The 70,991-nt window shown below is 41.1% G+C and overlaps 1 protein-coding gene and 1 long non-coding RNA gene across 2 annotated transcripts; both read left to right on the top strand.

Moving 5' to 3' along the window:
* Nucleotides 1-13,228: 13,228 nt before the first annotated feature.
* On the top strand, nt 13,229-27,001 carry LOC132893880 (E3 ubiquitin-protein ligase TRIM39-like). Its single transcript, XM_060933082.1, has 8 exons — nt 13,229-13,332; nt 14,400-14,486; nt 17,623-18,179; nt 18,330-18,425; nt 18,546-18,779; nt 18,876-19,038; nt 19,174-19,209; nt 26,396-27,001. The coding sequence occupies exons 2-8, from the start codon at nt 14,423-14,425 to the stop codon at nt 26,941-26,943; spliced, it is 1,698 nt and encodes a 565-aa protein (XP_060789065.1). The 5' UTR covers nt 13,229-13,332; nt 14,400-14,422; the 3' UTR covers nt 26,944-27,001.
* A 19,595-nt stretch (nt 27,002-46,596) lies between these two features.
* LOC132888941 (uncharacterized) lies at nt 46,597-47,316 on the top strand. The gene is made up of 3 exons (XR_009654982.1): nt 46,597-46,657; nt 46,806-47,119; nt 47,217-47,316. It is a non-coding gene; the product is annotated as an uncharacterized LOC132888941 (long non-coding RNA).
* The last annotated feature ends 23,675 nt before the right edge of the window (nt 47,317-70,991 follow it).

The raw sequence follows: 70,991 nt of genomic DNA, 5'->3' as shown, positions 1-70,991 counted from the left end.
TTAATTTCAGTACAACATACAATGGAAATTAACTATACACAAAAAATATATAGGCCTATATCTGTAGTGAGCAGAATGAATGAACCACCAATGACTCAGATTGTTATTAATATCAACTAATAATATTGTAATGAGAAAGCTGAACTGTTAACATCAGTTGCACTGTCTTGTTTGTATTGTAACACTAAATTAATTAATTTCACAGCAACATAAAATGGAAATTGTCAACTGAAATTACAACACAACAGTGATGATATATCACAAATTGTAACTTAAGTGACAAAATGACAACTTCAATTCAACATGAACTGATTTTCTTTAACCATACATACACAATAAAGACAAATATGAACTTGCAGTGATGCTACTACCAATGACTGCTGTCATGCTACAGAGGTTACAGTTCATCACGCAACTCAAGTCAATGTGATGGCTGTGACTGAACACGGTCAGTGAGTGCCTTATAGTTAGGTTCATATCACGCATCATATTCTGGCAGGAACAAGCAGCAGTAACATCCATGACCTTACGCTTAAAGCTCGACAAAGGAAAAACTTGACAGCAAGCTAATTAGCATTTGTTAGCGGCTACAGTTGGTACTCGGCACGTTAAAAGTGGGTCAGCGTTGTAATGACATAACGTTACTGTACAAGCAATGCTTATTTAACGGTAACAAACTTAAGCCCTATATGTTGAAATTCCTATCTTATTCATTCGTTAATTTATCACATAGTCTTACCTCAGGGCGGCACGGTGGTGTAGTGGTTAGCGCTGTCGCCTCACAGCAAGAAGGTCCTGGGTTCGAGCCCCGGGGCCGGCGAGGGCCTTTCTGTGTGGAGTTTGCATGTTCTCCCCGTGTCCGCGTGGGTTTCCTCCGAGTGCTCCGGTTTCCCCCGCAGTCCAAAGACATGCAGGTTAGGTTAACTGGTGACTCTAAATTGACCGTAGGTGTGAATGTGAGTGTGAATGGTTGTCTGTGTCTATGTGTCAGCCCTGTGATGACCTGGCGACTTGTCCAGGGTGTACCCCGCCTTTCGCCCGTAGTCAGCTGGGATAGGCTCCAGCTTGCCTGTGACCCTGTAGAACAGGATAAAGCAGCTAGAGATAATGAGATGAGAATGAGATGAGTCTTACCTCAGTCAACTTCTTCCCTCCTTCTGTGAAAACTCAACGTCTCAGACACGGACACAAGTAGGCGGGGGATGCGTTTGATTAAGTCTCCTGATTGGCTGGTGGTAGATTGGTGGGCGGGGGATGAGTTTGATTAAGTCTCCTGATTGGCTGGTGATAGATTGGTGGGCGGGGGATGAGTTTGATTAAGTCTCCTGATTGGCTGGTGATTGGTCTCATTATAGCGCGTCGGAGCGGTTCATGCCAGGCTCGAGTCCGATCCACCACTCCGCGGAAACACTTAAAGAGCTACAGTAACACTGACAGCCAGGTTATATCCTCACGGTTTTATAGGCAATATCATGCTTCCTTTTGTAAAGGGGCGGCAGAAATTAAACGGGGGCGGGAGTCACAGAAAGGCACGGGCGCAGATAGGGGGGGATTCGTCCCACCCAGATTTAAATTCACCTCGTTCGGTCCCCCCCCCCCACTTATAGGGAGGAAAAAACGTCTATGCTGTCGTTCTTTGCATAAGGCAAACCTCACGGAAAAATCAAAAGACTAATTACCATTCGGTTTATTGAGGTGCACAGCAGTACAGACATAGCTGCAACTGCGCAGACTGCACAGGTTGCGAGCTCGAGCTTGGTTGCTATGGTTACAAGTTTGACAGGCATATCGGGGACAGCTCCTCCTAGTTCAGGACCCCAACACGGCATGATGAAGGGTGCCAAAAGGCAGAAAACGATTGCATCATTTTTTCAAAAAAAAAAAAAAACGACTGTAAGTAAACTGTGCCTTACTTTATCATATCACCTTGCAATTTTTTGATAGTCTGTTCAAAGTAATGTCGTAGTGAAAGTAAAATCGTACGGAGTAGAGATGCCTTTCTGGTAGCCTCCTTTCGGTGGTAGCCTGTAGATACAGTGCTCAGAAGGCAGTTTTAATGTTTAATCTGGCGTTCCCTGCCATAATTTCAGCGAGCATATTGTTTCATAAGGAAACTTTGCGAAGAGTTGTTGACTGACTGCCGCTCACGCAACACTCAGGCATAGTTAGAAAGTCAGGATGCACTGGTTTACACTTTACACACACACACATAGCCCAGCCTCTCGCTATGGTTAACAGTTGGAACTTAGCGGTTTTAAAACTAGTTTTGCAGTTTTGCAATTTCTGTGCGTGATGATAATGTGTAAACTTTGGATTTCCATAGGCTATGTTATCATTGTCCTGGCCTGCAGGTAGTTCCTGGTGATGGCAGTGAGGGAGGTGAAATAACATGTATACACACTACCGTTCAAAAGTTTGGGGTCACCCAGACAATTTTGTGTTTTCCATAAAAAGTCACACTTTTATTTCCCACCATAAGTTGTAAAATGAATAGAAAATATAGTCGAGACATTTTTCTGGCCATTTTGAGCATTTAATCGACCCCACAAATGTGATGCTCCAGAAACTCAATCTGCTCAAAGGAAGGTCAGTTTTATAGCTTCTCTAAAGAGCTAAACTGTTTTCAGCGGTGCTAACATGATTGTACAAGGGTTTTCTAATCATCCATTAGCCTTCTGAGGCAATGAGCAAACACATTGTACCATTAGAACACTGGAGTGATAGTTGCTGGAAATGGGCCTCTATACACCTATGGAGATATTGCACCAAAAACCAGACATTTGCAGCTAGAATAGTCATTTACCACATTAGCAATGTATAGAGTGGATTTCTGATTAGTTTAGTGATCTTCATTGAAAAGAACAGTGCTTTTCTTTCAAAAATAAGGACATTTCAAAGTGACCCCAAACTTTTGAACGGTAGTGTGTGTGTGTATATATATATATATATATATATATATATATATATATATATATATATATAAAATGGAATCATTTGCTGACAGCTCAGTCCCCCCCAGTTCAAAAATCCTATCTGCGCCCCTGCAGAAAGGGGGCGGCTCGCACCTCTAAAACCCCTCGTGGAGAACCCTGAACTGTATTGCGAGGCTATCACCATGGTGATGACGCTCAGAGACGTAAGACGTAAGCAGCAGGAGTTAAAAAAAAAGAACCCTGCAACACAGAGGGGGAAAGCTGTACTGGGCCTATCGGAAGACATGTAATATGAACGCCAATCAGATATACTGCAGTGTATTTCTGTATAATCTTCCAATTTCTTTCCTCATCCCCCAAGATCGACTGGGAAAGCCTCCGAGATCGACGGGTTGGTGACCTCCAGTGTGTCTGCTCCATGGTGAACACAATTGTTCAGAATATGTGCTGGACAGCCTACACTGTAGGCTGTCCAGCACATATTCCAATTGTTCAGAATATGTGCTGGACAGCCTACACTGTAGGCTGTCCAGCACATATTCTGAACAATTGTGTTCACCATGGAGCAGACGCACTGGATGTTTTCATTGAGCACATAATTTTCAAAATTTATCAACATTTCCACATCTACACTGTGCTCACAGAGAGTCTGAAGGAGTACTGTGAGTTTGATGAAGTTGAATTTAGAACTCTCCAATCTCACAGCAAGACACGATGGCTGTCATTATTCCCAGGGATTGAGAGATTGCTACAGATCCAGCTTTGAAAGCATTCTTTTTGTCACAGGAAAAGCCACCAATGCAGATCAGGAAGATTTTTGAAGAGGAGTTCAGTGAGATTTACCTCTGGCAAATGCATTCACTCGTATGTATTTCAGTCGCATATCCAAGAGATGGAGAGGGAGAGCAATTCAGTTGTGGAAGTAAAGAGGATTCTGAACAGGGTCCAGAGCATGCTTCATGAACGCAAGATGAACAACTTCATGCCTCTTAAAGTCAAGAGTATGCTGGCACAAAAGCAGAAGGATGGATATGGACAAACCTTTCGATTACGTTCATTATGTCTTATATTGAATATTGTTAGTTTATTTTCTTTTTTATCAGACATCTAATTTTTTAGGTTTGTTTACCTGACATGTTTCGACGTACGACTGTCGTCTTCCTCAGAGTGTCACCGGATGTTATTGGTGACGCATCTTTTATCATTTTTTTTTTAATCATTTTTGTCAGCTGATAAAAGATGCGTCACCAATAACATCCGGTGACACTCTGAGGAAGACGACAGTCGTACGTCGAAACATGTCAGGTAAACAAACCTCAAAAATTAGATGTCTGATAAAAAAGAAAAAAAAAACTAACAATATTCAATATAAGACATAATGAACGTAATCGAAAGATTAAGAATAAGTTATGGAGATGAAAGCATGAAGGAGTTTTGCCGCCTTGAAAGTTTGACACGGAAACGGGCACGCTACAGGAATCACCTGAGGTTCAATCTGCGCTGCCGGGATGAGGAAGTCGTACCGGCCAGCCTGAACATCAAGAACCCGATTCCAACCAGAAACGCGGAAAAGGTGATCAGGAAAGTGCGGATGACTCTGGTAAAAGAACGGATACGGTGCACAACTGACAAACTCAAGAATATCAATAGAGAACTACATAGGGAGATGGAAACTTTCAAACGCCGGTTTCCCCAAAAAAAGGAAATGGAAATAGCAATACACGGACATTTGGTAGACATACACGAGCAGGAATTCACAGAGACAAAAACCCGACAAATCCGAAAACTGGACAGACTCATTGCACAGAAAAAGAAGGCAGAACCGGAGCACGCACACATCAACGAAAAATGGATCCACAACATATCAAGGTACAAACTCTCACAAGCAGAATGCAGTATATTAGCAAAAGGACTCAACTACGCTGTCACACCGAACAACATACCACACGATGAATTCATTCTGGCAACTGAATTAGCATGTGAGAAAATACAGGATCAGGGACAAAAAGCAGCACTAAGAAACGCAATAGCTGGTATATTGAAAACGGCCAAACCACCACCCAGTAACATCACCAAACAGGAAGCCAAAGCCATGAGAACATTAGCAAAAAATAAAGACATCACAATCCTCCCAGCAGATAAAGGCAGAACAGTAGTTATCATGGACACCGAAGAATATGAATACAAAATAAGGGAATTACTCAGTGACAATGCCTTCGAGATATTAAGAAAAGACCCAACAGAAGACAAGAAAAAGAAACTAAAAGCATTACTCAAACCACTACTCATCTCATCTCATCTCATTATCTCTAGCCGCTTTATCCTTCTACAGGGTCGCAGGCAAGCTGGAGCCCATCCCAGCTGACTACGGGCGAAAGGCGGGGTACACCCTGGACAAGTCGCCAGGTCATCACAGGGCTGACACATAGACACAGACAACCATTCACACTCACATTCACACCTACGCTCAATTTAGAGTCACCAGTTAACCTAACCTGCATGTCTTTGGACTGTGGGGGAAACCGGAGCACCCGGAGGAAACCCACACGGACACGGGGAGAACATGCAAACTCCACACAGAAAGGCCCTCGCCGGCCCCGGGGCTCGAACCCAGGACCTTCTTGCTGTGAGGCGACAGCGCTAACCACTACACCACCGTGCCGCCCCAAACCACTACTCGATGAAAATAAAATAGATAAACAGGCATATAATCATTTAATACCCACAGCCAATGTCATCCCCAGGATTTACGGCACACCAAAAATACACAAACCAGGAACACCATTACGCCCCATAGTAGATAGCATTGGTTCAGTTACATACAACTTATCAAAAGCACTCACCGAAATAATTAAACCATTATTAGGACTCACAGACCAACACTGCAAAAACTCAAAACAACTGGCAGAAGAACTAAAAAACATAAAAATGCAACAAGACGAAGTTTTCATTTCACATGATGTCATATCTCTTTTCACCAGAACACCCACGGAAGCCACCATACAGATAGTACAAGACAAATTAAAAACAGATAGGACGCTCAAGAAACGCACAAACCTCACCGTACAAGACATCACTCAGCTCCTTCAATTCATCGCCACATCCACATACTTTCAGTTCAGGAACACAATTTACAGACAAAAGGAAGGGTTTGCCATGGGAGACCCACTATCAGCCATCATGTGCGGCTTTTTCATGGAAGACCTGGAGCAGAAAGCACTCACTACAATACCAGTGGAATACAGGCCAACACTCTGGAAACAGTATGTGGATGACATATTGGAAAAAGTAAAGAGGGGACACACTCAACAACTCACCGACCATCTCAATACTATAGACAATACCGGCAATATAAAATTTACACATGAAGAGGAAACGGAGCAGTCAATAGCATTTTTGGACTTAAAAATACATCACACAGAAGAGGGGGATATCAAAATAAAAGTACACAGGAAACCCACACACACTGACCAATATTTAAACTGGACTTCCGAACACCCCATAATGCACAAAATATCAGTAGTTAGAACATTGCATGAACGCGCAGCAATAATTACAGATGCACAGGACAAAGAACAGGAAGAACAACATATACAACACGCACTGAAGGCATGTCAATATCCACAATGGGCAATATCCAAAGGGGAGGAACAGGTCAAAAACAATAAAACACAGAAGAAAGAGAAAAAACAAAACAACAAACAAGAACACAGGGGAGTAGTGACATTACCATACATCAGAGGAATAACGGAACGCATTCAAAGAGCAATGAGGAAATACAACATTAACACACCTGTCAAACCACACACAACACTCCGTCAGATCCTGGTTCATCCCAAAGAGAGAATACATCCGGACAACAGATGCAACACCATATATGAGATTCCATGCCAATTATGCAATAAAACTTACATCGGGGAGACAGGAAGGAGTTTCAACACAAGAAAAAATGAACATAAGAAAGAGTGCGAAAAGGAGACAGCTACAAATTATAAGTCAGCCATAACAGATCATTGCAAAAGGGAAAATCATGTTATGGACTGGGGGAATGCCAGAGTCATCCGCACAGAAGATAATAAACATCAGCGCTGGATCAGGGAGGCCATAGAGATCCGTAAGCGAAGCCCGAGGACCATCAACCGAGATGAGGGAGCATACATGCTCTCCCATACCTGGAGTGCCATCTTGCAGGGGACGAACTGACAGTAGAAGGCGTGACCGACCTGTCAATCCAGACAGGAAGGCCACGCCTTCGGAAACATCAGCTGATAAAAGATGCGTCACCAATAACATCCGGTGACACTCTGAGGAAGACGACAGTCGTACGTCGAAACATGTCAGGTAAACAAACCTAAAAAATTAGATGTCTGATAAAAAAGAAAAAAAACTAACAAGGATATGGACAAAGGTGTGACCATTTCAGTGCTCAAGTACAGGACCTGTACAGATGTTCTGACTATCAAGAGAGACGGATGGCACCCATGGAGGAGTTTTCCACTTTTATGTGGATGGATCTGAGTGAAATTCCTGACTGGAATGACGTAGAGGTGTGCTGCATCAGGCACCTAGCTGGGAAAGGGGTGGAAATTGATGATTCAAAGTGCTTTGATCAGGTCACCAATCTAAAGAAATTCATTGAGAGAAGTAACAGTGATGCAGACTTCAGTGATCTACTAGCACACCAGAGGTGGACCAAATTCTTTGAAAGATCCAAAAGTGTCAATTTTCATTCAGAGCTGCTTAAGATGGCTTTGTTTTTGTTTTTGCCATACCTGCTCACAATGCAAATGTTGAGCGAATCTTTTCACTGATGCAAGCTCAGTGGACCAAAGACAGGAATCGCTTGTCTGTTGATTCACTGAAGGGGATTCTGTGCACACAGTACAATTTCAAGAACATGACCTGCAACGATTTCCATTCCTATTTAATTGGCAATAGACAACTGTTGGGAAAGATTCAGTCATCTGAGAAATACGCCCCACGTGAGGAGGACTGAAAAGCCATAGGCAAGTGTAGCCTATTTTTTAAAAATGTTTTATTTTGTGCCCATACAAATAATTATGCTTATGTTAACAAACTATGTTTTATTTTGTATTTTTTTAGGTTACCATTATTGTTTTATAGAGACAAACATTGAAAACCTTTACTTTATATTTTATATATTAATTTATCACAGCACTGAATGGCACAGAAATGTTTAATTTTGTTTTTGCACATTTGAAGCAGTGTTTGCACATTTTGAGGCAATGTTTTTTTTTCTACGTTAGTGTTGTTAAGGGCCAATAAAGCTCATTTTCATATCTAGTCACCATGTCTGTGGACATATTTGTATTTGAACATGTGATACACTATAACACACACACACACACACACACACACACACACCCCACGCTGAGGTGTCCTCTTTTTCACAAACTCAAATCTGGTCATCCTACTACTAGTGCAGAGGCAGGCTTGCGGACCGACGGTAATCTTCTCATGGACCGGTACCGGTCCATGGCCCATAGATTGAGAAACACTGCCTTAAATCACACACCTTCAACCAGTGAACGACCCCAGTAGTATCCTTATTCTCAATCAGTACTTCCTCCTTTCATCATGAACTTTTCAGAATAAAAGGAAATACTTAACAATGTACATTTGTATCTTTTAAACCTTTTATAACTTATTACACTTTTAATCCATTTATCAAATTATTTTAACCTTTATGAAGTACCCTTTTAAACCATTTTCATCACAGTTTTAACCAAAAAGTAACATATTTACAAATATGCTTTCTATTTTAACATGTATTTATTTTAATGTGTGGGGATTTTAACAGGGTTATATAATACTAACATTCAGGTTAAACGTCGAAAATACAGTCACACTTCCACAGTCTGAAGTTACCTCAGATCATTATCTCATCTCATTCAAAATATGTCTGAGTAATAATATATGCACCTCACCACGCTACTGTATTAAACGTACATTCACGTCAAGTACTGCACAGAGCTTTATAAATGATCTCCCAGAGTTATCAACTTTGACTGGGTCACTGTCAGCCCCTGCAGAACTCGATCAGGCAACTGAATGCTTAGAGTCAATGTTCCGTCATACTTTAGATAATGTAGCTCCACTTAAAAGGAAAATGATCAGAGAGAAAAAATTAGCACTCTGGTATAATGACACTCGCACTTTAAAGCAGACCACTCAAAAATTGGAACGTAAATGGCGTCAAAGAAAATTGGTAGCATTCAAATTAGCTTGGAAGGAGAGCTTCCTGAAGTATAGAAAAGCTCTTAGTGCTGCGAGATCAACATATCTCTCCTCCCTAATGGAAGATAACAAAAATAATCCTAGATTGCTATTTAATACTGTAGCAAAGTTAACCAGGAATAAGTCCACTATAGACACATGCACACCTGCAGTATGTAGTAGCAACGACTTCATGAATTTTTTTAATGACAAAATTGAAAATATTCTACAAAAAATTCAAACTACTAATTTAAGGTCAGACAATGTAAGTGACCCTGTAGTTAACAATATAACTGTATCAGATCAGCAATTAGAATATTTTACTCACCTTAGAGAAATTAAATTACTTTCATTAATCTCCGCATCAAAAGCCTCAACTTGTGTACTAGATCCCTTACCTACACGTCTATTCAAACAGATAATACCTGAAGTAATTGAACCGCTTCTAAAAATAATAAATTCTTATCTTTGGATCGGCTATGTACCCAAATCCTTTAAACTAGCCGTTATCAAACCCCTGATTAAAAAACCTGACTTTGATCCCTGTCAGCTGTCCAATTATTGGCCAATATCAAACCTGTCCTTTATCTCCAAGATCCTTGAAAAAGCTGTGGCACAGCAGTTATGCTCATATTTACATAGGAATAACATCCATGAAATGTATCAGTCAGGAATTAGACCTCATCATAGCACAGAGATGGCTCTGGTTAAAGTAGTAAACGACATACTGTTGGCTTCTGATCACGGCTGTGTCTCGCTGCTTGTGTTGCTTGACCTTAGTGCAGCATTTGATACCATTGATCATTCCATTCTTCTGGATAGACTAGAAAATGTTGTGGGAGTTAAGGGAACGGCCCTCTCCTGGCTCAGGTCTTATTTAACTGATCGCTATCAGTATGTTGATGTAAATGGTGATTTTTCTAGATATACTGAGGTAAAGTTTGGTGTTCCGCAAGGTTCTGTCTTGGGTCCACTGATTTTTTTTCTTTATATAGCTTACCTTTGGGTGATATTATTTGTAAACATTACATTAGTTTCCACCGTTATGCTGATGAGACACAGTTGTATGTTTCTGCAAAACCAGATGAGAGACACCAGCTAAATAGACTTGAGGAATGTGTAAAGGACATTAGACTCTGGATGCTTATTAACTTCCTTCTGCTTAACTCTGACAAGACTGAAGTACTTGTATTAGGACCAGATGCAGGTAGAAGTAGGTTTTACACATCGATAACATTACCCAGATAGCTTTCTTTCATCTCAGAAATATTGCTAAGATAAAAAATTTAATGTCACTTCACGAAGCAGAAAAACTAGTTCATGCTTTTATTCCCTCCAGGTTGGATTACTGTAATGCCTTACTGTCTGGATGTTCCAATAAGTGCATAAACAAGCTCCAGTTAGTTCAAAATGCAGCAGCAAGAGTCCTTACTAGAACTAGAAAATATGACCACATCACCCCTGTCTTATCCACACTGCATTGGCTCCCAATCAAATTTCGTATTGATTATAAAATATTACTATTGACCTGTGTCTCGCTGGAGTCTCATCACATTGCTCCTGCGGAGGATGGCCCCATATGGACAGTTGAAAGTCACACTTGGAAGACGCTCTGGACACTTACAGTAATGCTTTTATGGCTGAGGACTACAGTTGACTTGCTAACTTTAGGTCTGCAGTTGTCATGAACAGTTTTGCACTGAAGTTTCCATCAATGAAGATTTATAACATCAACGAAACTGACTTCATGTTAAAACTGTTAATGTTGTCTGTTGTTGCCCAAATGAGGATGGGTTCCCTTTTGAGTCTGGTTCTTCTTGAGGTTTCTTCCTCATGTCGTCTGAGGGAGTTTTCCCTTGCCACCGTCACCACAGGCTTGCTCATCGGGGATAGATTAGGGATAAAATTAGCTCATGTTTAAAGTCATTCAAATTCTGTAAAGCTGCTTTGCGACAATGTTTATTGTTAAAAGCGCTATACAAATAAACTTGACTTGTCCTTCAAAAACTAAAGAGCTTCATTTTAAGTTTGTTCATAATATATATCCCTCAGGTGAACTCCTGATTCAACTTTGATCAAAATAATTGCACATTCTGTGACAATGAAATAGAAAGCATGGATAACTTATTTTTCTTCTGTCTGTATAACGATACCTTTTTGGTGTGACATGTATGATTGGTTTGAAACAAAAATCTCTTTTCTTACACAATTTATCAGAAATGAGGTTACATTTGGAATAATAATGGAGGATCAAGAGACTGAATTTCTCTTAAATATTTTAGTTATTCTGGACAAATGTTACATTCATAAATGTAAATATATTAAAACAAATCTTATTGATTTTTTTAGAGAACTATCATATTACAAATCATTAAAATGAATGAAAAATAAAACAGCAGAAATTACTGAATATTATTAATGTATTAAACTTGTTAGAAATGGCCCCTTAGTTGTGTGTTGTTGTTGTTTTGTTCAGTTAACATTGTGTGCTCTTTTTGCGCTTGCCATATATTATTGTACATTTCCTGCCTCAATTTAAAAAAAAAAAAAAAAATCAGTAAATAGTGGTGTATTTCATGTGACAGCGCCCCCTAGAGGAGACACACAACTTACATGAAATATAAAAGCTTCACACTGCGGAAGCGTCGAGGTCGAACTTCCGGTGTGGATTTGATCCAGAAGTGAAAATCAGCCCGAACAGAATCCTCACAAATCAGATCAAATATTTGTTTAAAGTCACAGGGTGCTATGATAGTACAATGTTTATTTCTCTGTAATGTTTCAGAAATCTCAGTGAAATAAAAATGAAGCAGAAAATTATTGCACATATCACCTTTAATTAAAGGATTTTAACAAAAACATCACAAATATTTAGGAATTACAAACATTTTTACACATTTTCTCCATTTTCGCAGGCTCAAAAGTAATTGGACAGACTGAAATGCTTATAAATATAAGGATTATTTTTAATACTTGGATCATTATCCAGGGGCAGCATGGTGGTGTAGTGGTTAGCACTGTCACCTCACAGCAAGAAGGTCCTGGGTTCGAGCCCAGTGGCTGCTGGAGGGGGTTTCTGTGTGGAGTTTGCATGTTCTCCCCATGTCTGTGTGGGTTTCCTCCGGGTGCTCCGGTTTCCCCCACAGTCCAAAGACAAGCAGGTTAGGTTAACTGGTGACTCTAAATTGACTGTAGGTGTGAGTGTGAATGGTTGTTTGTCTCTATGTATCAGCCCTGTGATGGCCTGGCGACTTGCCCAGGGTGTACCCCGCCTTTCACCCATAGTCAGCTGGGATAGGCTCCAGCTTGCCCGCGACCCTATAGGACAGGATAAGCGGTTACAGATAATGGATGGATGGATCATAATCCATCTGTACTGAAACTTTAAAGTGAAGATTCTCTTTGGGTTTTTATTTTCAAGTATAGATATAAAATAAGCTTTAAAAAAAAAACAGATACACAACTGACATAGTCACACATTTCATTCAATTGTATGATTGTGGAACTTCATTACAATTCAAATATTAATAAAGATCATTTACAGTTCACACTGATATTAAAATGATCAATAAAATTTGTTAAAAGCAGCTGCTGATGTCTGTGTGGATAAAACTGAACAAACATGAGTTTCTCCTTTCAACAAAAGTACAAACATTATTCTTGTTTTATTTAGAACTAAAAATGTTCCTTAAAAATACAGCATGACCAAAATAAGTGTTAATCAGGAATAAAATAATTGCAGCATGTGATCATGAATGAATGAAGTCTCGATGTGGGCCAAATGCTTCCATCTGCTGGGACAAAGGTGAAATGACGTGACCCACGATCTTCTCCGATAATCACGATAATCTGCAGGAGAAATAAACCACATTATTGTTATTTCATGTGCAGTTTGAATGACTATAAATCCACATGAGCAGAGGTGAAGTCAGGGAGGTGGAGACAAACTGCACTGTGATCATGTGAGGAACCGCCCCTTTATCAACCCCTACAAAGGGAACAAGGAAGGGACTAAAGAGAAAGTGAAAGCAGTTACAGCTCACATCGAGAAGAAACCGTTATTTTCACATTAATTTCTGAAATGAACTGCAGGATTTTCACCGACTCTGAAATATAAACACAGACAATTCTCACTCCCTGAAAAGAGGCGAGTAAAATAAAGGTATGTTCTTCAGTGAATGTTTTATAGTTCAGAGGTTTTGTCAGGGGCGGCACGGTGGTGTAGTGGTTAGCGCTGTCACCTCACAGCAAGAAGGTCCGGGTTCGAGCCTCGTGGCCGGCGAGGGCCTTTCTGTGCGGAGTTTGCATGTTCTCCCCGTGTCCGCGTGGGTTTCCTCCGGGTGCTCCGGTTTCCCCCACAGTCCAAAGACATGCAGGTTAGGTTAACTGGTGACTCTAAATTGACCGTAGGTGTGAATGTGAGTGTGAATGGTTGTCTGTGTCTATGTGTCAGTCCTGTGATGACCTGGCGACTTGTCCAGGGTGTACCCCGCCTTTCGCCCGTAGTCAGCTGGGATAGGCTCCAGCTTGCCTGTGACCCTGTAGAACAGGATAAAGCGGCTAGAGATAATGAGATGAGATGAGATGAGATGAGGTTTTGTCAGTGTGTGATTTATCAGGATAAACTGTACATGTTAACAATGTCAGACAGAGACAGAGTCTCTAACACACTGCTGAAACACTGACACTGAAATACAAGCTGATTATAAGTGTTTTTACTGAGTTTAGTTTAAAAACTGTCTTTAATGATCAGTGATCAACCGAGACAACAAAGCTGAAAAACAGGTTTAAAGGTTGCTGTGTTTTATTAACTGCTCAAAACTAAACTGATTCCAACATGAACACTGAAATACAATTATACTTTATACTCTGTGTGTGTGTGTGTGTGTGTGTGTGTGTGTGTGTGTGTGTGTGTGTGTGTGTGAGAAGTTCAGAGGTGATCACTGGGTGAAACATAAACACTTATAGAAACATATCAGTGAGTGAGAAACTGTGAATGATGCAGTTCCTGAGCTGAGAGCTGTGAGAATGATCAGTGAAATCCTGTGTTTATTACAATCTAATGAAGATGAGAATGTTTACGTGTGTTTTATATCACAGTCTAAATGCTTCCAGTGTCATTGCTGAGGTTTAACACTGCAGACAGGCCTGTGGAGTCAAACAGACTAATCAGTAACACCTCATACTGTTACATGTGTGAACTGAATGATGTGATTTCTGACTGAAAAGGTTCAAAACACAGGAGGAAGAAAATGGCTGAATCTTCATCACCAGCAAAAGACAGAAGGAGCAGCATGGAACAACCAGGTTCATCATGTAAGTTATACAGCTCATACATGATTGTTTATGTTTATTAATCAGTAATGCAGCAGTAAATTACTGTAGTAACAACTAATTCTCAGGGACTTGTACTGCATGATGGATGAGCTACATCATTTAATGAAGGACTATTATGAAATTTTGGCTGAAATGAAGGATTATAGAAATGATCTCAGTGAATGGTTTCATTGTTTTTCTGGTGACTTTGTGCCACTTTTCAGATCACACTTGTGTTATAATGCAGGAACATCTTAGAAAGCCAGTTATTGATGCTGTATATTGACATTGTGTAACTGTGGAGGATGTTTTAGAGTTTATTAGCTGAATATTTAATTACATAAAGATAATTTAATAATTAGATCCATAGTTAAACGTGTCAGAAAATAAACTGTCCTGGAGGAGGATTGTAACGCGAGACAAATCGTGGTCAGGAAACGGGCAACAGTCCAAGAACCAGGAATCAGAAAAACACAGGCGATATAAACACAAGGGCGGAACGGGGGAAAGCGGAAGGCAGAAAGGGTCAGACACAGGACTACACTCAGAATAATAGCGCTCAGTAGTCTGACGGAATGCAGAGGCGATACTGTGAGAGGAACAAAACAAGCAAAGGGGCATCAATACAAACGGAGACCGAAAGGAACAGGTGATGGTGATTAGAACTCGGGGGAGCCGCTCCGAGGAAGTGGCTCCGGATTGGCTGACGGAGAGCACGTGGTAGTGACTGGTGTGAGGGGGATTGTGGGAAGTGGAGTCCTGAGTGTTGGGTGAACCCGGAAGCGTGACACTTTCACAGTAAAGAGAAAAGATCGCTGTGATTAAATCTCATGTTTGCCAGTAATTTAGGCACAACTGAATATATATGAAACTAAATTAAAGTATATGATTGTGGAATGTAATTGTTAATCAGAATCGGCACAAATAATCAGGATAAAATGGCTGTGATCAGGCTGCAATTTAATGGAACCTTACAACATTTTTAAAGCTAAACATGTATAATGTAAAACCAGGGGCGGTTCTAGCCATTTTGGGGCCCTAGGCGAAATACAGACATGGGGCCCTCAAAAGTCAGTTTTGAAACACACATACAGAATAATGGTCATCCTTACTTGGCACATGCCATATCTCCTTGCTGTAAATTCAGAAAAAAAGATAGCAAACTGCCACTAACAACGTGCCCCAAATAAGCTCCACAGTGAAACAGGTTTGAGATTACTCCAGCATTTGCCAAAATTCTGACAGTGTTTTTGCTCAGATCAAACCAGAAAGAGAGAGAGCGACAAGGCAAACAGAAGAAGAGACAGTAGAGAGAGAGAGAGAGAGAGAGAGAGAGAGAGAGCCAATTTTAAGAGTCATTCTCCATATTTTAATAAAACAAGGATATCTGAAATCCAATTATTATTTTTACTCCACAGATACATATTACCAGATATAAAATTATCTTATCAAAAGTAGAACACAAATGGATCCATATTACCAGATACACATTACCAGAGATACAAAATGATCTTACTGTTATCAGAACTACAACACAAATGGATATTACTCTATCGAAACCTCTACATTTCAATGGGATAAGACTGATGGCAAGATAAATGTACGAGAGAGAGAAAGAGAGAGTTTGTGTGTGTGAGAGAGAGAGAGAGAGTGAGTGAGTGAGAGAGAGAGCCATTTAGTGACAGGCAATACAGTGGTTGAGAGACAGATACAGAGGGATTGTGAGTTTGTAAAGGATGCAGCCAGTACATTATTGAAATGTCCTTAATCTTCAAAATTCCATTGTTCATGTATTCCATCACCATTCCATAATGGGGTGTAGGTGTGTGTGTGTGTGAGAGAGAGAGAGAGAGAGGGGGGGGGGTAGAGAAAGAGAGAGGTATGAGTTTTTAAAGGTTGCAGCCAGTACATTACTGAAAAGTCCTTAATCTCCAAATTTCCATTGTTCATCATTATCATATGAGAAAGAAAGTCCTACTTGTTTTTGGGAAAATCTACTCCTCATATTTGTACTGGACCTTTTTGGACAATTGAACACCTCTCTGAATCTGGTAACGTTGCTGGCCACAGTGCCGGATCATCGCTTAATATGACATTGTCTCCACTTTAGTTAGTTTCAGAAGTGCAGCTGCATTCTTTTTGCCCTTTTTTTCGTTTAGCGCAACCACTCTCATAACTGCGCTTCATCTTGTTTACAGTTCCCTCTGCTTTGGTTTGAATTTCCGTCGCGCACCTGTCTACGTCGTCAGATCATGGACTAGTCCAATGTAAAACAACCAGGGCGTGTGTGTGTGTGTGTGTGTGCTGGGACAAATACAATATACACATGAATTCAATATCCTGATGCTATTTTGGTGTGTTTTTCCATTTATATCGTTGACTCCTTAATATCAGAGACAAATTAAGATTACATATATATCGTTTGGTATTTACCGTGATGGGGCTGACTGTTAGGGGCCACCAAATTTTGGGGGCCCTAGGCAATCGCCTTGGTTTGCCTAATGGTAAGTCCGCCCCTGTGTAAAACAAAGTATGATAAAAAAAAGATGAATATACAGTGAGGTACAAAAGTCTGAGACCACATTAAAAATCTTGGAATCTGGACATGAACAAAGTTTGAATTTTTGCACATGTTCCACATTTAAAGTCACTACAGAATGAAAAAAGTGTGACTTTGTGAAAGAAAAGTGTTTTATTGTTGGAGTGTTGCACCGATACTGTATAAGAGGAATAAAGCACAAGCATGAACAGTTTTATGTAAAAATAATCAGCTCTGGGGTGATGACAACTTTGTCATTATTATTAATGCAGGAGCTTCTGGGTTTTATTTCTGATGTAAGATCTACAGTACACTTGTAAATACCTTTAACTGTAAATTCATGAAAGTATTCCATAAAAATATTTTTACACAAACATTAAATGACGCCCCAACAAGTGCCTTTAGACTTCAATTGTAAGGGAGTTTAGAATAAAAACCTTTCATATCAGTCCAGAAAAACATGTAGAAACTGTGGTGTATGATTTTCACACCTACACTACAGATGCAGTGGACTGTATACAGACAAGGTTGAAACAAATTCCAGTATTTCTACACTATTTATAAACAATGTGTAACATTATTTTATATCAACCCTAGTTTATGGTGACTCCAGCAGTCTCCTGTCTGAAGAGCAGCTGCTGTGTTCGATCTGTCTGGATGTGTTCACTGATCCAGTCACCACTCCATGTGGACACAACTTCTGTAAGAGCTGCCTTACACAGTGCTGGGAGAAGAGTCAACACTGCCACTGTCCATTATGTAAAGAGAAATTCACCAAGAAACCTGAACTGAAGATTAATACAACACTGAGAGAGGTTGTAGATCTCTTCAAGAAGAAACGTGGTCCTGACAAACCTGAGGTTCTTTGTGATGCCTGCACTGGAAAGAAGCTGAAGGCCCTGAAATCCTGTCTGGATTGTGGACTGACTTTCTGTAAAACTCATTTAGAGCCTCATAATCATGTTTCCAAACTTAAGAAACACAAACTAATAAACCCTGTGGAGAACCTGGAGGACTACATATGCCAGAAACATGAGAGACCGCTGGAGCTGTTCTGTAGAGATGATCAGACGCGTGTGTGTCAGTTCTGCACTGAAGGAGACCACAAGAATCACAACACTGTTCCTATAGAGGAGGAGAGCGGAGAGAGGAAGGTGAGAAACGTTCATTAACATCAACTTTAGACATTATTATGTGGTAGATCAGATTGGAAATTTGAGATCAAGTTCCAGGAAAAAAGTATTAAAAATATCAATTATCAAATATTAAAAATATCTATTATTTATCTTCTGCTCTGTCATCAGACTCAGCTGGGGAAAACACAGACAGATGTGCAGCAGATGATTGAGGATCGACTGAAAAAGATACAAGAGATCAAACACTCAGTCGAGCTCAGCAAAGTGTGTGGAAAATAGTTTATGTATTGTTTGCTTTAATCTGTAGAAATTAACAATCCGCAATAAATATTAGTTCATTATTCAGTGTGATGTAAAGAGAGTGAAAATGTGTTGCTCCTTTAGAGAAGCACAGAGAAAGAGAAAGCAGACAGTGTTGAAGTCTTCACTGCTCTGATTCGCTCCATTGAGAGAAGTCAGGCTGAGCTGCTTGAGGCGATGGAGGAGAAGCAGAAAGCAGCAGAGAGGCAGGCTGAAGGACTCATTAAAGCGCTGGAGCAGGAAATCACTGTGCTAAAGAGGAGAGACACTGAGCTGGAGCAGCTCTCACACACTGAGGAGCATCTCCACCTCCTACAGGTCAGTGTTCCTCTCTCTGCTCACTGGCAATGCAGAACATCACAGAACAACACTCACCATGCTGAGGGATTTCTCCTCTCTCCTGCTCTACTGTAGATTTACTCCTCCATGTGCAGCCCTCCACACACCAAGAACTGGACTGAGATCAGTATTAACACTGATCTGAGTGGGGACACTGTGAGGACAGCTCTGTCTCAGCTTCAGCAGACTCTGAATGAGAAACTCACTAAAACACTCAATGACAAGTTAAAGGAAGCAGGTGAGAAACTTTTATATGATGTGTTTTCTTGGCACAAGTCTATAATAATATTTGTTCATTTTTAGCTTTATTTGATTCAAATCCTGCAATAAAACCATCTGAAATCTAATGAAAGTGATGTTTTGTTGTAATTAGTTTCCACAGAACTGAAGAGGATTCAGCAGTATGCAGGTAAAGTGAGGTTTCTGTTTCCTCTCATATTAAAATGTACAGATCGTCATTACACCACTGCATCATCAGACTTATTTTCATCTGTAGATCTCTCCAGCTAAAAGGACATCTTAAAGTGTCTCATTATCCTCCTCACTACACTGTAAAAACAAAAAATGTTGAGAAAACTCAAATTATCAAGGCAACATGATGCAATAGATTTTTGAACTGTCTCAACTTTTGACTACTGTCGTTGACTTTTACTAGTTTTCAAGTTTAGACGAGTTCTGCAGACTTTAATTTTCTTGTTCACATAATTTTGATAATCTTGCGAGGCTAACCATGAAATTCTTGCTTCAATAACATGGATTTCTATCTTCAACAAATACAGAAATTCCTGCTGAATAAACAAGTCTTGATTCAGTGAGATAGAAATGTTGCTTTATAAATCGATAAAAACGCATGCTGCTGTAATAAATTAATATTTAAACAAAATGAAAAGCACAAAGCATTAAGTTCACTGACACTATGTTTATTCCTCTTGGTAAACATCGTGGTGAACAGGACATGCATACATAAAATAACTGCCTGTCCAAGTGTATCTTTAGAGATGAAAGTGGAACAAAGAAAAAAATCCTGAACTTTTGAAAGTCAAACTAAGATTGGGGGGCAACGTCCCCTGAAAATATTTTAATAACATCACACGCAAAACCCTGCATTCTAGTGCATTTTAGTACTTATTTTCACTAAAACAAATTATAACTTTTAAGCCTTGTCCTTTCATGTGCATTAATGATTAACGTCAAAAATATCAAATTTAATTCCCCTAGTTAATGAGTAATTTTCAGGAGTGCATTTAGAAAACGCGGTGATTTTCCTGCTACACAGTTCATTACTTTGAAAAATATCAGACAGCTGAAGGTAAACTCAGCAAAATCCCAAAACAGTACTGTTAAAAAATAAAGGTCTGTTAGAGTTTCTAAAGCTTTCAGGTTTCAATGTTGGGGACGTTAATAAATGAGGCTCAATCTTTTAGTCGAGTTGTGCGTTTGCAGAAGCTAAAGTGAACTAAACATTCCCAATTCATATTTATGCGAGTTGAAGCCAATTGTTTACATTAGTTCGTATTGTCTGTAAATTTAAAACACACCAATGAATACCAAATTTCTCATAAATCGGGGCGTAGTGTGTGTGTCACACACTGACTGGCAACCTGAGTACATTATGTAACAAAAAATAAATTACCATTGCTAGTTTTAGGCAGCTTAGAAACCGGCTCTTCCATTATTGCTGTTTCTTCCACGTTTTCTTGATGTTGTGTTCTAGAAACGACACTACAACTTAGCTTCGAAACCACAAAATGCAACTTTGATGGAAAAAAATATAGATATAATAAATTGCTTACCTCTCTTCACGTCGAAAGAAGGAGGAAAGTTTTGCTTGTTTTGACATGGCGAATTATTAACACAAGAGGAAATACTCATAATTCGCAACTAAAAAGACTGCAGCTACACTGGCAGCGTGAACATGCTTTCTAGTGCGATTGTGTTGCGCTTGCGCAGAACGGTGTCAGTCCTGCGCGCGTGCCGTTAACAAAGAACACCTGTCTTTAATCAATGAACTGTGTTTGGGCTATTTAAGGACTGCGCCCATGCAAGGACGATGCCAAGTATTACACCGCGTCTAGGAATGCAAAAAATCCGAAAAATTAATTTGTCCATTGGGAAAACCGGAGATTTTCAAGAGTTTTGTCAAATATCTGGATTTCCGGGTATTTCTGGAAGACTTTCATCCCTGTATCTTGAAGTTGTAAATGAGCTCTAATCACAGTGAACTAGACAAGTTTAAAATTGCACATACATTGAAATTTTAGGAACAAACTTGAACAGGCAAAACACTGGTTATGTGCCTCTTACAAATCTTGTAAAATGATTGTGACAAACACATCCAAAAACGTCTTGAATTTGGATTATGTCGCACAAGACGTGCATTTTTCAAATGCGTTTAAAAGGTCTTTGAATCAAAGAATTTAAGAATAAAAACAAAATTATAAAGCTCCACCGCCTCTTGTTAACTGACATCCAACAATACCAAAAATGTATATTTCACAGGCAAACTGGAGTTGCATGCTTAAAATGACTGCACATGCAAGATAGTGCATACACCCAAGTTTTACTTGAGCACCAACAACAAACATGAACAGTGGAAACACGGTATATGCACCTCTTGTGAACTGGCAGCTGACATCTCCAAAAGTTTCATGAATCTTTGTTTCAGAGGCAGAGATCTGCATGCTTAAAAGGACTAGCTCACAGCAATAGCTTTGTTTTGAGACCCCTTATGCGTTGTGAGCATCGAGAGCCAAGCTCAATAAAAGATAGTCTGAAGTGCTTCAAAGGTATACCTCATCTCCTTTGGATAATCAATGTTCATGGCATACAGAAGGCCAAAGAGGGATGCAAAGGCAGTACTGAGGTCTGGTATGTCATGGAGCACAATGGCCCCTTCCAACACAATAGCCATGTCTCGCACATTTGGTGAAATGGCAGCATCATTGTCTTCGAGGACAGTGAGGATGGCAACAGACACACCTCTGAGCACTCGTTCTTCAGGGTCAGTGTCCTGAAGAGAAGGAACAAACATGATTGAGTGTTAAAGAAAACGGAAAGACAAAATGCATTTCTTCTTATTCCAACCTAAATTTTAGTAACATGCTACTGACCCTTGCCATTCAGCTTGTGGAAGTTTAAAAAAAGCACATTGAATTACCTGTGTAGGAAATGTGCGATAGAAATAAACTTGCTATTACCCACCGAACACTTCAAGAAGAATGTAGCGATGTCATCCCAAACAAAAATAGGCAGGCCCCTCAGTGCTGCTGTCTTTCAGTGAGACACAATGTCCGATGTCTAACAGTACCCAGTGGAAAATACACAAGCATATCAATTAGTATAGTGCCAAAGTGAATTTATACAAAACGCAAAAAGAAAGAGGGAAAGAAATTCCACTGCAATCCTGCATTAATTTGTACTTTTACAAATCAGAAATACTGTGATCATTTTCTGTTTCAATTCAGAACACCAAAGCAATGACTGGTACCAGGTTCTGGGTCAAGGCCCTTCTTTGACTTTTTGTACATCTCATTACCCTTACGCAATTTCAGTTCAACATCATATAAGAACTCAGGGATTGGGAACAGAGAGGGCCGCTCAGCAACATGCCTTAAATTGCTCTGGATAGAGTCTGAGCTAGACCTGAAATGCTCAGAGTGAACACTGGCTGTATCAAGAGCGGAGACTGAACCAATCGAATGGTCACTGGATTGGTTAAGTAGAAATGAATTACAGTCCCACATAATATGCAGGACTGCACGCTCAGCTGGTAATTCAGACATTGTCAAGTTGCATAATGCATTGCCAACATCTGGATCCTCAAACTGGAGTGAGAAATCACCTTCAAGTCCAAGTCTCTCTTTCAGTCCATCAATCAGTTCACTGACAGATTCTGCTACAGCAAGCTGTATTCGTCTGGCTTCTTTGGAGAAGACAACCACCCGAAATAACAAAGTCTGAAAATAAGAGCAAAATAAAGAGCGGGAAATCGTCAGACTTGGTTCAAAAACATTTGACAAAATAAAGCCAAAGTCTTAGGTGATCACAGCCCAGAGTGACGTCTTCAAACTGCTTTCTTAATCTGAGCAGCAGCCAAAGTATTAATTTTATAATAAAAGGAAAAGAACCTTGACATCTCAGTGAAGCTAGTATAAGAAAATGTTTAATACTTTAACTTGATAATTTCAATCAGTTTTCAAAAGAATAAATTAGTTTAATCTCAAATAATCAAGCAATTGGGGCGGCACGGTGGTGTAGTGGTTAGTGCTGTCGCCTCACAGCAAGAAGGTCCGGGTTCGAGCCCCGGGGCCAGCGAGGGCCTTTCTGTGTGGAGTTTGCATGTTCTCCCCGTGTCCGCGTGGGTTTCCTCCGGGTGCTCCGGTTTCCCCCACAGTCCAAAGACATGCAGGTTAGGTTAACTGGGGACTCTAAATTGACCGTAGGTGTGAATGTGAGTGTGAATGGTTGTCTGTGTCTATGTGTCAGCCCTGTGATGACCTGGCGACTTGTCCAGGGTGTACCCCGCCTTTCGCCTGTAGTCAGCTGGGATAGGCTCCAGCTTGCCTGCGACCCTGTAGAAGGATAAAGCGGCTAGAGATAATGAGATGAGATAATCAAGCAATTGCAGATACATGTACATGTATGAAAATATAGATGTTCGTGTTTTATAACTGATATGGTTCAGCATGAACTGAGAATGAAACATTTTCCCCCCACATGCATGGACAGTTAAATGGCTTAAATAAGACAGAATGTTCTGAGTAACTTAAATGGATTTCAATTTAAGCACAATTTTGAACAATGAAAATCCTACAAAATCTTAAAACTTGGACTATTTTTCCTCACATTTCACACATGAAAAGGTTAAATAAGATCTTTGTTGAATCGACCCTTTAGTGTAAACAGCTGGCACAAGGAAACATTCCATTCTGAGTTGCTTTAATGGAGATACGATCGATACTTTAGATCGATGCTTTTGATTGATACTTTAGATCGATCCGCCCACCGCTAGCGTTTACATTCCTGCCGCAGCGTCGTTTCGGAAGGCACTGGGAAGACTGTGCTCTTCTCCTGGGCCCAAGTCTAACCAACTTCAAAGCCCCTTCACTTTAATCAGCGAGTTTCCCGCATGGTGCTATACACTGGCTTGGATCTGCAGAATTGTAACATTTCTGACTGACAAATCGCCCTGCGTTTGCGTTCACTGCGCGGCTACTGCTAACTGCAGAACCAGGTCACCCCCTCCCCCTCCTCCCAGTGCTCATGTGCATCATTTCCTCCTCAAACAAAACTACACCATAATTCAATTACAACGCATTATAAACACACGCAGTGCGTTCCAACATATTAAAGTTAGCATAAAGTCGTGTTTGTTAGGGTGACCAGACGTCCCGGTTTTACCGGGACAATCCCGATTTGGGGTTGTGTGTCCCGAGTCCCGACAAAAGTCTGTCGGGACTCGGATATGTCCCGGTTTTCGCCACTCGCGACGTTTGCGACTGAGCAGCGTGGGAATCATTAGCGGAGAAATGTCTGCATTTACTATTTTGATGAATTGACAGGAATCGCAAACTTTCCTGGTTACTGCCCCCTGGCCCTGTGGCATGGGTGTTTATTTAGCCACATTATTCCAGACAATAGAACGTGTTGCCAAGCAACAATAAAATAAACATTAACTGGCGCGAATGTTCTTTGTCTAGCAGCTAGCAGCAGTAATGCCGCAGCAATTATGCCGAAAAGAAAATGTACCTTTTCCAAAGGTTTACAGGGCACCTACCCCTTCCTCCGAGAGGTGCAGAACAATGCGCACGAAGCCTACTGCACACACTAAGTGTTTTGTTCTTGTACTGAGTTTGGTAGCCTATGTTGCAAATGCTGTGCGCTCCTGTGGGGGCTTTCCTCGGGCTGTCGCCCCTCTCCTCCTTTACTGCTGTTTTGTTTGAGTGTATATTTACGGAAGCCGCGAGAGGCCCTTCATATAATGTTTTTTTATTCACCTTGTTATCCCGACATAACGACATAATTAATTCAGGATCTTGAGAAAACAACACAACTAATTCGAGATCTCTCGAAAACAAAACTGTTATTTCGAGATCTCGAGAAAACAAAATTATTTCATGATCTCAGCTGGATCACTGTATCTCCGTCGGCAGAGACGAAGCCGGGACAGTCTTCTGCGGAGGTGCTGCGGACTAATTTTGAAATTATCCCTTATTAAAAGACTTAATGCAATCTCTCCCTGTGTCAACCCCTGATCAAAATATTGCCTTATTAGGTGATCGATTATTCCAGACATTCTAATGACCAAAGTTGCGTCTATACAGAATGAGAAATAGCCCCAAAGTCAGCATATCACAAGTCTCTTGGCGCACCTGAATGAACCATTTCTCAGCTGTTTACTTGAGATCACGGAATAATTGTTTTGTTTTCTCGAAATCTCAAATTAGTTGTGTTGTTTTCTCGAGATCCTGAATTAATTATGTCGTTATCTCGGGATAACAAGGTGAATAAAAAAAAAAGGATTATATGAAGGGCCTCTCTCGGCTTCCGTAGCATATATTCTCAAATCACTTCTCTTTTTTGTTTCTGTTTAACATACCATTCTGACAGTTTATTGCTGTGTTGAACAGCTTGTTGCACCTTCCATTAAAGTGTTCACTTTTGTACACATCTTCTTGCTTTAATCTTTCAGTTGTGGGGAATGGTTAGTAAGGTTGATTCTGACCGAGGCTATGTTGAGGTCACATATCTACTTTTGAAGTTCATGCTATAGTGCATACAATTTTAGAGATATAGCCTACATGTGCATATGCATTCTTCTTGGTGTTCTCACAAACAGGTGAAATAAATCAGTTTAAATTTGGCCTATGGACATAGCCTGGCCTATTCTCAGCCATTACAAAATCTGCTGTCTGACCATAATTTAACTGATCTGTATACCACTATGCTACTAGATAACAAAATGCCTGTTTGTGTTATTTCATGTGAGATGTTGATAAATGTGAGCTTCAACAAAATGATAAGAGCACCTCTCTGAGTGTCACAGTTACGTAAAAAAAAAGGTGCGCGTGCACGAGCATGGTCGCGCGCAAAAGTGTCCCGGTTTCAGACTCGGGAAATCTGGCCACCCGAGTGTTTGTGCAAGAATTCTTTTGAGGGTCGTTAAGCTTGGAGCGCCGTCTGTAGCCTCGCTAACAATGTTAGCTTTGGTGGTCGGACAAAATGAACCCATATTTCGTTTGAAACAGTAAACTGCGCTTCACTGTTAAAATCCCGAGTCTAGTAAAACAACACTTACCTGCTTAGCCAAACGTAAACGGTGGCAGCGTTTTAAGAAACTCGCATCCACGGTGTCCCACAAGTTGAGTCGGAGTTCAAAATGTCCGACCAGCAAGTGACTCCCACAGCTCATGTGGCCACTACGGAGTTTCCATCAAGGGGCTAAACGGAACCTCTCTCTGCTCAGAAACCGGTGTTTACCTGTTATTAAAATGCGTGTTAAGATATGTAAACGCTACAAATGATCCTCACTACTGGATGATGATTTAATCTTTTTTACCTGCATACTCATATCACACACTGTGTGTTTCTCTCAGTGGATGTGACTCTGGATCCTGATACAGCTCATCCCGCTCTCATTCTGTCTGCTGATGGAAAACAAGTGACACATGGAGACAAACGACAGAATCTCCCTGATACACCACAGAGGTTTAATCAGTGTGTCTGTGTTCTGGGAAAGCAGAGTTTCTCCTCAGGGAGATTTTATTATGAGGTGCAGGTCAGAGGGAAAACTGAGTGGGATTTAGGAGTTGTGAGAGAGAACATTAACAGGAAGGGGAAGATTACAGCGACTCCTCAGAATGGATTCTGGACTGTGGTACTGAGGAATGAGAATCAGTATCAGGCTTTTGCTGGTCCCCCTGTCCCCCTCACACTGAGAGAGAAGCTGGAGACGGTGGGGGTGTTTGTGGATTATGAGGAGGGTCTGGTCTCCTTTTATGATGTGAAGTCCAGATCTCATATCTACTCTTTCACTGGTCAGTCTTTCACTGAGAAACTCTATCCATTCTTCAGTCCTTGTTTAAATGAAGGAGGTAAAAATTCAGCCCCACTGATCATCTCTCCTGTACTAAAGACTGAATGAATTTTCACCTCATTAATTTAATCCTCTATTAAATAGTGAGAATAAACTAATATTTTACTTTTTCTGGTTAATTTTAGTAATACATATTTCCCTGTAAAATGCTGTACAGTTTATTTTAATACCTGGGTTTAGTTTTTTTGCAGAAACAAATAATTTTACTCCTCCTGTCTGTTGTTACGCATTTTGATTGTGGAACTTTGTCATTACAAATCAAATATTAATAAAGATTATTTACAGTTCACACAGAGTTTTACTGCAGAATTTAATCTGATTAGTAAAATGGATGAATCTTTCGATTACGTTCATTATGTCTTATATTAAATATAGTTAGTTTTTTTTTTTTTTTTTCTTTTTTATCAGACATCTAATTTTTGGGTTTGTTTACCTGACATGTTTCGACGTACAACTTCCGTCTTCCTCAGAGTGTCACCGGATGTTAATTGGTGACGCATCTTTTATCAGCTGCTGTTTCTGAAGGCGTGGCCTTCCTGTCTGGTTTGAAATCACAGAAGATAACAAACATCAGCGCTGGATCAGGGAGGCCATGGAGATCCGTAAGCGAAGCCCGAGGACCATCAACCGGGATGAGGGAGCATACATGCTCTCCCACACCTGGAGTGCCATCTTGCAGGGGACAAACAGACAGTAGAAGGCGTGACCGACCTGTCAAACCAGACAGGAAGGCCACGCCTTCAGAAACAGCAGCTGATAAAAGATGCGTCACCAATTAACATCCGGTGACACTCTGAGGAAGACGGAAGTTGTACGTCGAAACATGTCAGGTAAACAAACCCAAAAATTAGATGTCTGATAAAAAAGAAAAAAAAAAAAAACTAACTATAAAATGGATGAAGTTCAGCTGCTGATGTCTGTGTAAATAAAACCAAACAAAACTGTTTCTCTTTCAAACCTCAAACATAAACTTGTATTTTATTTCGAAATAAAAGCGTCAGGGTTTTTCTGTTCTTCCAAATAGGAATGAATGAATAAATGAATCCTCAGTCTGCACTAAATCCTTCCATCTACTGGTACAAACGTGAAATAATGCGGTCCATTTGGGTTGAAAATATTAATTTAAAACAAATATGAGATGTTAAATGTAGGATGGCAGAGGGGATTCTCATTAATATTCATGACATAACGCTACCTGATTGGTCAGTGACACGTTCCGGCTCTGACGTTTCATGCTGCTGCATGTGACAGTGTTGTGACTGCAGTGAAAAGTCATCCTGAGGAGATTACACTGACTAGTTTACCTGATTCCCTGATTCCTCTATCAGAGTCATTGTCACTTCTTTCCTCATGAGCTTCACTGTGTTTTGACTAAGAAGGTGACAGGCTGCTCGTTCAGGATTTTGATCTTTTTATTAGGTCATGTTTTTGATTGATGCATATTTAAATACTTATTTAAATAAAAACTTAACTTCCAGTCAGGTCCATAAGTATTTGGACAGTGACAATTTTTTGCTATTTTTCCTCTGTACACCACCACAATGGATTTGAAAAGAATCTGAAGAAATCTATGTACGCAAGAAACAAGGCTGAAAACTGACATTGGATGCCTGTGATCTTCAGGCCCTCAGGCGACACTGCATTAAAAGCAGACACCTGTCTGCGGTGGAAATCACTGTATGGGCTCAGGAACACTTCAGAAAACTATCGTCTGTGAAAACAGGGAAATACTGTATCCACAAATGCAAGTTAAAACCAGATATAAACAATATCCAGAAACACCACCACCTTCTCTGGACCCGAGCTCTTTTACAATGGACTGAGGCGAAGTGGAAAATTGTCCTGAGGACTGACAGATCAAAAGTAGAAATTCTTTTTAGAAATCATGGACACCACGTCCTCCAGGCTAAAGAGGAGAGGGAGCATCCGGCTTGTTATCAGTGCACAGTTCAAAACCCAGCGTCTGTGATGGTATGAGGGTCATTAGTGCACAGGACATGGGTAGCTTGTACATCTGGGAAGGCATCATTAATGCTGAATGATATTTACACGTTTCAGAGCAAGATGCTGCCATCCAGACAAAATCTTTTTCACACTGTAAAACATTTCAAATAGGTTTAACTTGGAAATGCAAGTTAACTCAATTTGATGATTACCTTTGTTTCAACTCAGAAAAAGTCTCAATTAGTCAAGACAACTAAGTAATTCAAGTCTAACCTTTGAAAACTTGCACAGATTAGTTCAAATTAAAACACTTTTCAGAGCTCAGGGAGTTAAAGAGAAAAAGTAAGTGGACATAACTAAACAAGGCTGAAACGTTTTACAGTGCAGAAAAGGCCTTCCTTCTTTCAGCAAGACAATGCCAAACCACTTTCTGCACATATTAAAACTGCATGGCTCCACAGTAAAAAAAAGTACGGGTGCTAAACTGGCTTGCCTACAGTCTAGTGCCATTTAAAACATTTGGTGCATTATGAAGCGCAAAATATGACAAAGGAGACCCCAAACTGTTGAGCATTTCTCTTTCAATACTACAGCAGTTGGTCTCCTCAGTTCCCAAACATTTACAGAGTGTTGTTAAAAGGGATACAACACAGTGATAAACATGTCCCTGTCCCAACTTTTTTGAAACATGTTGCTGACATCAAATTCAAAAGGAGCATCCATCCATCCATCCATTATCTGTAGCTGCTTATCCTGTCCTACAGGGTTGCAGGCAAGCTGGAGCCTATCCCAGCTGACTATGGGCAAGAGGCGGGGTACACCCTGGACAAGTCGCCAGGTCATCGCAGGGCTAACACATAGACACAGACAACCATTCACACTCACATTCACACCTATGGTCAATTTAGAGCCACCAATTAGCCTAACCTGCATGCCTTTGGACTGTGGGGGAAACCGGAGCACCCGGGGGAAACCGGAGCACCCGGAGGAAACCCACACAGACACGGGGAGAACATGGAAACTCCACACAGAAAGGACCTCGTTGGCCGCTAGGCTCGAACCCAGGACCTTCTTGCTGTGAGGCGACAGTGCTAACCACTACACCACCGTGCCACCCCAAAAGGAGCATAATGTTTCAAATAAACAGTGGATACTCTGAAGAATCTAAAATATAAAACATATTTTGTTTTGGACGGCACGGTGGTGTAGTGGTTAGCACTGTCGCTTCACAGCAAGAAGGTTCTGGGTTTGAGCCCAATGGCCAACAGGGGCCTTTCTGTGTGGAGTTTGCATGTTCTCTGCATGGAAGTCCTCCAGGTGCAGGTTAGACATTGGTTAGACATGCAGGTTAGGCTAATTGGAGGTTCTAAATTGACCACAGGAGTGAATGTGAGTGTGAATGGTTGTGAAGCTGCAACAGGCCTCGCAAGCTGGCGGTAGATTAAAGGGCATATACTGAACCAATTTCGTGTTTTTTTATATGAAAAGTACACACTCATCCAGAAGGGTAATTTTGCACAAGGCCCTCTGTCTACGTCAGAAAAAAATAAAATAACAATGTGTCTGAAAAAATCCCAAGGGAGTCTGGAGCTGGATTCGTGACATCACCTGCGGAAGCGCCAGCAGGCTGCGCGAGCTTTGCACGGTTTCAGTGCACAGCCTGTGTAGACCAAGCGCTCCCATTTCTCTCTCATTGTCCTGTCTTTTGGAAAACGATGAGTACTAATCCTGTCAAGATTGGTGTTGCTTCACCCTCCTACGATACATCTGTTAACCATTTTAATAATTATGCGATAACGTTGAAGAAATTTGCAGAAAACCACCAGGTCGTTTTCTCATGAACAAACCAGCGCTGACGTAGGATTCAGAGGGAGGCATCCCACAGATGACGTCACGAAAATCAATGTCTCATCTCATCTCATTATCTCTAGCCGCTTTATCCTGTTCTACAGGGTCACATGCAAGCTGGAGCCTATCCCAGCTGACTACGGGCGAAAGGCGGGGTACACCCTGGACAAGTCGCCAGGTCATCACAGGGCTGACACATAGACAAAGACAACCATTCACATTCACACCTACGGTCCATTTAGAGTCACCAGTTAACCTAACCTGCATGTCTTTGGACTGTGGGGGAAACCGGAGCACCCAGAGGAAACCCACGCGGACATGGGGAGAACATGCAAACTCCGCACAGAAAGGCCCTCGCCGGCCATGGGGCTCGAACCCGGACCTTCTTGCTGTGAGGCGACAGCGCTAACCACTACACCACCGTGCCGCCCTGAAGTGGAGACTTTCAGCTTTAAAGTGCATATCACAGGTAAATTCAGGAGCAAGATCAATGTAATTCTCCTATTTTATATTAAACTTTGGTCAAATATCTGTCACATTCTGCATTCTCTGCAAGTTTTTTACCTTCTGCAATACCAGAAAAATTCAGTTGAAATCAAACCATTTGAGGCGAATTGGTCCGCCTCTGAAAAAACTTGCCATTTGGATTTCCCGGCAAACATTAATTTTCGTGACATCACGTGCAGGACGCATCCCTCTGAATCCTACGTCAGCGCTGGTTTGTTTATGAGAAAACGACCTGGTCATTTTCTGCAAATTTCTTCAACGTTATCACGTAATTATTAAAATGGTTAACAGATGTATCGTAGGAGGGTGTAGCAGCACCAATCATGATGGGATTAGTACTCATCGTTTTCCGATGACCGGACAGTGAGAGAGAAATGGGAGCGCTTGGTCTACAGAGGCTGTGCACTGAAACTGTGCAAAGCTCTCGCATCCTGCTGGCGCTTCCGCAGGTGACGTCACGATTCTGGCTCCAGACTCCCTTGCGATTTTTCCAGACGCATTTTGTTATTTTATTTTTTTCTGCTGTCGACAAATGGCCTTGTGCAAAATTACCCTTCTGGATGTGTGTGTAAAGGGACATACTTTCATACAACCCCGATTCCAAAAAAGTTGGGACAAAGTACAAATTGTACATAAAAACGGAATGCAAAAATTTACAAATCTCAAAAAACTGATAGTGTATTCACAATAGAAAATAGACAACATATCAGATGTTGAAAGTGAGACCTTTTGAAATTTCATGCCAAATATTGGCTCATTTGAAATTTCATGACAGCAACACATCTCAAAAAAGTTGGGACAGGGGCAATAAGAGGCTGGAAAAGTTAAAGGTACAAAAAAGGAACAGCTGGAGGACCAAATTGCAACTCATTAGGTCAACTGGCAATAGGTCATTAACATGACTGGGTATAAAAAGAGCATCTTGGAGTGGCAGCAGCTCTCAGAAGTAAAGATGGGAAGAGGATCACCAATCCCCCTAATTCTGCGCCGACAAATAGTGGAGCAATATCAGAAAGGAGTTCGACAGTGTAAAACTGCAAAGAGTTTGAACATATCATCATCTACAGTGCATAATATCATCAAAAGATTCAGAGAATCTGGAAGAATCTCTGTGCATAAGGGTCAAGGCCGGAAAACCATACTGGGTGCCCGTGATCTTTGGGCACTTAGACGGCACTGCGTCACAATCAGGCATGCTTCTGTATTGGAAATCACAAATTGGGCTCAGGAATATTTCCAGAAAACATTATCTGTGAACACAATTCACTGTGCCATCCGCCGTTGCCAGCTAAAACTCTATAGTTCAAAGAAGAAGCCGTATCTAAACATGATCCAGAAGCGCAGACGTCTTCTCTGGGCCAAGGCTCATTTAAAATGGACTGTGGCAAAGTGGAAAACTGTTCTGTGGTCAGACGAATCAAAATTTGAAGTTCTTTATGGAAATCAGGGACGCCGTGTCATTTGGACTAAAGAGGAGAAGGACGACCCAAGTTGTTATCAGCGCTCAGTTCAGAAGCCTGCATCTCTGATGGTATGGGGTTGCATTAGTGCGTGTGGCATGGGCAGCTTACACATCTGGAAAGACACCATCAATGCTGAAAGGTATATCCAGGTTCTAGAGCAACATATGCTCCCATCCAGACGACGTCTCTTTCAGGGAAGTCCTTGCATTTTCCAACATGACAATACCAAACCACATACTGCATCAATTACAGCATCATGGCTGCGTAGAAGAAGGGTCCGGGTACTGAACTGGCCAGCCTGCAGTCCAGATCTTTCACCCATAGAAAACATTTGGCGCATCATAAAACGGAAGATACAACAAAAAAGACCTAAGACAGTTGAGCAACTAGAATCCTACATTAGACAAGAATGGGTTAACATTCCTATCCCTAAACTTGAGCAACTTGTCTCCTCAGTCCCCAGACATTTACAGACTGTTGTAAAGAGAAAAGGGGATGTCTCACAGTGGTAAACATGGCCTTGTCCCAACTTTTTTGAGATGTGTTGTTGTCATGAAATTTAAAATCACCTAATTTTTCTCTTTAAATGATACATTTTCTCAGTTTAAACATTTGATATGTCATCTATGTTCTATTCTGAATAAAATATGGAATTTTGAAACTTCCACATCATTGCATTCCATTTTTATTTACAATTTGTACTTTGTCCCAACTTTTTTGGAATCGGGGTTGTATAAAAAAATAAAAAAAAACTGAAATTGGTCCAGAATATGCACTTTAAGGCGCATATCACGGGTAAATTCAGGAACAAGATCAATGTAATTCTCCTATTTTATATTAAACTTTGAAGAAGAATATTGGTCAAATATCTGTAACATTCTGCATTCTCTGCAATTTTTTGACCTTGCACAATTCCAGAAAAATTCAGCTGAAATCAAGCCATTTGAGGCGAATTGGTCCACCTCTGAAAAAAACTGCCATTTGGATTTCCTGGCAAACATTAATTTTCGTGACGTCGCGTGTGGGACGCCTCCCTCTGAATCCTACGTCAGCACTGGTTTGTTTATGAGAAAACGATCTGGTGGTTTTCTGCAAATTTCTTCAACGTTATCACGTAATGATTAAAATGGTCAACAGATGTATCGTAGGAGTTTGTAGCAACACCAATCATGATGGGATTAGTAGTCATTGTTTCCCAAAAGACCGGACAGCGAGAGAGAAATGGGAGCGCTTGGGCTACACTGGCTGTGCACTGAAACTGCGCAAAGCTCACACAGCCTGCCGGCGCTTCCGCAGGTGACGTCACGATTCTGGCTCCAGACTCCCTTGGGATTTTTCCAGACACATTTTGTTATTTTATTGTTTTTTGCTCTAGACAGATGGCCTTGTGGAAAATTACCCTTCTGGATGAGTGTGTAAAGGGACATACTTTCATATATTTAAAAAAACGAAATTGGTCCAGAATATGCACTTTAAAGGTGCTGTGTGGAAGAATTGGCCCCTTGGTGAATTCCTACTCCACACTCCAAACAAATAGGGGGCAGTATATCACCAGAAAGTTGGGGTGTCCGCTATCATAAGAAAGAACACTATCATGGTCCCTCCTCCCCCTTCCCCCCCAATGCATCACTATCACAGACATATAATTATTACTCACTGAATATAGCAGAATGCTATTATGCAGCAAGGTGAAGCTCATATTACATGAAACTTACATCCATCTGTAACCGCTTATCCTGTGCAGGGTCGCGGGCAAGCTGGAGCCTATCCCAGCTGACTATGGGTGAGAGGCGGGGTACACTCTGGACAAGTCGCCAGGTCATCACAGGGCTGACACACAGAGACAAACAACCATTCACACACACATTCACACCTACGCTCCGTTAAGAGCCACCAATTAGCCTAACATGCATGTCTTTGGATTGTGGGGGAAACCGGAGCACCCGGAGGAAACCCACACAGACACGGGGAGAACATGCAAACTCCACACAGAAAGGCCCCCGGCAGCCACTGGGTCAAACCCAGGACCTTCTTGCTGTGAGGTGACAGCGCGAACCACTACATGAAACTTGATTGTTCCAAAGATGCTAGTTGCTTGTCTATGCACTGTTTTTGATAATCTAGAAAATCATTATTCCAGTCTGAATAAAACCCTACATCCATCTCCACACTCATAACTCTTGTTTGAGTAATGTGTTTGATTATAGGCTAATTTCTGATTATATAAAATAATTTGTTGCTAACTGTTGTATATCTTCTGCTCCTTTATCTGACCACTGTTTGAAGTGTTTAACTCTGAAACCTAGTAATGCCTACAAACGAAACAAGGGCTATTGGAAGTTCAATGCCAGCTTGTTACATTCTGAGATCTACTGTCAAGGGGTTCAAAATATTATTGCTGATGTTTCTGAAGATGCCAGCCTTTCTTCTTGTATCTCCAAATCAGAATTTCTGAAATTTAGAAAAAGAAAATTTTCGAGGGAGAGAGAAACTTATTTTTGCAAATTAGAGAAAAACCTTCAGGAGAAAAATATCGGAACATTGATCATTAATGATAATGAATGCTCAGACCCAAAGAAAATAGCCAAAGAAACACACTGTTTTTTATTAAGTCATACTCTTCTAGTTTCTCTTCTGATTCAGCAGAAGTCTTTTTTGGTAGAATAAAGACTTCATTCCTCAAATAAATGAGGATTTCAGAAATGACTGTGAGGCACAAATCACATTTGAGGAGCTTGAGAGAGCATTGCATTGGCTGACTCCAGACCGCTCCCCTGGCCCAGATGGCCTTACAGCACATTTTTATCAACACTTTCAGGATCATATCAAAGCCCTTTTTGAAATACTAAAAGAATCTACAGAAAATGTATCACTTCCACCAACTATGATTTAAGGTGTCATAGTTCTTATACTAAAACCAGATAAAGATCCAAAAATAGATAACTGGAGACCAATAACACTCCTTAATAATGATTGCAAACTACTAACAAACACACATTCTCCAACCGTCTCAAAAAAAGGACTCTCTCAAATAATAAGTGATACCCAATCAGGTTTTATGAGAGGTAGATCAATACATGATGTGTGCCAAGTTCTGGACCTTCTTCAATATAGTGATTATATTGATGATGATGATGATGATGATGGCTTTATTCTTTTTCTGGATTTCTATAAAGCTTTCGACATGGTAGATCATCCTGTTATTGTAAAGTCATTGGAACTCTGTGGTTTCAGAGAGAACTTTAGGACTGTAATCAAATCCTTTTACCATGGCACTAAGAGCTCAATATTGTTATCAGACGGCACCTCCAATCATTTCACAATTAACAGAGGTATAAAACAAGGCTGCCCAATTTCACCATCACTCGTTTTAAATGAAGCAGAAATGCTGTCAATTCTTGTCAAAACATCAGACATTAAACAGTTAGATGTTTTTGAGAACCAAATAGTCATAAATCAACTAGCAGATGACACTACTTTATTTATTTTGTTAAAGTTTGATCATGTTCCAAAGGCTATTCAGATTATAGATTTATTTTCTAAAGCATCAGGTTTACAGTTGAACAATTGTAATATTGTATTTATCTAATCAGTGTGAATTACGAGCTTTACATAACTGCCACCTTGTAGCAGCAAATGGTATTACCATCAAAACCTCAATCAAGTACTTAGGCGTGCACATTACACAGGATACTACAATAAGTGATACTGTGAATAAGATAAACTATACTTTACTGTCCCAAAAGGGAAATTCATCTTGGGCTCCAGTCACAGCATCACAGACTTACAGTAGCTTGCACACTACATAACACCACATAAATACGAACATGTGCTTCACTGCATCATACACAACACAGACGGAGACACAACATAATTGCAACTCAACAAAATGAGCACAGCACAGAGCGTGGGAGGGAAAAGTAAACAACAGCAGTCAAGGCTACAATAAGCCCAATATATAGGTTGAATAAATACTGAATAATGAAAAATACACTGCTATTTGTTACTGTTTAACATCTTCATGGCAGCTGGAATGAATGAGCTCTTATATTTATTTAATCTGCAGTTTGGCATCCTGAATCGTCTACTTGAGGGTAGCATCACAAATTCCTGATTCAGGATGTGAGTCGGGTCGTCCAGAATCTTTAGTGCCTCCCTGAGCACTCACTTTTCATACAGTGACTGCAGGTAACACTGATCTTGATGTCCTACAATTTTCAAAGCTGTTTTAACTCTGGCCACCACCAAATAGATCATCCACCAAAATATTCCCATTTTACCTGGAAAATGAAAATATGCCATCATTATTAGAACAATTTATATACAAGTGCATCCTTATATCATCAACGATATCTGATGACTAGGTTTAGTTTTGAACGAGTATTTTGCAAAAAAAGTTTTCAAAGGAAACTTCTCACTTTTTCCTACCTACCCTAGAAAATTTGTCATAATCTTTTGGGATAAACAATTTTTTTTCCTCTACCTACCTACCCTATTTTGAAAACCCAGGAAACAGGAAACACATATTATTTTGTTTGGCCTTATGCAAATTAGGCGCTGACGTCATTTAGCGACTTCTAGCGAATTTAAAGGAACAGTCCACTGTATTTCCATAATGAAATATGCTCTTATCTGAATTGAGACGAGCTGCTCCGTCCCTCTCCGAGCTTTGCGCGACCTCCCAGTCAGTCAGACACAGTCAGACGCGCTGTCACTCCTGTTAGCAATGTAGCTAGGCTCAGTATGGCCAACGGTATTTTTTGGGGCTGTAGTTAGATGCGACCAAACTCTTCCGCGTTTTTCCTGTTTACATAGGTTTATATGACCAGTGATATGAAACAAGTTCAGTTACACAAATTGAAACGTGGCAATTTTCTATGCTATGGAAAGTCAGCACTATAATGACAGGCGTACTAACACCTTCTGCGCGCTTCGGCAGTGCATTGATACGGAGCTCAGATATGGTCGCGGAGTTTGCATGTTCTCCCTGTGTCCGCGTGGGTTTCCTCCGGGTGCTCCGGTTTCCCCCACAGTCCAAAGACATGCAGGTTAGGTTAACTGGTGACTCTAAATTGACCGTGGGTGTGAATGTGAGTGTGAATGGTTGTCTGTGTCTATGTGTCAGCCCTGTGATGACCTGGCGACTTGTCCAGGGTGTACCCCGCCTTTCGCCCGTAGACAGCTGGGATAGGCTCCAGCTTGCCTGCCACCCTGTAGAAGGATAAAGTGGCTAGAGATAATGAGATGAGATGAGTTTGGTCGCATCTAACTACAGCCCCCAAAAATACCGTTGGCCATACTGAGCCTAGCTACATTGCTAACAGGAGTGACAGCGTGTCTGACTGCGTCTGACTGACTGGGAGGTCACGCAAAGCTCGGAGAGGTACGGAGCAGCTCGTCTCAATTCAGATAAGAGCATATTTCATTATGGAAATACGGTGGACTGTTCCTTTAAGGGCAGCCAATAGCGACTTTCCTTACTGAGGAGTTGGCAACACTGGCTGTAGGCAGGTGTAGTCTTTCCCAGGCAGCAAGCGACAACGTCCGAATGACAACTTGTTGCACACACTAGCAGCGTTTCAGATAAATCCTCAGGGTTCTGTGTTGAAACGATGAGTCACAGCCGATAGCGTTAGCTGGATTAGCTATACAGCGGCTAAGAGTCCATTCACTTTTACGAACGAATGCTAGTAACACACTCTGAACTAGCTTACAAGCTAGCTAAACACGTGCACAACTTACAAAAGAAACTTCGAGGAGAAATGTCTCTAGCTGCTCACAAACCAGGTGGAGATCAAGTATTCAGTTTAGAATGTCGAGCAGACAGTCTGAAAACTACACACTTTCTCAATGCACTTTACACACTCGCTGTGATGTGACTCCACCATCTCTCATCCGTGCCATCTGTCTCGCTCCCCAAAATTAACACACACTCCTCTCTCTCTCTTCCTGTCTGTACCTTAAATCACACACCTTCAACCAATGAACGACCCCTTATTATCCTTATTCTCAATCAGTACTTCCTCCTTTCACCATGAACTTTTCAAAATAAAAGGAAATATTTAACAATCTACATTTGTATCTTTTAAACCTTTTTAAACTTATTACACTTTTAATCCTTTTATCAAATTATTTTAACCTTTATGAAGTACCCTTTTAAACCATTTTCATCACAGTTTTAACCAAAAAGTAACATATTTACAAATATGCTTTCTATTTTAGCATCTATTTATTTTAATGTGTGGGGATTTTAACAGGGTTACGTAATACTAACATTCAGGTTAAACGTAGAAAATATAGTCACACTTCCACAGTCTGAAGTTACCTCAGATCATTATCTCATCTCATTCAAACTATGTCTGAGTAATAATATATGCACCTCACCACGCTACTGTATTAAACGTACATTCACGTCAACTACTGCACAGAGCTTTATAAATGATCTCCCAGAGTTATCAACTTTGACTGGGTCACTGTCAGCCCCTGCAGAACTCGATCAGGCAACTGAATGCTTAGAGTCAACGTTCCGCCATACTTTAGATAATGTAACTCCTCTTAAAAGGAAAATGATCAGAGAGAAAAAATTAGCATCCTGGCATAATGATGACACTCGCACTTTAAAGCAGACCACTCAAAAATTGGAACGTAAATGGTGTCAAACAAAATTGGTAGCGTTCAAATTAGCTTGGAAGGAGAGCTTCCTGAAGTATAGAAAAGCTCTTAGTGCTGCGAGATCAACATATCTCTCCTCCCTAATAGAAGATAACAAAAATGGGGGCGTCGTGGCTCAGGTGGTTAAGGCGCCATACCATGAATGCGGGCGACCCAGGTTCGATTCCGGCCCGAGGTCATTTCCCGATCCCTTCCCGTCTCTCTCTCTCCCGCTCATTTCCTGTCTCTACACTGTCCTATCCAATAAAGGTGCAAAAAGCCCAAAAAAATATCTTAAAAAAAAAAAAAAAAAAAAAGAAGATAACAAAAATAATCCTAGATTCCTATTTAATACTGTGGCAAAATTAACCAGGAATAAGTTCACTATAGACACATGCACACCTGCAGTATGTAGTAGCAACGACTTCATTAATTTTTTAATGACAAAATTGAAAATATCTGACAAAAAATTCAAACTACTAATTTAAGGTCAGACAATGTAAGTGACCCTGTAGTTAACAATATAACTGTATCAGATCAGCAATTAGAATATTTTACTCACCTTAGAGAAATGAAATTACTTTCATTAATCTTTGCATCAAAGCCTCAACTTGTGTACTAGATCCCTTATCTACACGTCTATTCAAACAGATAATACCTGAAGTAATTGGACCGCTTCTAAAAATAATAAATTCTTATCTTTGGATCGGCTATGTACCCAAATCCTTTAAACTAGCAGTTATCAAACCCCTGATTAAAAAACCTGACCTTGATCCCTGTCAGCTGTCCAATTATCGGCCAATATCAAACCTCCCCTTTATCGCCAAGATCCTTGAAAAAGCTGTGGCACAGCAGTTATGCTCATATTTACATAGGAATAACATCCATGAAACGTATCAGTCAAGAATCAGACATCATCATAGCACAGAGACAGCTCTGGTTAAAGTAGTAAACGACCTACTGTTGGCTTCTGATCACAGCTGTGTCTTGCTGCTTGTGTTGCTTGACCTTAGTGCAACATTTGATACCATTGATCATTCCATTCTTCTGGGTAGACTAGAAAATGTTGTGGGAGTTAAGGGAACGGTCCTCTCCTGGCTCAGGTCTTATTTAACTTATTTAATCAGTATGTTGATGTAAATCATGATTTCTCTAGACATACTGAGGTAAAGTTTGGTGTTCTGCAAGGTTCTGTCTTGGGTCCACTGATTTTTTTCTTTATATATGTTACCTTTGGGTGATATTATTTGTAAACACTGTATTAATTTCCTCCATTATGCTGATGACACACAGTTATATGTTTCTGCAAGACCAGATGAGAGACACCAGCTTAATAGACTTGGGGGCAGCCAATAGTGACTTTCCTTACTGAGGAGTTGGCAACATTGGCAGGTGTAGCCTTTCCCAGGCAGCAAGCGACAACGTCCGAATGACGACTTGTTGCACACACTAGCAGCGTTTCAGATAAATCCTCAGGGTTCTGTGTTGAAACGATGAGTCATAGCCGATAGCGTTAGCTGGATTAGCTAGACAGCGGCTAAGAGTCCATTCGCTTTTATGAACAAATGCTAGTAACACACTCTGAACTAGCTTACAAGCTAGCTAAACAGGTGCACAACTTACAAAAGAAACTTCGAGTAGAAATGTCTCTAGCTGCTCACAAACCAGGTGGAGATCAAGTATTCAGTTTAGAATGTCGAGCAGACTGAAACTTCTCATAGATATCATTGGCCACTAGGAATGATTGGATCTGAATAAAAACCACTTTCTCTAAAATTTTGAACAAAAATGGCAGTTTAGAGACAGGCCTGAAGTTAGACAGCACAGAGGGATCCAGATTTTTCTTTTTGATAAGAGGCTGCACAACAGCATGCTTGAGAGCAACTGGAACACATCCGGTGCTAAGACAGGAATTAATAAATAAAAGTATATCAGAGCCCAGGGCGGCACGGTGGTGTAGTGGTTAGCACTGTTGCCTCACAGCAAGAAGGTCTGGGTTCAGGCCCCGTGGCCAGCGAGGGCCTTTCTGTGTGAAGTTTGCATGTTCTCCCCATATCCATGTGGGTTTCCTCCGGGTGCTCCGGTTTCCCCCACAGTCCAAAGACATGCAGGTTAGGTTAACTGGTGACTCTAAATTGACCGTAGGTGTGAATGTGAGTGTGAATGGTTGTCTGTGTCTATGTGTCAGCCCTGTGATGACCTGGCGACTTGTCCAGGGTGTACCCCGCCTTTCGCCCGTAGTCAGCTGGGATAGGCTCCAGCTTGCCTGAGACCCTGTAGAACAGGATAAAGCGGCTTGAGATGATGAGATGAGATGAGATGAGATATCAGAGCCCACCATACTGAATACCTCTTTAAAAAGATGAGAGGGAATGCTGTCTGAAGAACAGTTTGTAGGTCGCAAATGCTGAACTACATTGGCCAGTAAAGGGAGGGATACAGGTTTAAACTGATCAAAAACAGCATGTAAAAGAGGAACGGTGAGATCAGAGCTAGGGCCTGCAGAAGAGATTAGATTAGATTAGATTAGATTAGATTAGATTAGATTAGATTAGATTAGATTAGATTAGATAAAACTTTATTGATCCCTCTGGGCGGGTTCCCTCAGGGAACTTAAGATTCCAGCAGCATCAATCCAGATAAACCAAGAAAATAAATAGAGAAAACTTCTAGATAAATTAAAATAAATTATTTACATATACAAATATAAAAAGAATAAGATATGGGGAAGGGGGGGGGGAAGCAGGTGGCCTAAGAGCAGAGATTTTTTTCAATAAAAAAATTTGAGAAAACTCTCACAAAGAGTAAGCGAGGGTACAACTGGAGACTTATCACAAGGGTTTACAAGAAAATTAAAAATGTTAAAAAGAACTTGGGGCTTACCCAGTGGGCACACAACATTGCCTTGACGTTGTAGTGACATTGTATTTAAGTCGCGACGTCGTGCAAAGAGAATCCGACGAGAATGCGACATAATGATGTTGCATGTGTTTCTTACTGACGTCGGTTCGAAGTTGTTTAGACGTCGTGATTCAGTCATTTTGTGCATATTTGAATTTTTGTTAGATTTTGGCAAGAATCTCATCTTAAACTTAGAATTTAAATTCCGATTGTAATATAACATTTATTTATCCATAATTAATAATCTGATACCGTGACTGAAACACTGCCACCTATCGACTTTCAGCATAATCGATCGAGCTGATCGCTACATCCGGGGATTTTTCTACCGCGTTTTTCTCCATTTTTGAGAAGCAGTGTGTTCAATTGAAGATTCTAGCTAAGATATGATACGATATGTATTGCTTGTTTAACACAAATCTAATTCTAAATATGTAGATCTTTCAGTCTATTACCAGTTTTCCCTCCGAAAAACACATTTCAAAATTAACCACGCAGGAGACAAAGCGTGCAGTGAACATATTCAAGTCATAACGTTGACGGTTAGACCGCGGCCATATTGTAAAGCATTAGATTCTAAATGTACAAAACGTGGACTAAAATGTAATGGTGACTGTCGACTGGTGTTCAAACAGCTTAATATGTATGTGGAGGATAGCGCACCAACTAGTTATCAAATTTGACGACTGATTAAACGCTGATCATTAACACATAGTCCCTAATTGGAGCATCGGGCTACGGCTCATAATCTGCTGAATACGCAAGCGTGCATTCTCATACACGGCCACAGGAGACCATTCGCCAGTTAACCAGGAGCACATGAACAGCGTAGAGATTAGAGATGGGATTTATGGCTCTTTGATGGGATCCGCATCTTTGTGATCCGTTCTTTGAAAAGAGCCGTTCAAAAGACTGGCTCATTTGGCTCTTTTTAAATATTTATTCAGTTTTAAGAAGACAGCGTCTAAAGAAGCCAGATCCCTCTGCTTAGACAGTGACATCAATATTTCTGGACATACCTTTTATATAAAGCAACCTAGACTTACATTATTGTAACCCCTAAACGCTCATAAATAACCATTAAAAAACAATGAGGGCTTCAATGAATGTCCATGCAGAACGGCTTTTCTGTAAAAAAAAAAAAAAGAACCCACTCAAGAACATAGTTATCAAGAACGCAAGAATATTTTATAAAAAAAATACTTGTTTTACAAAAATATTTAAGTCTGAGATACAAAATAGATACAACTACAATAAATATAACACGAGAACTAGTTATCACACAAGAACATTTTAATAGAAAAAACCAAACTTTCTATATTAAAAATATTGAAATTGTAACAAAAATAGATACTAAACAGTCAGATAAATAAAGTTATAACAAGAACACAAGATTATTTTAATAGGAAAAAACAAACTATTAATGCAAAAAATATATTATTATTAGAAAAATAGATACAACTAGACAAACAGATAAATAAATAAAATACACAAAAATAGAACAAACAAAATGACAATAGAATAAATTAAATGAACGTCCGTGCAAAGTAGTTTTCCCACAACATTATCATTAATGTCACACAACAAAACTATCTGAAACACAGTACAGAAAAAGAACGACAGAAAGAACGGCTCCCCCAGCTCGAGACTCGGTTCTCATCGTTCATGCCTAGGAGCCGTTCAAAAGAATCGGTTCGTTCGCGAACGTCACAACACTAGAACAGCGGCGTTTGGCTCAAGACCCGAGCTAATTAACACCATGTGCCTTTGTGAAGCTCCTGCTAGGCATAGTGTGCTGCGCTCTGGGGAGTCCGCTTACCGAGCGCCAACACGGGGCTCATTGATAGATAGCAGCGGACTTCCCGGAGCGCAGCACATTATGCCTCGCAAAGGCTTTACAAACGCGCATGCGTGGTGTTAGATATCTAATCATGATCAGCTTTCAAACATTCATCAAATTTCATTCACAGCTTGTTCGCGATCCTCCACTTAAAGTTATATTGGTGTAAGTAAAAAAAACCCTGTAAGTTAATTATCTCTTTCTAATGCTAAATTATTGTTAGTCTGGTTAATCTCTATCTAATCTTTGTTTAAGGATATTTTGTGTGTGTGTGTGTGTGTGTGTAGTCTGTAACAGTAACTTATATATATATATATATATATATATATATATATATATATATATATATACTCTATAAATATATATCGCCTCCCAGATGTCCTCTAAATCTGCTAAAACAAACACTACTGTTTAAATGTTTGAATGCAATCAGTGATTCATAAGCAGGCAACTTATTCTTAAGAGTTTATCAGTCTTAAACAGTACACGACTACCAATTTTTAAAAGTGTCAGCCATGTCACAAATTCCTTTAATATGCAAATTGAGAGCAACACATGGCTTGGAGTAGAAAATGGCAAGAAATGTGTGATATAGATCTAGTTAGATAGAGAACACCTATTATAAACAGTGCCTTGATATTTTAAAGGAATTGGTTATATTATCCAACCTTGTCTGTATTAGATCCACCAAATAATTTCTTTTGCTGAAAATGTTAGAAGTCTTAACACTGGATATGATCTCTTGTGTTTTGTTTTTGTTGGAAAGATATGCACTATAATTATAAATACATTTTGATGATTTTAGTGCCTGTTGTTGAGGATCATCCCGCTACTGTGATATTACATACAGCCGCACATACACACACACACACACACACACACACACACACACACACACCTCTACACGCGTCGGACAGGCAGTCATCGCCCTGCGCTTTCACACGAATACAGACAAACCAGGCTGATTGAGGATACACCCGGTACGTAAGTCTTGATAAATAATAACTAATACTAGTTACAGAAATTAGATATTATATCACATGAAGGCAGATCAAATCTGATATTTTATTTGTAAATTATGACAAATTTTAATGCAAGAAGACATATCATATGAGCACTACTAGATTTTATAAAAAGTAAACACTTGATGCTATACAGTGGAAAGCCACTCACATGAACATTTAAACATCACAATAGATTACAAGTGGTGCTTCTAAAAATGTACGTTTTTCACAATGACAGTTTTACAGAAGCCAAACGTTTTTGAAGACCTGTTCTGAATATGATCTCGTGTGTTTTGTTTGTGTTGGAAAGATATGCGCTGTAATTATAAATACATTTTGATTATTTTAGTTCCTGTTGTTGAGGATCATCTCACTACGGTGATATTACATACAGTAATGCCATCCACTTGGGTGCAGGGGAGTGAAGTTCTTTGGCCAAGATCAGCCAACAGCAGTCACTTGATCAAGGAACAAAAAGAGCCGGGGAAATCGTGGTTCAGGTTTCCTTTGATAAAGGTCAAGTTTACCTCAGATAATTGAATATATTTAGCAAATATCTTTATAGATGATCATATATTACTCTGTTATTGACGATGATCCATTTGATTGCCTTTATCACTGTTTGAAGTCATAATGGGTGGGTGGGTGTGTATATATATATGTGTGTGTGTGTGTGTGTGTGTGTGTGTATATATATATATATATATATATATATATATATATATATATATATATATATATATAATTTTATGTATGCAGCTTAATCAGTAAGTTATTTAACAAAAATCTATATATTATACAGTAATTTATACAAATTGTTTTTGAATATTAAACCATGAACCATCAATTAAAAATTACAGATAACATGCAAGAATGTCAGCAGGATTACATCTTGACAGCTGACAGCAATAAGCGAAAAAGATATCCCACAAAGGATGATGACTTCGAATATGAATGTAAGTTATAGAAAATATCACTGCAATGTTTTGAAATGATATATGGCAAGATAATTGGCACATTTTTCTATTAGGTAGTATGTATAGAAATCAAACTTGCTAAATATATATGTTCTTCATTGTATAAAACTGAATCCTTGGACACACATTTTTGTCAGCCATTATCAATCAATGATCGATAATCACTAGACAACTAAGGGACATATACATTTGGATTACCACAAATTTTTTGTAGATATTAGATTACAGACTTAAATTCTAATATTTAGTTAACATGGCTTTCCTTCATTGTAAGTGATTCCATTTTTTTTTTCAATTTATTTAGTAATTGAAAAATAAATATATTTTCTTGTTGAAGGTGGTGCAGTTTGTGACAGAACGGATCACCATAGTTTGGAATCAAGTGGTATGAATTCTTATTCTTACATGTAATCACTGTCCGGCTTTACTTTGATGTATTCTAATGCATTTTTGTCAGAAAAATTGAATCCATATTTCTCTTTGGCAGGTTGTTTTCAGAAAGTTTTCATTTCAGAATTATATAATCATGATAATGGCATATTTTGATTTGTCTACTCTAACTTGCAGATGAAACAACGCTAGCTGTGATCAAGAAGAAGAGGCGCCGAATTCAACCTTCACCTTGTGGTATGCTATTCATTTTAATAGTGTATTTGAACGGTAATTTCATAGATATTAGAATACAATGTTTGTTATTTCATATTAGTTAGAATTGTACTTGTGAACATTATCGTAGCTTACTGAGATGTATTTTCTATCTGTTTGTGTCGTATAGAGAGTGATGATGATGATGATGATGATGATATAACTGGCAAATTTCCTCCTGACCACATGACAAGTTCTGCAGAATCGCCAGCGTCAGGAGCGCCCAGGAACTCAAGAAGTCGCTCCCCGTTACCGAGGGTGTCCAGGGTCATGGAAAATTGCACCCCAGCAGCTAGGGCGTCCAGGGACGAGAGGCACACTCCTACACCAAGGGCATCCAGGGATGACAGGTGCACCCTGGCCCATACGTCATGGGACACGCCCACTCCCAGCACCTCAAGAACGCAGGAAACTCCGGATATATATATCCCATGAGTGTAGCTAGTAAGTGACTGTGTGATTCATTTATATTTGTTACATAGTAATTGTTCAGTATATTTTCATATATGTAATACAATTTCCATTTGCATACAATACACAGAGTTCCAGAAAAAAGTCATTCAGCTGCTGGTACAAATCCGCAATGGTGTGAACAATATAGCCTGCCAGCAGTCTGAATCTTCCCATCAGAACATAGAGCCCCCCATGACATTTGATACATGTGACACTCTGGCTGATCTGGAAATACTGGAAGAGCAGTTACGTGATCGCACCATGAAAGACAATTTGGTGAGTATATTAAAAATATATTTTTATGTTTATAAATCAAAACGATTGAATAATGTTTTAGAAATTGATCCCATGGATATTAATACATGTAATTGAGGAACAGGTATATATAGATTCATTGTATGATAAATTATTTTTCATTAACTTCAGTTTCGCCTGTTATCGCGTGTTGGTGGAGCAAAAATCAGCATCAATGTGCAAGCAATATTGAACAGGTAAGAGAGTGAATAATTTATTTTTCACTCTAATTGAAAAATTCTAAGAAAGAAAAGCGATCATGAAAAGGATGGTACTTTATGACCTTGGATAAATCTTTGTATGTGTTATTCTTGCTCTCAGTGATCAGTAATTTTCAGGGTTTGTGAAATGCAAAATGGCATTTGTGAATCATGATTTTAACCGTGAAATAAAAATTACTGGTACTTGAATTATGATATGAAACATGTTATATTTGATTCATGACTTGAATGGTATGGACCAAGTCAGTGAAAATATTAAGAAACACCACCATACCCCTCACATGATTCAAAATTAATTTTTAAGAAATGCTTATTTAATTAATGTATTTATTTTTAGGGTGTTGTCCAACGAGGTCATGTCTCTCTTTAATCTGAAAGGCAACAAGGGAAAAATGGCTTTTATTGACCTGAATCTTTACAAAGTTGTGCGAGATATGTAATATACGTTTTGTAGCATTGTGATATTGAATTGTTTTGTCTTTAATTATGACAGCTAGTTTTGTTACATTTGTTTTATATTGCATGCAGGGGACATGATAATGACTAGTCAAAACAAATTAGTGATGAATAGGCTTTTTTGACACCCTTATGTGTCGAAAGCATAGGCTGGTGTACTCTTAATTATGTGTTAAGTACTGAGCCAAACGTGAGCTACAATTAATAATGAAAATTTTGCTGATATAGGAAAGTCTAAAATGTATAGATGGTGTATGTTTCATTTCATCCAGATACTTACTATTTGTAGCAGTGAAGCATCCTATTGATTTTTAAGTCACTCTTTTTTTAAGATCATGGTCATATGAGTTGAAATGCTTTTTTTTTCACAATTTTCTGTTTCTAGATAACTAGAAAGCTAATGAATGGATTTCAAAATATGTTATTTCATAAATTTGTTACCCACTTTGTCTTTTAATTTATGGTCAAATGGGAACATATGTTTTGTTTTAAAAGAGATTATTTCATGTGAAATGATGCATTAAACTGTTTTAATGAGTCATGTAATGGGAATATTTCGGGCAACATTTTAATTTTCCATTATCAATATTATCATTATTCAAAGTTGACTAAAAAATTTTCATGACTAAATCATAATAGGCTGAATTCTCTTATGATCATTAACAGTTGGCAAAAAAAACTTCCAAATTAAATTATTTATTAACCTTTTTTTTACAATTAATAATTGTAATTACCTCTACTTGATACTGTTATATAATTTACTGATTTTGTTTCAGTTGAATATGAAATCTTGATATGTTCTTCTCAACTTTATCATCTTTCACAGACAGTGTCCTGGCTACACACAAACAGGTGCCACTGAAGCAGAGGTGTGTTCGTGCATCAGTTCCCACCTCAAATATGCACCAAACAGGCGAGGAGGTGGAGGCCGCAGGCGAGGTGGGGAAGTGGAGGCCGAAAGCCATGATTGATATGTAAAGAACAGAATAAAAATATTTCAGTAGAAAAAAAATATTGATGTGTTTTATTTACCCATAACTATATAGATGTTCTTTAATTTCAAGCGAAAGATGAATCACACTGCTCGAACAAGACAGAAGCCATAGTCACGTGTTACAGATGCAAAGATTCAGAACATGCTGAACATATTATATGTGTTTAATATTCACATTCTCTCAGCGTTCGGTGTGATTTGAGGAAATAAAATTTAACATTGTCTTAATGTTGGTATTATGTTGTTATAACGTTGCCACAACGTTGGGGCTTGTTGAAAATCAACCTCCATCCAACCAGATTTAGACGTCATGGTACAACTAAGAAACAACGTTGACACAACTAGCAAACAACATTAGCACAACATCATTACAACATTGTTACAACATTGCCACAACTAACAACATTGTCACAACATCATTACAACGTTGTTACAACATTGTATAACAAACAACGTAGGCACACCATCATTACAATGTTGTAATAACATTGCCACAACTAACAACATTGGCACAACTAGCAAACAACATTGTCACAACATCATTACAATGTTGTTACAACATTGCCACAACATTGTGATGATGTAGCCACAACGTTGGGGCTTGTTGCAAATCAACCTCCAGCTAACCAAATTTAGACGTCAGGGTACAACTAAGAAACAACGTTGTCATAACATTGTGTGCCCACTGGGTATAACTATTACAAGAAACAAAGACTGGAGAAATAATCCATTTTAGCAGCCTTAACAGCACTCTGGTAGACAGACAGGCTTTCACGAAGAGCTTCTTTAGAGACATGGAGCTTATCTTTTTTCCACTTTCTCTCAGCGCGCCGACATGAGCGCCTGAGAGCGCGTGCGGAGTTGTTAAGCCGCGGTTCTGTAAGCGCTTTTCTGCGCATTATTCTAAAACAGGGGTCATCAAACTATGGCCCGCAGGCCAACTACGGCCCGCCACCCCCCTTTGACCGGCCCCCCAGCCCCTCTGTCCCCCACCACTTGAACCGGCCCTATGAGGCAATCCCCAAAAGTGGTCATGGCCTATTTTTTTTAAATTGCTTTTTGGCAAATAATAACATGTCTGCATCTTGTATTTGGTTGATTTTATCAATTAAAATTGATATTTAGTTATAAAATGAACTATTCATATTTTCTGAATTTTTGTCATATGCTCGCGATCAAGCAGTGACAGGCAGCGCACACGCAGAAAACTGTCAGTGTTCAGGACAGCAAAATGGCTAGCGGTCAGCGAAAAGCTGACAGAGAGTGCAGAGTTTTTAAAGAACAGTGGACCACTGATTATTTTTTCGTTCAGTGTGAGGACCGTGCAGTTTGTCTTGTATGTAAAGAAAGTGTGTCGGTTTTCAAAGAATATAATCTGCGTCGTCACTACGAAACCCGCCACAAACAGTATGCTAGTTTGCGAGGGCAAACAAGAGAAGGCAGGATTCGGAGGATGAAATGCGGACTGGCTGCACAACAGAATGTATTCCTTCGCCAAACCCAGATCAACCAGGCTGCTGTCCGAGCTAGCTATAAGGTAGCTCACCTACTAGCTACCCATGGAAAGCCGTTTACTGATGGGGACTTTGTTAAAGTATGCATGCTTGCTATGGCCGAGGAGGCGTGTCCCGACAAGAAGGATGCGCTCAATGCGGTGAGTCTCTCCGCACCTACTATGACCAGGCGAACTGAAGATTCGGGGGACAACGTGTATGACCAGCTGAATGAGAAAGCGTCAGAATTCGAGTTTTTTGCTTTGGCCATGGATGAGAGCAATAACGTGCAAGACAGAGCACAACTACTGTGATCTATTGATCTATTGCTCATATTATTATAATTTCACTGTTTATGTATTTATTTTATAGGCCTATTTATTTGACCTTTATTAAGTGCTGCACACAATTATTATTAATAATATCAACAGGCCTACCTACAATTTATAATTTTCCACTCACCTTTGCCAGTGTCAATCACCTCAACTAGGCAGATGTTTCTTACCTTGACAGCTTTGATGTTATTTTTATTAGAAAATAAATGGAATATCTGTGGTATTTCAAATTAAAACAAAGTGTGAAGACTCGATTACTACTTTTGCAAACCACTAGTAAAGATAAACAAATATGTGCCAGGAATCAAGTGTTGATACAGTAGTGTGGATATAGTAGTGGGGATGGCCGTGCCAGGCTAGTAATCTCTACTACACAATGAGGCCTGCTGGTGGTCATATTTGTCAGGGTCATACAATTCTATGTTATATAGCTGACCCGACCCCGGCCCCCCATCACAGTCAGGAACGACCATGTGGCCCTCAGAGAAAAAAGTTTGGTGACCCCTGTTCTAAAAGGTGCAACAGAATCAAGGATATCCGCGCAAGTAGAATTCAAATTGCTAAAAAGATCTTCAGTTTTGAAAGCGTGATTATCATCCAGAGTGCTAAGTATATCACCAGAAATGATATAGTCATTATACATGGCTGAAAACTGGGATACAGTTTGAGCGTTAATTGTGCGCAAACGACGCGCAGAAGCACAGGGTTTTGCCCTCAAACAAGGAATTGAAACAGTAAAAAGCACAGGCAGATGGTCAGAAATACACGCTGATTCACAGATTTCATTAACACTCACAGATAAATCATATGATAAAACCAAATCTAAAATGTGCCCTTTCTCGTGAGTCGGGTCTTTAACACATTGAACAAGATTAAAAGATTCAGTGAGATTTAGGAAATCAGTGACCAGAGGTCTTGATCTACAGCAGACATGTATATTGAAATCTCCAGAAATAAGAAAATGATCGTATTTCACCGAGGCACCTGACAGAAAATCTGCAAAGTGACAGATGAAGTGCTTATTAAATTTTGGACGGCGATAAACAACCGCAAACATAACAGAAAAAGAGGAAAGTTGGAATTCAAAAGTTTGCAGTTCGAAGCTGGAGTCGGTAGCAGATGGAATAAGACGGCACTGACAGCTGGATTTGAACACCGAGGCCAGACCGCCACCTCTGCCGGTGCTCCGAGGGGAGCTGAGGAATAAACAGCCGGGAGGAAGGAGTTCACAAAGCGGTGTGCACTCACCATCCCGAAGCCAAGTCTCTGCCAGAAGCATAAAGTCCAAATCCCGTGAAGTGAAGAAGTCATTCAATAAAAACGCTTTGTTTACTAGTGACCTGGTATTTAGTAAAGCCATGCGAAGTTCAAGCTCCTCAGTAGCTGGTGACACCATAGACATATAAACATAGACGCCGCATTGAGCTGGTGGCCCGTTGCTGGGATACGTCAGAGTGTCCGCCATATTGGATGTGGCAAATCTTCCCCGTAAACCAATGCAAGTAAATGGACTGAACTTCATAAAGCCCCTTTCTACAATAATATTTAACTCGATGCCTTTTATTCACCCATTAAGACACACACGTATATATTTGGGAAACAAACAGGCATCAAAACAACACATAACTTTTAATGTGATGGTTATAAATAGTGTGCGAAATACCCGTCAATATTCTGAATGACCGCCAAACTGAGTTCGGCCAGGTTCTAACGTCATACCAAAACAAAATACATCACTGATTCCTTCACATTCAGAAAGGTTAAAAACATTCATCATACGTTCAAAAACGTTCATCATAGTGTGGCACTGTATTATCTAATTCTCACTGCTTATAACTATACACCTACCCGGTGGAGATGAGCTGGGAAACTGAAGACTGAAGGAACAGCTCCCTCTCTGATCCTGACTGTCTGACCTGTTTTGTCCAAATCCTCCGTTCTGAAGTGTTCACTGCAGAGCATGGATGACGGAGTAGCAGAAAACCCTTCCCGTCGCACAGCTGTCTCCCACTGCTTTTTCATGTCTTTATTTTTGGGAAACCTACATAGTATGTGAAAAGTTAGCTAAGCAACTAACAACAATCAGCGTAGTTACGAAGGAAATACTTCGTTGTTTGGAGACAGGTTTCACCAAGCGGCTATTATGCGTGAGACTTCATATTAGCCACAAAGTCAGAAAAATCTGTTCGTGAAATTGTGTTATAATGACCAAATACAATGAAAAGTATTTTTCCAGTCTCACCTGTGAAAGGTAATCCCATGTGATCTCGTTTGGACGGTAAACCTGTTGGTACAGTTAAACGCAGCACATGAATGAAGCATCTTTATTCTCGGCCACTGTCTAGATGCTATACCAGAGACGGTTGAAGAATCTCCACTTTGCCACATCCAATAGACCCCTTTGCATGTTTGTAAACAAACCGACCGTTGCCAGGATGCGCGCGCAGCCTGGACCCAGAAACAATGGCGCTGCCCATAGTCCGGCATTATGAGCTGTCAGATTATGCCAAACAATTGTCGTTACAAGATCGAGAATGCTACATAAATAAGTTAACTCTAACAAGTGGACATCGCCTACCGGATCCGCATTTAATTAAAGAGTGGACGGACGATGTTAGTAAGTTCCCTGGTATACAATGGCCAGATATATACTCGTACCTTACTGACAAGACTTCAGTGTACACCCACGAAAAACTTCGTGCCTACAAGTCTTTAGACGCATATGATTGTGCGGGCATGTACAACTTGATTAACAATGGGACATTCATATTCATTTTGTTTTAATCAAATTATGCCAGTGATGTGATGGCAATGTGGCTTTAGCTACAACAGCAAATCCCAACACTAAACAGCAATTTGCAGGAGGTAATGGCATGAAAGGCAGGCCCATAGCCAGCATTGTGGAGGGGGGGGGATCTTTTTTCCCCCAAAAGTGGACTTCATCTAGCCCCCTACTCCCGTACCCCCTAAATACACGAGCACACTTCAAATCTTCTAATTTAGACATTTTTTTATTCGTTATAAAGTTCTCTGTTGTCTAACTTATTATTGTTATCTTCCTACAACTGTGCTGTGACTTCATTGTCTGTCTCTGTTGCTCACCTCAGTTGTCTGTTGTTGCTCTCTTTCATTGTCTGTCTCTGTTGCTCTCCTTTATTGTCTATCTGTTGTTTCTCTCTTCCATTGTCTGTCTGTTGTTGCTCTCCTTCATTGTCTGTCTCTGTTGTTGCTCTCCTTCATTGTCTGTCTCTGTTGTTGCTCTCCTTCATTATCTGTCTCTGTTGTTGCTCTCCTTCATTGTCTGTTGTTGCTCTCCTTCATTGTCTGTTGTTGCTCTCCTTCATTGTCTGTTGTTGCTCTCCTTCATTGTCTGTTGTTGCTCTCCTTCATTGTCTGTCTGTTGCTCTCCTTCATTGTCTGTCTGTTGCTCTCCTTCATTGTCTGTTGTTGCTCTCCTTCATTGTCTGTCTGTTGCTCTCCTTCATTGTCTGTCTGTTGCTCTCCTTCATTGTCTGTCTGTTGCTCTCCTTCATTCTCTGTTGTTGCTCTCCTTCATTGTCTGTTGTTGCTCTCCTTCATTGTCTGTCTGTTGCTGTCCTTCATTGTCTGTCTGTCTCTGTTGTTGCTCTCCTTCATTGTCTGTCTGTCTCTGTTGTTGCTCTCCTTCATTGTCTGTCTGTCTCTGTTGTTGCTCTCCTTCATTGTCTGTCTGTCTCTGTTGTTGCTCTCCTTCATTGTCTGTCTGTCTCTGTTGTTGCTCTCCTTCATTATCTGTCTGTCTGTTGTTGCTCTCCTTCATTGTCTGTTGTTGCTCTCCTTCATTGTCTGTCTGTTGCTCTCCTTCATTGTCTGTCTGTCTCTGTTGTTGCTCTCCTTCATTGTCTGTCTGTCTCTGTTGTTGCTCTCCTTCATTGTCTGTTGTTGCTCTCCTTCATTGTCTGTTGTTGCTCTCCTTCATTGTCTGTCTGTCTCTGTTGTTGCTCTCCTTCATTGTCTGTCTGTTGCTCTCCTTCATTGTCTGTCTGTTGCTCTCCTTCATTGTCTGTTGTTGCTCTCCTTCATTGTCTGTCTGTTGCTCTCCTTCATTGTCTGCCTGTTGCACTCCTTCATTGTCTGTCTGTTGCTCTCCTTCATTGTCTGTTGTTGCTCTCCTTCATTGTCTGTCTGTTGCTGTCCTTCATTGTCTGTCTGTTGCTGTCCTTCATTGTCTGTCTGTCTCTGTTGTTGCTGTCCTTCATTGTCTGTCTGTCTCTGTTGTTGCTCTCCTTCATTGTCTGTCTGTCTCTGTTGTTGCTCTCCTTCATTGTCTGTCTGTCTCTGTTGTTGCTCTCCTTCATTGTCTGTCTGTCTCTGTTGTTGCTCTCCTTCATTATCTGTCTGTCTGTTGTTGCTCTCCTTCATTGTTGTTGCGCTCCTTCATTGTCTGTTGTTGCTCTCCTTCATTGTCTGTCTGTTGCTCTCCTTCATTGTCTGTCTGTCTCTGTTGTTGCTCTCCTTCATTGTCTGTCTGTCTCTGTTGTTGCTCTCCTTCATTGTCTGTCTGTCTCTGTTGTTGCTCTCCTTCATTATCTGTCTGTCTGTTGTTGCTCTCCTTCATTGTCTGTTGTTGCTCTCCTTCATTGTCTGTTGTTGCTCTCCTTCATTGTCTGTCTGTTGCTCTCCTTCATTGTCTGTCTGTCTCTGTTGTTGCTCTCCTTCATTGTCTGTTGTTGCTCTCCTTCATTGTCTGTTGTTGCTCTCCTTCATTGTCTGTCTGTTGCTCTCCTTCATTGTCTGTCTGTTGCTCTCCTTCATTGTCTGTCTCTGTTGTTACTCTCCTTCATTGTCTGTCTCTGTTGTTGCTCTCCTTCATTGTCTGTCTCTGTTGATGCTCTCCTTCATTGTCTGTCTGTCTCTGTTGTTGCTCTCCTTCATTGTCTGTTGTTGCTCTCCTTCATAGTCTGTTGTTGCTCTCCTTCATTGTCTGTTGTTGCTCTCCTTCATTGTCTGTCTCTGTTGTTACTCTCCTTCATTGTCTGTCTCTGTTGTTGCTCTCCTTCATTGTCTGTCTGTCTCTGTTGTTGCTCTCCTTCATTGTCTGTCTGTCTCTGTTGTTGCTCTCCTTCATTGTCTGTTGTTGCTCTCCTTCATTGTCTGTCTGTTGCTCTCCTTCATTGTCTGTTGTTGCTCTCCTTCACTGTCTGTCTGTTGCTCTCCTTCATTCTCTGTTGTTGCTCTCCTTCATTGTCTGTTGCTCTCCTTCATTGTCTGTTGTTGCTCTCCTTCATTGTCTGTCTGTTGCTCTCCTTCATTCTCTGTTGTTGCTCTCCTTCATTGTCTGTCTGTTGCTCTCCTTCATTGTCTGTCTGTTGCTCTCCTTCATTGTCTGTCTGTCTCTGTTGTTGCTCTGCTTCATTGTCTGTCTGTCTCTGTTGTTGCTCTCCTTCATTGTCTGTCTGTCTCTGGTGTTGCTCTCCTTCATTGTCTGTCTGTCTCTGTTGTTGCTCTCCTTCATTGTCTGTCTGTCTGTTGTTGCTCTCCTTCATTATCTGTCTGTCTGTTGTTGCTCTCCTTCATTGTCTGTTGTTGCACTCCTTCATTGTCTGTTGTTGCTCTCCTTCATTGTCTGTTGTTGCTCTCCTTCATTGTCTGTCTGTTGCTCTCCTTCATTGACTGTCTGTCTCTGTTGTTGCTCTCCTTCATTGTCTGTCTCTGTTGTTGCTCTCCTTCATTGTCTGTCTGTCTCTGTTGTTGCTCTCCTTCAATGTCTGTTGTTGCTCTCCTTCATTGTCTGTTGTTGCTTTCCTTCATTGTCTGTCTCTGTTGTTACTCTCCTTCATTGTCTGTCTCTGTTGTTGCTCTCCTTCATTGTCTGTCTGTCTCTGTTGTTGCTCTCCTTCATTGTCTGTCTGTCTCTGTTGTTGCTCTCCTTCATTGTCTGTTGTTGCTCTCCTTCATTGTCTGTCTGTTGCTCTCCTTCATTGTCTGTCTCTGTTGTTACTCTCCTTCATTGTCTGTCTCTGTTGTTGCTCTCCTTCATTGTCTGTCTGTCTCTGTTGTTGCTCTCCTTCATTGTCTGTCTGTCTCTGTTGTTGCTCTCCTTCATTCAGTCTGTCTCTGCTCAGTCTTCATTGTCTGTCTGTCTCTGTTGTTGCTCTCCTTCATTGTCTGTCTGTCTCTGTTGTTGCTCTCCTTCATTCAGTCTGTCTCTGTTGTTGCTCTCCTTCATTGTCTGTCTGTCTCTGTTGTTGCTCTCCTTCATTGTCTGTTGTTGCTCTCCTTCATTGTCTGTTGTTGCTCTCCTTCATTGTCTGTCTGTTGCTCTCCTTCATTGTCTGTTGTTGCTCTCCTTCATTGTCTGTTGTTGCTCTCCTTCATTGTCTGTCTGTTGCTCTCCTTCATTGTCTGTCTGTTGCTCTCCTTCATTCTCTGTTGTTGCTCTCCTTCATTGTCTGTTGTTGCTCTCCTTCATTGTCTGTTGTTGCTCTCCTTCCTTGTCTGTCTGTTGCTGTCCTTCATTGTCTGTCTGTCTCTGTTGTTGCTCTCCTTCATTCTGTCTGTCTCTGTTGTTGCTCTCCTTCATTGTCTGTCTGTCTCTGTTGTTGCTCTCCTTCATTGTCTGTCTGTCTGTCTGTTGTTGCTCTCCTTCATTATCTGTCTGTCTGTTGTTGCTCTCCTTCATTGTCTGTTGTTGCTCTCCTTCATTGTCTGTTGTTGCTCTCCTTCATTGTCTGTCTGTTGCTCTCCTTCATTGTCTGTCTGTCTCTGTTGTTGCTCTCCTTCATTGTCTGTCTGTCTCTGTTGTTGCTCTCCTTCATTGTCTGTTGTTGCTCTCCATTGTCTGTCTGTTGCTCTCCTTCATTGTCTGTCTGTTGCTCTCCTTCATTGTCTGTCTCTGTTGTTGCTCTCCTTCATTGTCTGTCTCTGTTGTTGCTCTCCTTCATTGTCTGTCTGTCTCTGTTGTTGCTCTCCTTCATTGTCTGTTGTTGCTCTCCTTCATTGTCTGTCTGTTGCTCTCCTTCATTGTCTGTCTGTTGCTCTCCTTCATTCTCTGTCTGTTGCTCTCCTTCATTGTCTGTTGTTGCTCTCCTTCATTGTCTGTTGTTGCTCTCCTTCATTGTCTGTTGTTGCTCTCCTTCATTGTCTGTCTGTTGCTCTCCTTCATTCTCTGTTGTTGCTCTCCTTCATTGTCTGTTGTTGCTCTCCTTCATTGTCTGTTGTTGCTCTCCTTCATTGTCTGTTGTTGCTCTCCTTCATTGTCTGTCTGTCTCTGTTGTTGCTCTCCTTCATTGTCTGTCTGTCTCTGTTGTTGCTCTCCTTCATTGTCTGTCTGTCTCTGTTGTTGCTCTCCTTCATTGTCTGTCTGTCTCTGTTGTTGCTCTCCTTCATTGTCTGTCTGTCTCTGTTGTTGCTCTCCTTCATTGTCTGTCTGTCTGTTGTTGCTCTCCTTCATTATCTGTCTGTCTGTTGTTGCTCTCCTTCATTGTCTGTTGTTGCTCTCCTTCATTGTCTGTTGTTGCTCTCCTTCATTGTCTGTCTGTTGCTCTCCTTCATTGTCTGTCTGTCTCTGTTGTTGCTCTCCTTCATTGTCTGTCTGTCTCTGTTGTTGCTCTCCTTCATTGTCTGTTGTTGCTCTCCTTCATTGTCTGTTGTTGCTCTCCTTCATTGTCTGTTGTTGCTCTCCTTCATTGTCTGTCTGTTGCTCTCCTTCATTGTCTGTCTGTTGCTCTCCTTCATTGTCTGTCTCTGTTGTTGCTCTCCTTCATTGTCTGTCTCTGTTGTTGCTCTCCTTCATTGTCTGTCTGTCTCTGTTGATGCTCTCCTTCATTGTCTGTCTGTCTCTGTTGTTGCTCTCCTTCATTGTCTGTTGTTGCTCTCCTTAATTGTCTGTTGTTGCTCTCCATCATTGTCTGTCTCTGTTGTTACTCTCCTTCATTGTCTGTCTCTGTTGTTGCTCTCCTTCATTGTCTGTCTGTCTCTGTTGTTGCTCTCCTTCATTGTCTGTCTGTCTCTGTTGTTGCTCTCCTTCATTGTCTGTCTGTCTCTGTTGTTGCTCTCCTTCATTGTCTGTCTGTTGCTCTCCTTCATTGTCTGTTGTTGCTCTCCTTCATTGTCTGTTGTTGCTCTCCTTCATTGTCTGTCTGTTGCTCTCCTTCATTCTCTGTTCTTGCTCTCCTTCATTGTCTGTCTGTTGCTCTCCTTCATTGTCTGTCTGTTGCTCTCCTTCATTGTCTGTCTGTTGCTCTCCTTCATTGTCTGTCTGTCTCTGTTGTTGCTCTCCTTCATTGTCTGTCTGTCTCTGTTGTTGCTCTCCTTCATTGTCTGTCTGTCTGTTGTTGCTCTCCTTCATTATCTGTCTGTCTGTTGTTGCTCTCCTTCATTATCTGTCTGTCTGTTGTTGCTCTCCTTCATTGTCTGTTGTTGCTCTCCTTCATTGTCTGTTGTTGCTCTCCATCATTGTCTGTTGTTGCTCTCCTTCATTGTCTGTCTGTTGCTCTCCTTCATTGTCTGTCTGTCTCTGTTGTTGCTCTCCTTCATTGTCTGTCTGTCTCTGTTGTTGCTCTCCTTCATTGTCTGTCTGTCTCTGTTGTTGCTCTCCTTCAATGTCTGTTGTTGCTCTCCTTCATTGTCTGTTGTTGCTTTCCTTCATTGTCTGTCTCTGTTGTTACTCTCCTTCATTGTCTGTCTCTGTTGTTCCTCTCCTTCATTGTCTGTCTGTCTCTGTTGTTGCTCTCCTTCATTGTCTGTCTGTCTCTGTTGTTGCTCTCCTTCATTGTCTGTTGTTGCTCTCCTTCATTGTCTGTCTGTCTCTGTTGTTACTCTCCTTCATTGTCTGTCTCTGTTGTTGCTCTCCTTCATTGTCTGTCTGTCTCTGTTGTTGCTCTCCTTCATTGTCTGTCTGTCTCTGTTGTTGCTCTCCTTCATTGTCTGTTGTTGCTCTCCTTCATTGTCTGTTGTTGCTCTCCTTCATTGTCTGTCTGTCTCTGTTGTTACTCTCCTTCATTGTCTGTCTCTGTTGTTGCTCTCCTTCATTGTCTGTCTGTCTCTGTTGTTGCTCTCCTTCATTGTCTGTCTGTCTCTGTTGTTGCTCTCCTTCATTGTCTGTTGTTGCTCTCCTTCATTGTCTGTTGTTGCTCTCCTTCATTGTCTGTTGTTGCTCTCCTTCATTGTCTGTCTGTCTCTGTTGTTGCTCTCCTTCATTGTCTGTTGTTGCTCTCCTTCATTGTCTGTCTGTTGCTCTCCATTGTCTCTGTTGTTGCTCTCCTTCATTGTCTGTCTGTCTCTGTTGTTGCTCTCCTTCATTGTCTGTTGTTGCTCTCCTTCATTGTCTGTCTGTTGCTCTCCTTCATTGTCTGTCTGTCTCTGTTGTTGCTCTCCTTCATTGTCTGTCTGTCTCTGTTGTTGCTCTCCTTCATTGTCTGTCTGTCTCTGTTGTTGCTCTCCTTCAATGTCTGTTGTTGCTCTCCTTCATTGTCTGTTGTTGCTTTCCTTCATTGTCTGTCTCTGTTGTTACTCTCCTTCATTGTCTGTCTCTGTTGTTCCTCTCCTTCATTGTCTGTCTGTCTCTGTTGTTGCTCTCCTTCATTGTCTGTCTGTCTCTGTTGTTGCTCTCCTTCATTGTCTGTTGTTGCTCTCCTTCATTGTCTGTCTGTCTCTGTTGTTACTCTCCTTCATTGTCTGTCTCTGTTGTTGCTCTCCTTCATTGTCTGTCTGTCTCTGTTGTTGCTCTCCTTCATTGTCTGTCTGTCTCTGTTGTTGCTCTCCTTCATTGTCTGTTGTTGCTCTCCTTCATTGTCTGTTGTTGCTCTCCTTCATTGTCTGTCTGTCTCTGTTGTTACTCTCCTTCATTGTCTGTCTCTGTTGTTGCTCTCCTTCATTGTCTGTCTGTCTCTGTTGTTGCTCTCCTTCATTGTCTGTCTGTCTCTGTTGTTGCTCTCCTTCATTGTCTGTTGTTGCTCTCCTTCATTGTCTGTCTGTTGCTCTCCTTCATTGTCTGTCTCTGTTGTTGCTCTCCTTCATTGTCTGTCTCTGTTGTTGCTCTCCTTCATTGTCTGTCTCAGTTGTTGCTCTCCTTCATTGTCTGTCTGTCTCTGTTGTTGCTCTCCTTCATTGTCTGTCTGTCTCTGTTGTTGCTCTCCTTCATTGTCTGTCTGTCTCTGTTGTTGCTCTCCTTCATTGTCTGTCTGTCTCTGTTGTTGCTCTCCTTCATTGTCTGTCTGTTGCTCTCCTTCATTGTCTGTCTCTGTTGTTACTCTCCTTCATTGTCTGTCTGTCTCTGTTGTTGCTCTCCTTCATTGTCTGTCTGTCTCTGTTGTTGCTCTCCTTCATTGTCTGTTGTTGCTCTCCTTCATTGTCTGTCTCTGTTGTTGCTCTCCTTCATTGTCTGTCTGTCTCTGTTGTTGCTCTCCTTCATTGTCTGTCTCTGTTGTTGCTCTCCTTCATTGTCTGTCTGTTGCTCTCCTTCATTGTCTCTGTTGTTGCTCTCCTTCATTGTCTGTCTCTGTTGTTGCTCTCCTTCATTGTCTGTCTCTGTTGTTGCTCTCCTTCATTGTCTGTCTCTGTTGTTGCTCTCCTTCATTGTCTGTCTCTGTTGTTGCTCTCCTTCATTGTCTGTCTGTCTCTGTTGTTGCTCTCCTTCATTGTCTGTTGTTGCTCTCCTTCATTGTCTGTTGCTCTCCTTCATTGTCTGTCTCTGTTGTTACTCTCCTTCATTGTCTGACTCTGTTGTTGCTCTCCTTCATTGTCTGTCTGTCTCTGTTGTTGCTCTCCTTCATTGTCTGTTGTTGCTCTCCTTCATTGTCTGTTGTTGCTCTCCTTCATTGTCTGTCTGTTGCTCTCCTTCATTGTCTGTCTCTGTTGTTGCTCTCCTTCATTGTCTGTCTGTCTCTGTTGTTGCTCTCCTTCATTGTCTGTTGTTGCTCTCCTTCATTGTCTGTCTGTTGCTCTCCTTCATTGTCTGTCTGTTGCTCTCCTTCATTGTCTGTCTCTGTTGTTACTCTCCTTCATTGTCTGTCTCTGTTGTTGCTCTCCTTCATTGTCTGTCTCTATTGTTGCTCTCCTTCATTGTCTGTCTGTCTCTGTTGTTGCTCTCCTTCATTGTCTGTCTGTCTCTGTTGTTGCTCTCCTTCATTGTCTGTCTGTCTCTGTTGTTGCTCTCCTTCATTGTCTGTTGTTGCTCTCCTTCATTGTCTGTCTGTTGCTCTCCTTCATTGTCTGTCTCTGTTGTTGCTCTCCTTCATTGTCTGTCTCTGTTGTTGCTCTCCTTCATTGTCTGTCTCTGTTGTTGCTCTCCTTCATTGTCTGTCTCTGTTGTTGCTCTCCTTCATTGTCTGTCTCTGTTGTTGCTCTCCTTCATTGTCTGTCTCTGTTGTTGCTCTCCTTCATTGTCTGTCTCTGTTGTTGCTCTCCTTCATTGTCTGTCTCTGTTGTTGCTCTCCTTCATTGTCTGTCTCTGTTGTTGCTCTCCTTCATTGTCTGTCTCTGTTGTTGCTCTCCTTCATTGTCTGTCTCTGTTGTTGCTCTCCTTCATTGTCTGTCTCAGTTGTTGCTCTCCTTCATTGTCTGTCTGTCTCTGTTGTTGCTCTCCTTCATTGTCTGTCTGTCTCTGTTGTTGCTCTCCTTCATTGTCTGTCTGTCTCTGTTGTTGCTCTCCTTCATTGTCTGTCTGTCTCTGTTGTTGCTCTCCTTCATTGTCTGTCTGTTGCTCTCCTTCATTGTCTGTCTCTGTTGTTACTCTCCTTCATTGTCTGTCTGTCTCTGTTGTTGCTCTCCTTCATTGTCTGTTGTTGCTCTCCTTCATTGTCTGTCTCTGTTGTTGCTCTCCTTCATTGTCTGTCTGTCTCTGTTGTTGCTCTCCTTCATTGTCTGTCTCTGTTGTTGCTCTCCTTCATTGTCTGTCTGTTGCTCTCCTTCATTGTCTCTGTTGTTGCTCTCCTTCATTGTCTGTCTCTGTTGTTGCTCTCCTTCATTGTCTGTCTCTGTTGTTGCTCTCCTTCATTGTCTGTCTCTGTTGTTGCTCTCCTTCATTGTCTGTCTGTCTCTGTTGTTGCTCTCCTTCATTGTCTGTTGTTGCTCTCCTTCATTGTCTGTTGTTGCTCTCCTTCATTGTCTGTTGTTGCTCTCCTTCATTGTCTGTCTCTGTTGTTGCTCTCCTTCATTGTCTGTCTGTCTCTGTTGTTGCTCTCCTTCATTGTCTGTCTGTCTCTGTTGTTGCTCTCCTTCATTGTCTGTCTGTCTCTGTTGTTGCTCTCCTTCATTGTCTGTCTGTCTCTGTTGTTGCTCTCCTTCATTGTCTGTCTGTCTGTTGTTGCTCTCCTTCATTATCTGTCTGTCTGTTGTTGCTCTCCTTCATTGTCTGTTGTTGCTCTCCTTCATTGTCTGTTGTTGCTCTCCTTCATTGTCTGTCTGTTGCTCTCCTTCATTGTCTGTCTGTCTCTGTTGTTGCTCTCCTTCATTGTCTGTCTGTCTCTGTTGTTGCTCTCCTTCATTGTCTGTTGTTGCTCTCCTTCATTGTCTGTTGTTGCTCTCCTTCATTGTCTGTTGTTGCTCTCCTTCATTGTCTGTCTGTTGCTCTCCTTCATTGTCTGTCTGTTGCTCTCCTTCATTGTCTGTCTCTGTTGTTGCTCTCCTTCATTGTCTGTCTCTGTTGTTGCTCTCCTTCATTGTCTGTCTGTCTCTGTTGATGCTCTCCTTCATTGTCTGTCTGTCTCTGTTGTTGCTCTCCTTCATTGTCTGTTGTTGCTCTCCTTAATTGTCTGTTGTTGCTCTCCATCATTGTCTGTCTCTGTTGTTACTCTCCTTCATTGTCTGTCTCTGTTGTTGCTCTCCTTCATTGTCTGTCTGTCTCTGTTGTTGCTCTCCTTCATTGTCTGTCTGTCTCTGTTGTTGCTCTCCTTCATTGTCTGTCTGTCTCTGTTGTTGCTCTCCTTCATTGTCTGTCTGTTGCTCTCCTTCATTGTCTGTTGTTGCTCTCCTTCATTGTCTGTTGTTGCTCTCCTTCATTGTCTGTCTGTTGCTCTCCTTCATTCTCTGTTCTTGCTCTCCTTCATTGTCTGTCTGTTGCTCTCCTTCATTGTCTGTCTGTTGCTCTCCTTCATTGTCTGTCTGTTGCTCTCCTTCATTGTCTGTCTGTCTCTGTTGTTGCTCTCCTTCATTGTCTGTCTGTCTCTGTTGTTGCTCTCCTTCATTGTCTGTCTGTCTGTTGTTGCTCTCCTTCATTATCTGTCTGTCTGTTGTTGCTCTCCTTCATTATCTGTCTGTCTGTTGTTGCTCTCCTTCATTGTCTGTTGTTGCTCTCCTTCATTGTCTGTTGTTGCTCTCCATCATTGTCTGTTGTTGCTCTCCTTCATTGTCTGTCTGTTGCTCTCCTTCATTGTCTGTCTGTCTCTGTTGTTGCTCTCCTTCATTGTCTGTCTGTCTCTGTTGTTGCTCTCCTTCATTGTCTGTCTGTCTCTGTTGTTGCTCTCCTTCAATGTCTGTTGTTGCTCTCCTTCATTGTCTGTTGTTGCTTTCCTTCATTGTCTGTCTCTGTTGTTACTCTCCTTCATTGTCTGTCTCTGTTGTTCCTCTCCTTCATTGTCTGTCTGTCTCTGTTGTTGCTCTCCTTCATTGTCTGTCTGTCTCTGTTGTTGCTCTCCTTCATTGTCTGTTGTTGCTCTCCTTCATTGTCTGTCTGTCTCTGTTGTTACTCTCCTTCATTGTCTGTCTCTGTTGTTGCTCTCCTTCATTGTCTGTCTGTCTCTGTTGTTGCTCTCCTTCATTGTCTGTCTGTCTCTGTTGTTGCTCTCCTTCATTGTCTGTTGTTGCTCTCCTTCATTGTCTGTTGTTGCTCTCCTTCATTGTCTGTCTGTCTCTGTTGTTACTCTCCTTCATTGTCTGTCTCTGTTGTTGCTCTCCTTCATTGTCTGTCTGTCTCTGTTGTTGCTCTCCTTCATTGTCTGTCTGTCTCTGTTGTTGCTCTCCTTCATTGTCTGTTGTTGCTCTCCTTCATTGTCTGTTGTTGCTCTCCTTCATTGTCTGTTGTTGCTCTCCTTCATTGTCTGTCTGTCTCTGTTGTTGCTCTCCTTCATTGTCTGTTGTTGCTCTCCTTCATTGTCTGTCTGTTGCTCTCCATTGTCTCTGTTGTTGCTCTCCTTCATTGTCTGTCTGTCTCTGTTGTTGCTCTCCTTCATTGTCTGTTGTTGCTCTCCTTCATTGTCTGTCTGTTGCTCTCCTTCATTGTCTGTCTGTCTCTGTTGTTGCTCTCCTTCATTGTCTGTCTGTCTCTGTTGTTGCTCTCCTTCATTGTCTGTCTGTCTCTGTTGTTGCTCTCCTTCAATGTCTGTTGTTGCTCTCCTTCATTGTCTGTTGTTGCTTTCCTTCATTGTCTGTCTCTGTTGTTACTCTCCTTCATTGTCTGTCTCTGTTGTTCCTCTCCTTCATTGTCTGTCTGTCTCTGTTGTTGCTCTCCTTCATTGTCTGTCTGTCTCTGTTGTTGCTCTCCTTCATTGTCTGTTGTTGCTCTCCTTCATTGTCTGTCTGTCTCTGTTGTTACTCTCCTTCATTGTCTGTCTCTGTTGTTGCTCTCCTTCATTGTCTGTCTGTCTCTGTTGTTGCTCTCCTTCATTGTCTGTCTGTCTCTGTTGTTGCTCTCCTTCATTGTCTGTTGTTGCTCTCCTTCATTGTCTGTTGTTGCTCTCCTTCATTGTCTGTCTGTCTCTGTTGTTACTCTCCTTCATTGTCTGTCTCTGTTGTTGCTCTCCTTCATTGTCTGTCTGTCTCTGTTGTTGCTCTCCTTCATTGTCTGTCTGTCTCTGTTGTTGCTCTCCTTCATTGTCTGTTGTTGCTCTCCTTCATTGTCTGTTGTTGCTCTCCTTCATTGTCTGTTGTTGCTCTCCTTCATTGTCTGTTGTTGCTCTCCTTCATTGTCTGTCTGTCTCTGTTGTTGCTCTCCTTCATTGTCTGTTGTTGCTCTCCTTCATTGTCTGTCTGTTGCTCTCCTTCATTGTCTGTCTGTCTCTGTTGTTGCTCTCCTTCATTGTCTGTCTGTCTCTGTTGTTGCTCTCCTTCATTGTCTGTTGTTGCTCTCCTTCATTGTCTGTTGTTGCTCTCCTTCATTGTCTGTTGTTGCTCTCCTTCATTGTCTGTTGTTGCTCTCCTTCATTGTCTGTCTGTCTCTGTTGTTGCTCTCCTTCATTGTCTGTTGTTGCTCTCCTTCATTGTCTGTCTGTTGCTCTCCATTGTCTCTGTTGTTGCTCTCCTTCATTGTCTGTCTGTCTCTGTTGTTGCTCTCCTTCATTGTCTGTTGTTGCTCTCCTTCATTGTCTGTCTCTGTTGTTGCTCTCCTTCATTGTCTGTTGTTGCTCTCCTTCATTGTCTGTCTGTCTCTGTTGTTACTCTCCTTCATTGTCTGTCTCTGTTGTTGCTCTCCTTCATTGTCTGTCTGTCTCTGTTGTTGCTCTCCTTCATTGTCTGTCTGTCTCTGTTGTTGCTCTCCTTCATTGTCTGTTGTTGCTCTCCTTCATTGTCTGTTGTTGCTCTCCTTCATTGTCTGTCTGTCTCTGTTGTTACTCTCCTTCATTGTCTGTCTCTGTTGTTGCTCTCCTTCATTGTCTGTCTGTCTCTGTTGTTGCTCTCCTTCATTGTCTGTTGTTGCTCTCCTTCATTGTCTGTTGTTGCTCTCCTTCATTGTCTGTTGCTCTCCTTCATTGTCTGTCTCTGTTGTTACTCTCCTTCATTGTCTGACTCTGTTGTTGCTCTCCTTCATTGTCTGTCTGTCTCTGTTGTTGCTCTCCTTCATTGTCTGTTGTTGCTCTCCTTCATTGTCTGTTGTTGCTCTCCTTCATTGTCTGTCTGTTGCTCTCCTTCATTGTCTGTCTCTGTTGTTGCTCTCCTTCATTGTCTGTCTGTTGCTCTCCTTCATTGTCTGTCTCTGTTGTTGCTCTCCTTCATTGTCTGTCTCTGTTGTTGCTCTCCTTCATTGTCTGTCTCAGTTGTTGCTCTCCTTCATTGTCTGTCTGTCTCTGTTGTTGCTCTCCTTCATTGTCTGTCTGTCTCTGTTGTTGCTCTCCTTCATTGTCTGTCTGTCTCTGTTGTTGCTCTCCTTCATTGTCTGTCTGTCTCTGTTGTTGCTCTCCTTCATTGTCTGTCTGTTGCTCTCCTTCATTGTCTGTCTCTGTTGTTACTCTCCTTCATTGTCTGTCTGTCTCTGTTGTTGCTCTCCTTCATTGTCTGTCTGTCTCTGTTGTTGCTCTCCTTCATTGTCTGTTGTTGCTCTCCTTCATTGTCTGTCTCTGTTGTTGCTCTCCTTCATTGTCTGTCTGTCTCTGTTGTTGCTCTCCTTCATTGTCTGTCTCTGTTGTTGCTCTCCTTCATTGTCTGTCTGTTGCTCTCCTTCATTGTCTCTGTTGTTGCTCTCCTTCATTGTCTGTCTCTGTTGTTGCTCTCCTTCATTGTCTGTCTCTGTTGTTGCTCTCCTTCATTGTCTGTCTCTGTTGTTGCTCTCCTTCATTGTCTGTCTCTGTTGTTGCTCTCCTTCATTGTCTGTCTGTCTCTGTTGTTGCTCTCCTTCATTGTCTGTTGTTGCTCTCCTTCATTGTCTGTTGCTCTCCTTCATTGTCTGTCTCTGTTGTTACTCTCCTTCATTGTCTGACTCTGTTGTTGCTCTCCTTCATTGTCTGTCTGTCTCTGTTGTTGCTCTCCTTCATTGTCTGTTGTTGCTCTCCTTCATTGTCTGTTGTTGCTCTCCTTCATTGTCTGTCTGTTGCTCTCCTTCATTGTCTGTCTCTGTTGTTGCTCTCCTTCATTGTCTGTCTGTCTCTGTTGTTGCTCTCCTTCATTGTCTGTTGTTGCTCTCCTTCATTGTCTGTCTGTTGCTCTCCTTCATTGTCTGTCTGTTGCTCTCCTTCATTGTCTGTCTCTGTTGTTACTCTCCTTCATTGTCTGTCTCTGTTGTTGCTCTCCTTCATTGTCTGTCTCTATTGTTGCTCTCCTTCATTGTCTGTCTGTCTCTGTTGTTGCTCTCCTTCATTGTCTGTCTGTCTCTGTTGTTGCTCTCCTTCATTGTCTGTCTGTCTCTGTTGTTGCTCTCCTTCATTGTCTGTTGTTGCTCTCCTTCATTGTCTGTCTGTTGCTCTCCTTCATTGTCTGTCTCTGTTGTTGCTCTCCTTCATTGTCTGTCTCTGTTGTTGCTCTCCTTCATTGTCTGTCTCTGTTGTTGCTCTCCTTCATTGTCTGTCTCTGTTGTTGCTCTCCTTCATTGTCTGTCTCTGTTGTTGCTCTCCTTCATTGTCTGTCTCTGTTGTTGCTCTCCTTCATTGTCTGTCTCTGTTGTTGCTCTCCTTCATTGTCTGTCTCTGTTGTTGCTCTCCTTCATTGTCTGTCTCTGTTGTTGCTCTCCTTCATTGTCTGTCTCTGTTGTTGCTCTCCTTCATTGTCTGTCTCTGTTGTTGCTCTCCTTCATTGTCTGTCTCAGTTGTTGCTCTCCTTCATTGTCTGTCTGTCTCTGTTGTTGCTCTCCTTCATTGTCTGTCTGTCTCTGTTGTTGCTCTCCTTCATTGTCTGTCTGTCTCTGTTGTTGCTCTCCTTCATTGTCTGTCTGTCTCTGTTGTTGCTCTCCTTCATTGTCTGTCTGTTGCTCTCCTTCATTGTCTGTCTCTGTTGTTACTCTCCTTCATTGTCTGTCTGTCTCTGTTGTTGCTCTCCTTCATTGTCTGTTGTTGCTCTCCTTCATTGTCTGTCTCTGTTGTTGCTCTCCTTCATTGTCTGTCTGTCTCTGTTGTTGCTCTCCTTCATTGTCTGTCTCTGTTGTTGCTCTCCTTCATTGTCTGTCTGTTGCTCTCCTTCATTGTCTCTGTTGTTGCTCTCCTTCATTGTCTGTCTCTGTTGTTGCTCTCCTTCATTGTCTGTCTCTGTTGTTGCTCTCCTTCATTGTCTGTCTCTGTTGTTGCTCTCCTTCATTGTCTGTCTGTCTCTGTTGTTGCTCTCCTTCATTGTCTGTTGTTGCTCTCCTTCATTGTCTGTTGTTGCTCTCCTTCATTGTCTGTTGTTGCTCTCCTTCATTGTCTGTCTCTGTTGTTGCTCTCCTTCATTGTCTGTCTGTCTCTGTTGTTGCTCTCCTTCATTGTCTGTCTGTCTGTTGTTGCTCTCCTTCATTATCTGTCTGTCTGTTGTTGCTCTCCTTCATTGTCTGTCTCTGTTGTTGCTCTCCTTCATTGTCTGTCTGTCTCTGTTGTTGCTCTCCTTCATTGTCTGTCTGTCTCTGTTGTTGCTCTCCATTATCTGTCTGTCTGTTGTTGCTCTCCTTCATTGTCTGTCTGTCTGTTGTTGCTCTCCTTCATTGTCTGTCTCTGTTGTTGCTCTCCTTCATTGTCTGTCTGTCTCTGTTGTTGCTCTCCTTCATTGTCTGTCTGTCTCTGTTGTTGCTCTCCTTCATTGTCTGTAGTTGCTCTCCTTCATTGTCTGTTGTTGCTCTCCTTCATTGTCTGTTGTTGCTCTCCTTCATTGTCTGTCTCTGTTGTTACTCTCCTTCATTGTCTGACTCTGTTGTTGCTCTCCTTCATTGTCTGTCTGTCTCTGTTGTTGCTCTCCTTCATTGTCTGTTGTTGCTCTCCTTCATTGTCTGTCTGTTGCTCTCCTTCATTGTCTGTCTTTGTTGTTACTCTCCTTCATTGTCTGTCTGTCTCTGTTGTTGCTCTCCTTCATTGTCTGTCTGTTGCTCTCCTTCATTGTCTGTCTGTTGCTCTCCTTCATTGTCTGTCTGTTGCTCTCCTTCATTGTCTGTCTGTCTCTGTTGTTGCTCTCCTTCATTGTCTGTCTGTCTGTTGTTGCTCTCCTTCATTATCTGTCTGTCTGTTGTTGCTCTCCTTCATTATCTGTCTGTCTGTTGTTGCTCTCCTTCATTATCTGTCTGTCTGTTGTTGCTCTCCTTCATTGTCTGTTGTTGCTCTCCTTCATTGTCTGTTGTTGCTCTCCTTCATTGTCTGTCTGTTGCTCTCCTTCATTGTCTGTCTCTGTTGTTGCTCTCCTTCATTGTCTGTCTGTCTCTGTTGTTGCTCTCCTTCATTGTCTGTCTGTCTCTGTTGTTGCTCTCCTTCATTGTCTGTCTGTCTCTGTTGTTGCTCTCCTTCATTGTCTGTTGTTGCTCTCCTTCATTGTCTGTTGATGCTCTCCTTCATTGTCTGTCTGTTGCTCTCTTTCATTGTCTGTCTCTGTTGTTACTCTCCTTCACTGTCTGTCTCTGTTGTTGCTCTCCTTCATTGTCTGTCTCTGTTGTTGCTCTCCTTCATTGTCTGTCTCTGTTGTTGCTCTCCTTCATTGTCTGTCTGTCTCTGTTGTTGCTCTCCTTCATTGTCTGTCTGTCTCTGTTGTTGCTCTCCTTCATTGTCTGTTGTTGCTCTCCTTCATTGTCTGTTGATGCTCTCCTTCATTGTCTGTCTGTTGCTCTCCTTCATTGTCTGTCTCTGTTGTTGCTCTCCTTCATTGTCTGTCTGTCTCTGTTGTTGCTCTCCTTCATTGTCTGTTGTTGCTCTCCTTCATTGTCTGTCTGTTGCTCTCCTTCATTGTCTGTCTCTGTTGTTACTCTCCTTCATTGTCTGTCTCTGTTGTTGCTCTCCTTCATTGTCTGTCTCTGTTGTTGCTCTCCTTCATTGTCTGTCTCTGTTGTTGCTCTCCTTCATTGTCTGTCTCTGTTGTTGCTCTCCTTCATTGTCTGTCTCTGTTGTTGCTCTCCTTCATTGTCTGTCTCTGTTGTTGCTCTCCTTCATTGTCTGTCTCTGTTGTTGCTCTCCTTCATTGTCTGTCTCTGTTGTTGCTCTCCTTCATTGTCTGTCTCTGTTGTTGCTCTCCTTCATTGTCTGTCTCTGTTGTTGCTCTCCTTCATTGTCTGTCTCAGTTGTTGCTCTCCTTCATTGTCTGTCTGTCTCTGTTGTTGCTCTCCTTCATTGTCTGTCTGTCTCTGTTGTTGCTCTCCTTCATTGTCTGTCTGTCTCTGTTGTTGCTCTCCTTCATTGTCTGTTGTTGCTCTCCTTCATTGTCTGTCTGTTGCTCTCCTTCATTGTCTGTCTGTCTCTGTTGTTGCTCTCCTTCATTGTCTGTTGTTGCTCTCCTTCATTG

Source organism: Neoarius graeffei, chromosome 1 (assembly GCF_027579695.1).
Source record: "Neoarius graeffei isolate fNeoGra1 chromosome 1, fNeoGra1.pri, whole genome shotgun sequence".
NCBI lineage: Eukaryota > Metazoa > Chordata > Actinopteri > Siluriformes > Ariidae > Neoarius > Neoarius graeffei.
This window is presented reverse-complemented; position numbering and strand designations above follow the sequence as displayed.

What these genes read in the sequence shown, in the direction of transcription:
- LOC132893880 (XM_060933082.1), top strand. Translation starts at nt 14,423, where the DNA reads ATGGCTGAATCTTCATCACCAGCAAAAGACAGAAGGAGCAGCATGGAA. An exon ending in ACTCAGTCGAGCTCAGCAAA is followed by an intron (nt 18,426 to 18,545) that starts GTGTGTGGAAAA and finishes TTGCTCCTTTAG; the next exon opens with AGAAGCACAGAGAAAGAGAA. An exon ending in GAGGATTCAGCAGTATGCAG is followed by an intron (nt 19,210 to 26,395) that starts GTAAAGTGAGGT and finishes TGTTTCTCTCAG; the next exon opens with TGGATGTGACTCTGGATCCT.